The sequence below is a fragment of the Mya arenaria genome, chromosome 5 (assembly GCF_026914265.1).
Source record: "Mya arenaria isolate MELC-2E11 chromosome 5, ASM2691426v1".
NCBI classification, from domain to species: Eukaryota; Metazoa; Mollusca; class Bivalvia; order Myida; family Myidae; genus Mya; species Mya arenaria.
The window spans coordinates 75,411,437-75,481,850 of NC_069126.1; the positions used below are offsets into that span (position 1 = coordinate 75,411,437).

Consider the following 70,414-nt stretch of genomic DNA (forward strand, 5'->3'; position numbering starts at 1 on the left):
TGAAGGGCATCTCCGGTTATTTTAATGTGTGAAGGGCATCGCCGGTTATTTGAATTATGTGAAGGGCATCGCCGGTTATTTGAATTATGTGAAGGGCATCGCCGGTTATTTGAATTGTGTGAAGGGCATCGCCGGTTATATGAATTATGTGAAGGGCATCGCCGGTTATTTGAATCATGTGAAGGGCATCGCCGGTTATTTGAATTATGTAAAGGGCATCGCCGGTTATTGAATTGTTTGAAGGGCATCTCCGGTTATTTGACTGTGTGAAGGGCATCGCCGGTTATTTGAATTATGTAAAGGGCATCGCCGGTTATTGAATTGTTTGAAGGGCATCTCCGGTTATTTGACTGTGTGAAGGGCATCGCCGGTTATTTGAATTATTTGAAGGGCATCGCCGGTTATTTGACTGTGTGGAAGGCATTGGGAAGTGGGCCTGGCTGTTGATTGAAGGGCATTGCCGGTAAACTGGAATGTGTCAAGGGCCTTGCCGGTTATTTGAAGGTGTTATAGGCATTGTCAATTATATGGAGTGTGTGAAGTATATTGCCATTTTTTCTTGTGTGTAAAGGGCATTGCCGGTTATTTTGGGAGTTTGTTTTGGGCATTGCCGGTTATTTGGAGTGTATGAAAGGCTTGCTGGTAATTTGATCTTGTGAATGGTCATGCCTGTTGTTTGAAAGGCGTCGAGGGCATTGTCGGTTTTTTAATGTGCATGAAAGGCATTGCCGGTTATTTGGAGTTTGTGAGGGACATTGTCGGTCGTCTAGATTGTGCGATTATCATTGCTTGTTATTACAAGTGTAAGAATGGCGTTGATTGTTATTTGAAGTGTGTGAACAGCGTTGCTTATTATTTGAAGAGTATTGCCGATTATTACGAGTGTCTGAAGAGCATTGCCGGTTATTTGGAGTTTTTGAAGGGTAATACATGGTTTTGGCGGTTTCTGTATGTGAGGTTTGAAACTTGGAAATAAAAGAAAAGTAGGTTTAATGATAGCAGGATTTTTTAGTATTGAAAGTTCCATAGCAAAGTAATAACTACGCAGAAATGATTAAAGACTGCAACAAGCTCTTTGTAAACAAACACCTATGATTGATGTGTTTGTGAAAACATATTTACGCGTTTGTGTGGTTTGCTCGGCGGTTGTAGATCCGGTGGAAGGTGGTTGTGTGATCGGGGATGTGGTAGGTTGGTCTGTTGCTGGCGTCGTCATCGTTGGTGATGTGGTAGGGTCGGCTGTGGTGGGTTGGGGCGGAGTTAGCGGTGGGGTAGTGGCGACAGAAACTGGATCTGAAAGATGAACAAAGAGTCTTCAATGAGTGTAGTGTAATGTTAACATTGTAACAATTGATCGTGAAGGTTTCGGAATTGGTTTTAAACATTTGATATTAACTGACATAAGTATTATTGGATAAACGTAAAAATATTTTAATGCACCAGTCAATTGTAACCACGCCCCCCCCCCACACTCATCCGAGGGTATACCGGGGATAGTGGGGGAAATGGGCCGTGTTTTACCTTCCAAGTGACCCCACAGCGCCGAATGAATGCGTTGGCTTTGTTTTCGTGCCGGGGAATGGGCCTTTTCTAGGTATCCCGGGTTGCGTGGGCATTCGGCGAGGATTTAACAAGCAATTTGCCTCCGCAGGGCGAGAATTTTACCAGGGATTGGCTGGACCGAAAGTCAAAGTCCTCGCTTATCCCCGGACCTGGATGGTTTTGGTCACTTTTGACTGGTGTATAACGCATAGTGGACCATTTATTTATGTTTATGATTTTTTTCTTTACCTCCAAACACATCCACCTCACACAGCGTTATTATTCCGTTCCGTCGGATAACAACATTGATGGCCTGTTGGGGCGGGACAATCGGTATCGTGTAATCACCGGTCGTATACGGGGCAACATCCTGATACACCTGGAGTTCTGGCCAGCCTACGTCCGGTTGAACATACACCCCATAGCCGGAGAGTTGATCTTGATCTGCAAATATTTATCACAATACTTGAGATGAGTCGTGCGTTTACATAACGCCTCGTTCCACATGGTATTAATCCACCATAGTCTATTAGCATTCATTGCTTTAACAGTTCTCGTATACAAAACACAAGTTTTAACTCTGAAATAAACAAGACTGTGGTAAGGCAATTATTTGACAACACCAATCACAGAAATTTGACTGAGTGTTTGGTCAGAAATTATATTTTAAAGTCATAGCATAACAAAATACTGACAAAACTAACGATTTCGGACAAAAACCTGGTCACCAATACTATTTTTTAAAAAAGGTCCGTCACTTCTAAAGAAAACTTGAAGTTCCGTGCATCTTTCATAAGCTAATCCTTCACAATGATATACACTTAACACTTATTTGGCAAAAATAATGCAATTTAGGATTCTTAAACAATTCTGACCTTAAAAAGGCCATTAATTAAATCTTTGCTTGATTGAACAACTCTTAAATACACTACATATTTAACTAAACGTTTTAATACTCATTATAAATAAAATGGCTGCCGTTTCCGAATTTCCAGCTGCGAATCTATATCATTTTTGGCCCTGTTCAATTAGCCAATCAAATTCTTTAAAATGCGAGCTTTATATCTATATCACCTTTCGGCCCGGGGCCCCTAACTGATATACACATTGGCACTGTTATAGATGAGGCCCTTGTATTATTGGACGAGGCAAATGCTGTGTTTAAAGGCTAATAATTAATAGTTATTTAATAAATAGCTGTAAAGGTTATGAATTGATCTTCATATTTTTTAAATTTAAGTTGCTTACATGCACTGCTTACTGGTAGTACATATATGCACACTTATCATATATTATAACATTACGTGTACGTGAACTTGTACCAGTGCGTGTTATGTGTTTATACATATACATGTACCAGTTGTAAGTTAAATGTCGTTTGCGTTATTTATCTGTAAACTTGTACTTGTGTACTTACATACTGCTGTAATGGCATAAAGTTCTTACTTCGTGTCATCGAGCATGTATACCTGGATAATGTAGTATATAAAAAGGATCCATGGGTACTTGAACCCGTACAATAAGTGTTTCGCAACTAAATTGAATTTTGTACCCCATGAGGTAATACCTCCTCTACTGTAGATCCTGATCTCGTAAATCAGGTATTTCCCGTCCAGCGTGACTCGCCAATAGTTTCCAGCATTCCAGTCAGACGTTGAGCAGCACTGAAAGGCGGGGTTGTTAGGGTCTGCTCGCTCGTAGCAACCATCTACCGCTTTGTCAGCTGACCAGATCCAGATGTAATTTAAGTCATTGACCTGTTCCGCTGGGCGGCCTCGGGCTATGCTTGTTCCTGGTAGAAGTGTCGACACAAACAAGTTTTTAAAATGACATATTCTCTAAACAAATAAAACAAAACTGTTGTTCGTAAAAACGTCCTTTGGGTGCACTGAATGTGTGCATTTATTTGTTCTTGCTTAAAGCTTCGAACTTTGTCAATTCACTTATAAAAGATGACGTATAGAGAATAGAACTGTACTCACGCGGGGCGGTTGTCGGGGGATCTGTCGGAACCACAGTTAGCCCTGTTGTCGGGACTGCTGGCGTCGTCGTCGTTGTCTCGTCAGCTACAAGAGAGGGTGAATTCCGACAGATTTTTCAATTGATTCGTTGACAAGCAAAATAACTCTTTTTAAAGTTCTTTTTTTAAGTTTTGATAGTCTTTCAACTTTTTCTTCTAACACGGACAGGGAATTTACAAATTGAAAAACAAAAGAATCTCCATCATTTCATGTTGGCCGACAGCGATGTAAATCTTATTTGATAACCACAGTTTTCATTCAATCCGCGCTATTTGGTTATATGTTCAAAAATATTTTAATATTCATGATTTCTGTTTTATCAATTTGGTTGAAAAGATGGTGGAAAACTGGATAGTCATGAAAACAGAATTTAAATAAAAATCGAAGAAAGAATACTCGAATGTAGTTTATTCGTTTCATAGTTTTTTTGATGATGAGGCCCGAACAAGCAAAATATCCTTTATACTTTCAGAATTTATAAGTAAGGAGCAAAACCATTTATGAAAATAATCTTTGACAACTAAATATAAAACAACCAAAATAATATAACAGTACATTTGTGTTACTTTGCGGTTACTTTGTGGTTAAAACAGGCGTAGAGGATTTTTATTAACAAAATTTATTTTCTCTAACAAGTGTCTATACCTTACTATGTTTTCAGGAATTAATGCTTAAATGTTACTTAGTTTCAAGTTATATCCATTAATGAGAATTTATTAAATAAAAACAAATACATGCAAAATTATCACTCACTCAAAATGACTAAAATGGTGCAATATTAGAATTGACAAAGTGAGATAACGTCTTAACAACCTAGTCTATGTTAGAGTGAAGTTTTGGCGATGTACATGAATAAGAGCGGGCCTAACTGGGCCGTTATATTTTTTGTAGATCGCGAAAACAGAACTCAGAATTACATATTGAAATATTTGGAGGGGGGGGGGGGGGTTGTACATTTGTCAAAATCGATCTACGTAAAATTAATGAAAAAATGCTCGATTGTTATTAGTCTTCACATAAATGGAAAAAACAAACCAAATTGAATTGAAGACGAGAACCATTTAATCCTTATTTGGCTTAAATTGATTGTGAGACTAGCATTTTATTGGACTGGTTTGAAATATTATTACAAGATTTGAAACAACTGCTTCAGCTCCACCTGTTTTATGTAAATATACGAGCACATCATGAACTGTTCCACAGTTTGAAGTTAAAAACGACGCAGTTATCGACGTTGATAACTTTAATAAAGTTCTAAAAAGTCGGTCCCTTGATGAAACTTCACATATTGGAAGCAACTGTACGGTAACATAGAGGTGAAATGTGTATTTTTTCATTTATCTCGTGCGCACGACATACTAACACGTGCGCACGAGATAATTTATCCGAAAACGTTGAAAATGCAAACTAATGAGGAGTTTATGAGTCCAGATAACCCTCACTAATACTGCATTTACTTTACGGTGGTCCTGCGTTGGACCATTCATAACAGCTTATACATATACATCTTGGGGTTCGTGTTTTAACAGTACACCATAATGTGCGGGGCTCCATCCAACCACCGTCGTTTTATAGATCATATTAAAAAAGATAAAGCGTAAGCTGAAACAAACCTGTCATGACATTTTAAGTACAGTATTTTGTTCACACTTGCATATCGTATAATAAACTCCATAACTGGACGAACTTACCAGCAAACACTTGTACCTCACACAGCGTGAGGGGTCCTGGAGACCGTGATATTCTAACGGCGTCCCCGTTACTGTTGACAGGTATTGTGATTGGCTGAGTCGCGTCATCTGTTGTCTGTGAGTGGTCGTATATCAGGGTTGACATACCCCCAGATTCAACAAATACTTGAAAGCCATCCAATTGGTTGCTAGCATCTGTGTTTGAAATATGATACACGCCAAAATTGGATAAGGTTTTGTTCGATTCATCGCTAGTTTTGAATTTGTATTGTGTTGTTCTTACATAACTGTGCGTTTCATAACAACATTACCTCAATACCCATCGGAATTCCTCGGCCATCTCCGCCATACGACGACCCTCGGATGTATGTCGATGCATAGTTGTATAATTAACAATACATATATTACTTGTTGTAGTGTTTAAACATGCAATAATTATTACTAAGTCAAACTGATTCCCAGTGAAGTGCATTTTTAAATAAATAATTTAGTTAAGACTATTAGAACTGTAATAGAGCATGTATCGAATATAGCGTCTTTCAACTTTAAATAGTAGTGTCTATTTAAGGTTTATTTCCTTTTTATTGCTTGGTGCGTGCAAGAATACTTAAACACCCTAATTATGTAAGAGTAATGCATATTAAAGCATGAGCATATCACTACACTAAAGGTCATACCGAATCTTCCAAAAATCACAATACTATCGATCAGGTACACCTGGTCCAGAGCAACGCGCCATTCATGAATACTAGCTGCACCAAGACTGCAGCTGCAGCAGCGTGCGTTCTCAATGTCGCCACCATGAATGGTGAGTATTTCCGCCGGTCCACAACCGTCCACCGCTAAATCCGGAGACCACGTGTAGCCGAGGTAGTTTAGAGACAGTGTCTGAGTGGCTGGTCTCCCGCGAGCAACGTTGGTCAGGCCTGGGGGTTTCACAAAATTTCACAAATATTTCACAAAGAGTTGCAAATAAGATTCAACAACATGCGTTTAATACCTTAATTCTAACAGCATATTATAATCGTTCTTAAACAATGTGTAACGACGTGTTAAATAAATTAACTAATGATTAAAACTATTAGATAAAAAAGAAAGAAAAACTTGTGTCGACTGGTTAACAAATTTGTGTCGACTGGTTAACACCATTAAGAGTTTGTAGTTGAAATGTATTTGTTGAAGTTTAACTGTATTGTCTTTTTCAGTTTACTTTTTTATTGTAATTAAGTCATTTTTAGACCAGCTTAGAAATTTCAAATATATTTCGATATATGGTATATAAATATATAAATGAGAGAAAATTTTATCTTACCATAGGCGCATTCCAATATTGCCAATATTAAAGCCAGCAGCACATGTGTATTTACGTAAAGATTGGTCATCTTGGCTTTCGCCCGTGGACTTAGGGCCCACTGTTCACTCGATGAGCTGGTCTAGAGTATGTCTTTATCTGCTGACCAGAACTCGTCTTGGCGAGCATTTATATGTCTCGAATGATTGGATCTATGCGTCCTAACGAACTTAAACTGGTATTCTATTGAGGATTGTTCAAAATGTATCTACCAAATATTTCATCAAATTGGTTGATTTTCTCTTGTGTCTCTTAACACTATATTTGAAAGTTATTTAGGTGTTTAAACTTTGTGTGACAAGGCATTTTGTATCGTGACTTTAAATCTGCACTCTCACAGATATACCATTTTTACAACTTTTTTTATTTTTTGTCTTGTAAAAAGCAAACCAATAATATAAGATTGCTGACAAAAAATCAGATCGTAGATTTTCATATTTCCGTTCGAAAATTAATGTTTTATGGCTTAAACCGTTACTAACGGTTAAAGGAAAACACATAAAACATGTTTGAACTTAAATATAAAAATCTGCGATCTGATATTTGTCAGCAGTCTTATATAACAGGTTTTCGCAAAAATTGGCTCATTCCAATCTGTGAGAGTGCAGCTTTAAGTGAAAATCATTGAAATACGTTTAATAAGATATTCTCGGACAATACTCCTATGTTATTTGTTCAGAGGTCGTGTTTCGCGTGTTTCGCATGTAAAAGTATAAACTTTCATAATCCCTGTATCAATCTGTAAATCTTCGATAATCCGTCATGCTTGAGTTGATATGATCATATTGCAAACTGTATTGCCTTTTCGGCAGTAATAGTCCCTGCTGAATTAAAATGAGCGTTGGTACTTCGAGGAATATTTCCACAATACTTTTAGAATACCCCTCGCGTTTATTCAAATATTTGCAGAATGATTTGATAAATTGTTTTCAGGACTAATCATAAAACTAATTGAAACAATAGGTATGCTTGCTCATAAAGTGTAAGGTCAACTACTTCTCAATATCAGAAAGCCGTGAAGAGATCGTTTATAACCCCCAATAAACAAGCCAATCGTGTTCCATAGCCCGCTAAGGTAGATGTCATAAATCGCAGATTTACAATTTAATTGAGCTTATTTCGTAAGTAACGCTTAATTTTTAGTCATGCTCATAATAAACTAATAAACAGTTAAATATTATGTACACACCTATGATCGAAATACCAAAATAAAATCACTGGTATAATCGGCAAACGCAATAAAACGCAAATTATAAATAGAAAGACTCTGATTTCTATAAATATGAAGTTATTAATAAAATGCAAGCACAATAAATATTTATACAGTTTGTGTATTTTGCTATATTCTGTTTACACTTTTGGAAACTACAGGGACTTACCAAATAATAAGCCTTAAATTTAACCAAACCTCAACATAGTTCAAGTTATCCCTTTAAGGATAGCTTTCGTTATTGGTATCTTGGTAATACATCTAATTAATAGTGCTCTACAACCATATCGCCAGCCCTTACGTGACGTAACTTAGTACACTGTTCTGATTGGCCGCAGTGCGCGCCCCCTACAAAGCACATATTCAGGCCTCTTTTGCTCTGACTATCGTAAGAGAAAGTTCAGTCTGTGGCAGCTCTTATATTAAATTCTGATTTATTTTTCCCACCCTCCCAAAACCCCAAGCTTCGCCTACGTACATGCATTTATGTTATGAATGCTATTTTTTTCGAAACATGTGTTCTGCTTGCTTGCTAAATATATTTTCAGTAAATTCGGAAATTGACTCGAAGTTACAAACGAAATCGTACTGCACTTCGGGCTGACCACTCGGCTTTCTACCTCATGCCGAATTCCAGCTGACTGATTCCAATTCAAGATGTGCTGCTCCTATTGTGTTTCCTTTACTATTTGCCATTCCAATATTTTAATGTTGCTTTGTTCGTTTTTTTTTTTTTTTTTGCTTTGTATTTTTTCTTCTTCTCTGGTAAGGCTCTTACGATTTAAATTTCAATCATACCTAGCAGCTGAGTATTCAGAGGGAGTAGTATACCGCTTCCTCAGCATATTCTTTTGCTCGGCGATTGGCAACTCTCAAAGAACTGTTTATGGACAATTTGTGGTATTTAAATAGATTGGTCGGATCTGATCATAGATATACCATGACAGAACCGTTGATGTTTTATCTACTCTTCGTCCGAGCCTTGACCATTATTTTCCAAACATAAGATAAAGACAATGAAAATGAAATTGATTGAAATGATGGGTAATAGGATATCCACTACGGGCTTGCCCTAGTTGCTGCTCTGCTTCCGATCATAAGTATACCAATAATTATTTGTGTAATAAGGAGGTAGTACACAATTACCTTAAAATAATTTCAGTTGTTTACACAATAGAATGTAGACCACTGAATAAGTTGAAAGTTGTTAGACTGTGTCGCATAAAATCATTCATTCCTGTTGGTACATTCTATCACTACCTTAGCATAACTTTAAGATGCACACTCACTCCCAAATTAAAGGATTATTGTTTTAATTTACTTAAAAGGATGAATACATGTCAAAGACAATGGTTCTTATGAAGGATAAGGAGTTTAATTTGAAAATGTGCAGAAAAGACGGTTTGTAAGATGACAGTAAATCTTTTAGCATTCACCAATCATTTAATTTTTTTGCGTGTTCAGCTAGTATATTCACGGTTGCAATAGTTGTCAATAATTAATATTTTCCATTAATGCATTATTTAGTGAGTTGTTTTAGGTATGCTCAAAGTGCGCGCCCTCGCTCAACGTTCTATTCGACCCCATCGCGTTCAGGGGGCGACGCGACTGCGTTGTCTCGGCGATGCTTTCGTTTCCACTGCACGCAGGTCGGCGTTCTAGATTTTTATAGTGTGGCAGTGGGTTGAAGGCAATAATGAAATATTCGCTTCTGACAGGGCCGTAAAAGCCAGATTCAGAAAATGGCCTGCTTGTTAACACGTATGCTATATGTTCATATATGTTTCGTATTAAAAGTGGGGAATACTTTTCCCCAAAAACATTCATTCTTAGACCATGTGAAATGCACCACTGCTAATAAATCTCTCTACTCACAATTAACGATAATTTACGATGTTTTTAATTTGAATCAGAATAGGCGTTAAGTGAAAAGGACTAATAAGTATGTCAATAAAAGAGAGGCACTCAAGATATTTCGCACAGTTGAAGAGGTGATTATGAATTAGTTGACAAGCAGACACATCGCTAAAAGTACGATTTGATGTGAGATAATGTATTTATATGTTTGAACAAGAGTTCGGACATATGGCATTCATATTTGATTTAAAAATCGCGAGCTCTTAAAGGACGTTTTTGTGACATAAAATGCTATGAAATGGAAAGTATTTCACATATTTCAAATTATAAGTGTACTACTAGTGTACTTTATTGGCGCCGTTAAACTATCGAAACAAAAAAACTTTAAAAAAGTTACATTTATGAAATCTATTTTTTTTATATTTTGCAACAAATTCAGTGGGTTTTCTATAAATTAATCTAGAATTGTAAGATAACGTTCTTGACTGCAGAACTCTCCATAGCAATTTTTAGACGCGGCCGACGTCTATAGGAATAAATGTTTGAACTTTTTATAAGAAAGTGTCTATGGATATGTTTTATCATATTAGAAAAAATAATTTGTCAACGAAAACTAAGGTCTATCGTATGGTCTTACATCATTGACTTCATTGACGTTAAAGGTCAGTTATTTATATCGATCAATTGGATAAGCGACGTCGTTCATAGATTCAGTAAAGACCAATATTTATTTTTTCCTATTTAAGAAGGCCTTCGTAAAACTTATAAAGGCTAGCATGTGTATGTACGGGTTGTTCCGCATGATAAACGAATAATCAATACAGACCAAGTTTAATTTCGTATTCAGGATGTTGACGTCGGTGTTGCATTTATATATTTATATATTTTTCAATCAAGTCATTTAATGAAATACGATTCCTGGACTTTGTCGCACGAAAATTAATACAATACTTTGAACGGATGATACCAATCTTTCCCAAATGATGCAGGTTTTGGGAGGAACCGATTGCTATAATCCAACGCATTCTTAATGCAAGTGCCATGCAAGATCAAATCGTATATTGGCAGGACGATATGATAGGTTACGGGGTCATGAGTTACCATATAAAGTTCGAGCTCCCATCTCACCCGATAAGGATTGCTACGCCCCGTATATCCCATATTGTGTTACAATTGTGGTGAGTAAGCTTATTTAAACTCAATTAGGCGAGTGCTCCGATACAAGTGTTCGTCATATTAGTGTTTAGCATGGTGCACAACCAGAATGTAACCCTGGTTAGAGCTTAATGGTTCCTAAACGTGCACCAGTGCACAACACTGTCACACGGGACACCTATTTAACGTCCCTCCCGGAAAACAATTAGTACTTTTAGTGGTGCGGCGGGAAATCGAACCTGCGATCCCTGGATTGACAGTCGAGTGTGTTACCACTAGATTACTAACCCTGTCACGTATACATCACGTTGACAACCTCTTTACATAGATCAATTTATGGGAAATGTGTCACCGCATAACTAGCCCTGGACCAGTGACGTTGCGTCATTCATGTTTGAGGAGTTATAAACATGTATATAACTTTTTGGATTTTGATTGCTGACTTATCTCTTAATGTCAAGTGTCTATATTATACATTTCGAAGCGGCATAAGGAAAACTAGTGGTTTTGTATATTCTAACATTAACGCCAAAAAGTATTTGAAGGTTGGTCTCGGTAAGAATAAAAAACCCTCATATTTTTTTAATTTATTTACAAAGCACAAACTAATTTATTTATATTATAAGCACTGAGTATTATCAAAACCTGTTAAACAATTATTGACGCTTAAAAAAGGTACCAATATTAGCACAAAACATACACGCTTTTCTTACTATTGCACATATTTGAAATGGAACATGTATACTATTTAAATGCACATGGCACCGAACGAAAATAGAACAAATAGTAACTCCATTTAGGCCATACTCTAAATAACAATAACACATACTTCAGCCACTAGTTCTAGTGTCATACTATGTTGTACAATTTTCAAGTGATAGTGTTATCAGATAAACACATACAACAGAATCACTCACTGTAGGAAACGTAGGTATACCCTCGTCTGATTTCAAACGTTATCAAGTCGCAGAACTTAAGATCATTAAAACCATTTTTCAATAAGCGCGATAATACCGGTAACAGTGTCGATATAAACAAATTACATATCAAGTTGTATGTGAAATATTGTACAAGGTACATATCATGCTATACATGCATAGATATTCCAGTTGAGTAAAGATATCTGCGACTCCTAAAGTGACAATGACGCCAGCACCAGGGCTATGAATATACCTCGACGTATATTTGAATAGACAAACTATCACAAATGTATGAATATAGAATGGAATACAATTAAACAATGTCAAAACATAAACGTATGAGACTGACTCTGTCCTCTTACAACAGTTTATACATAAGTATTATGAGCTCATACCATTAGGTCTCAAGTCATTTTAGAAAATAATGCACAAGTGACATATTCATGTTAAACGATTAAATGATAGAAGTAGAATAATGATAAATGCAAGGAATGAATACATTTTAAGAGTCATTAATACGTCATTGAGCCATTTATTTGTACACTGTCTATGCTCCTGTCGTAGGTTGCATTGTCAAATCCACTGTCGCCATTGGCGAACTTCGCGAATTGAAACATCTGTCCCCCGCTTTGCCGCTTAAGGATTATTAAAACCAAACAGATGACTGTCAAAAGAACGAGGATTCCAACTATTATTCCGGCTACGGAACCGCTGCTCATGTCTGGTGGCAGATCTAAAATGTATAATGAAAAAATGGCATTTCTTTAAAATAGTAAGTATTACACCAATCATACATAGAAATGATCACAATTAGTACAAATCTTTATATCTGCGTATTACATATGCACAATTAAGTGTATGTACTACGGGAAGATACAACTTTTGAGTTTTCTCCTTTATACAGCCACACTGTGACATGGTACCAAACAGCCTTGCTGTAAATACTACGGAAAGATAGAACTCAGATTATTATCATTTATACAGCCACAATGTGACATGGTACCAAACAGCCCTGCTGTATATACTACGGGAAGATAGAACTCAGATTATTATCATGTATACAGCAACACTGTGACATGGTAACAAACAGCCCTGCTGTATATACTACGGGAAGATAGAACTCAGATTATTATCATGTATACAGCAACACTGTGACATGGTAACAAACAGCCCTGCTGTAAATACTACGGGAAGATAGAACTCACATTATTATCATTTATACAGCCACACTGTGACATGGTACCAAACAGCCCTGCTGTATATACTACGGGAAGATAGAACTCAGATTATTATCATTTATACAGCCACACTGTGATATGGTACCAAACAGCCCTGCTGTATACACTGCGGAAAGATAGAACTCAGATTATTATCATTTATACAGCCACACTGTGACATGGTACCAAACAGCCCTACGGTAAATACTACGGGAAGATAGAACTCAGATTATTATCATTTATACAGCCACACTGTGACATGGTACCAAACAGCCCTGCTGTATATACTACGGGAAGATAGAACTCAGATTATTATCATTTATACAGCCACACTGTGACTTGGTACCAAACAGCCCTGCTGTAAATACTACGGGAAGATAGAACTCACATTATTATCATTTATACAGCCACACTGTGACATGGTACCAAACAGCCCTGCTGTATATTCTACGGGAAGATAGAACTCAGATTATTATCATTTATACAGCCACACTGTGACATGGTACCAAACAGCCCTGCTGTATATACTACGGGAAGATAGAACTCAGATTATTATAATTTATACAGCCACACTGTGACATGGTACCAAACAGCCCTGCTGTATATACTACGGGAAGATAGAACTCAGATTATTATCATTTATACAGCCACACTGTGACATGGTACCAGACAGCCCTGCTGCATACACTGCTGCATACAACTCTGAGAATTTCCCCTTATACAGCCACACTGTGATATGTCAAAAACAGCTTGTTGTGTATTCTGCGGGAAGATACAACTCTGAGAATTTTCCCTTATACAGCCATACTGTGACATGACACCAAACTGTCCTGCTGCATGTACTACGGGAAGATACAACTCATTCAGCCACGCTGTGACATGACACCAAACAACCTTGCTCTATATACTACGGGAAGATACAACTGCCACACTGTGACATGACACCAAATAGCCCTGCTGTAAACACTGCATGAAGATATAACACTAAGTACATGTTCATTTATACAGTCACACTGTGACATGACACCACACATCCCTGCTGTATACACTGCGGGATGATAAAAGTCTAAGTATTCTCATTTATACAGCCACACTGTGACATGGTACCAAACAGCCCTGCTGTATATACTGCGGGAAGATACAACACTAAGAATTCTCCTGTATTCAACCATACTGTGACGTGACAACACACATCCCTGCTGTATACACTGCGGGAAGATACAACACTAAGTATTCTCATTTATACAACCACACTGTGACATGACACCACACAGCCCTGCTGTATATACTGCGGGAAGATACAACACTAAGTATTCTCATTTATAAAACCATACTGTGACATGACACCAAACAACCTTGCTGTATACACTGCGGGAAGATACAACACTAAGTACATGCTCATTTATACAGCCACACTGTGACATGACACCAAACAACCTTGCTATATGTACTGCGGGAAGATACAACACTAAGTATTCTCCTGTATTCAACCACACTGTGACATGACACGAAACAACCTTGCTGTATATACTGCGGGAAGATACAACACTAAGTATTCTCCTGTATTCAACCATACTGTGACATGACAACAAACAACCTTGCTGTATATACTGCGGGAAGGTACAACACTAAGTATTTTCCTGTATTCAACCATACTGTGACATGACACCAAACAACCTTGCTGTATATACTGCGGGAAGATACAGCACTAAGTATTCTCCTGTATTCAACCACACTGTGACATGACAACAAACAACCTTGCTGTATATACTGCGGGAAGATACAGCACTAAGTATTCTCCTGTATTCAACCACACTGTGACATGACACCAAACAACCTTGCTGTATATACTGCGGAAAGATACAACACTCAGTATTCTCCTGTATTCAACCACACTGTGACATGACACCAAACAACCTTGCTGTATATACTGCGGGAAGATACAACACTAAGTATTTTCCTGTATTCAACCATACTGTGACGTGACACCACACATCCCTGATGTATACACTGCGGGAAGATACAACACTAAGTATTCTCATTTAAACAACCACACTGTGACATGACACCACACAGCCCTGCTGTATATACTGCGGGAAGATACAACACTAAGTATTCTCATTTATAAAACCATACTGTGACATGACACCAAACAACCTTGCTGTATACACTGCGGGAAGATACAACACTAAGTATTCTCCTGTATTCAACCACACTGTGACATGACACCAAACAACCTTGCTGTATATACTGTGGGAAGATACAACACTAAGTATTCTCCTGTATTCAACCACACTGTGACATGACACCAAACAACCTTGCTGTATATACTGCGGGAAGGTACAACACTAAGTATTCTCCTGTATTCAACCATACTGTGACATGACACCAAACAACCCTGCTGTATATACTGCGGGAAGATACAGCACTAAGTATTCTCCTGTATTCAACCATACTGTGACATGACACCAAACAACCTTGCTGTATATACTGCGGGAAGATACAGCACTAAGTATTCTCCTGTATTCAACCATACTGTGACATGACAACAAACAACCTTGCTGTATATACTGCGGGAAGATACAGCACTAAGTATTCTCCTGTATTCAACCACACTGTGACATGACACCAAAACAACCTTGTTGTATATACTGCGGAAAGATACAACACTAAGTATTCTCCTGTATTCAACCACACTGTGACATGACACCAAACAACCTTGCTGTATATACTGCGGGAAGATACAACACTAAGTATTTTCCTGTATTCAACCATACTGTGACATGACACCAAACAACCTTGCTATATATACTGCGGGAAGATACAACACTAAGTATTCTCCTGTATTCAACCACACTGTGACATGACGCCAAACAACCTTGCTGTATAACACTAAGGGGGCACAAAACAAAATTGTCCGGACGCTTAACCATCCTGCTGGAAGTATTTAGAACTGAATAAATAAGGGGGCTATTTTTAGTCACCATGATGATGATAACCTTAAATAGATAAATGAATGTGAACATTGATTCAATATATTAATTTATTATACAAAGTAGGTAATTTTCCAGAGCAGATGTAGTCCGATTTATTTAAGTGTCATATCAATTGACAAGGCACCAAACTATCCTCATATAACTGCGTATGGCAAAATACATAAATACTATTGTATAGAACATAAAAGTATTTATATGGCTTTAAAGGAAATTTCATTCATTGGTTTGGTTATGTTAACCTATTCGATGTAACGACACGCATATAAATTATTTGTTTCGCGGCTTTATTGCCAATTTTGTTTCACCTGGTTTACAAACCAATCAAATTAAAAGGTGGACATCACGTGCCCTTAACAAACCAATGAAATCGCAATCGCCTTTATGTCTTCGTTTTCAACGAACTAGCAATGCGTGAAACGCTAAAAATAAATTACAATATTCACCTCATCCTACTCCACTACTTAAAGAAGTTACAAAAGTTATTGTCGACCTCGTGTCAAATAGTAATACACATGTTTTATCCTCTTTGTTTTTATTCAATTTTGTATTAGTGTTAAAAAAATATACGCTATCTATGTTTCAGTACAATTTCCATAACTGCACGTTTCTGCATTATATTATATTTTGGTTCACATTTGTCTGGCGGTTTTGGCCGTTACGGCTTTAAATAAATGCATATTTACAAACCTATTTTGGTCGTTTGTTGATTACTTACTAGCTAGGGATATGAGAGTCATAACTGAGTCTTAAAACATCCGGTGCTTAAATCAGACTTCGTCGCTTTCAATTGCTACTTTCGTTGTTTATAAGTCAAATACATGTAACTATGTGTTGTCAAGAGTAATTATTTCACAAGTAAATATCTCCATTGGGTTAACAGTTACGAATATTTATGTAAGCATAATATCAATTGTAATGCCCTTACCGCCATGACCACCTAGATCTCTTTACACTAGAATATTTAGAAACATTATCAATTTTTCTTTTTTAAAAGGTTTATAGTTTTCAAACTAAGGCCTACTAAATATAACATACTTTTAATCTACAGAATTTTAATAAACAACAAAGGTGAATTTGTTCTAAGGAAACGTTTGCTTTAAAAAATAACAAGCAATTCATACTTGGTAGTTGCTGATTCTGAAGCTCCGAGGCGGACGGAATATGCGCGCCAGTTTTACTGGAGGGCGGTGGCGTCTTGATGCCGTTACCGGGAGTAAAGGACGTCACGGGCGACTGACTTCGGGACGACTGCTTACGGACTTGGGTTGTTGATATAGGTGCTGATGATGTTAGTGCCTTTGATGGTTGTGCTGATGACGAGAGTTTTGGAGGGGGCTGCGTGGATAATGTTTTAATCGGTGTAGTTGTCGGTTGCGGTGAGGTTGCTGGTACTGAAAATGAAGCAAATATCAGTATACGTGATGAAAAACAATTGTGTTTCGCAATTTACCAGCAATTTTTAAACAATCAATTGTCAGCTATCTGTCTATACTTTAGGCATATGCAAACAAATGCAACTTCATGTTCATCCTTTAAAGAAGACTACTGTTTTCTTACAATTGAAGTGACGGTCTTCACAACTGAAAGCTTACACTTAGCGGTCTTGCAGATGAATCCTTTTTTCGTCGTACAATCAGTGTTGTCCCATGTGCCATCGCCGTCGTGCATATAAACACAGTCACTTCCGCTAGTGCGGGTGGGCGCGCTCCGCCAATGAATATAGCTGGTGGGGCTACTGTCCGTCCATGAGAAATAGTTGTCTGTCAAAAGAAATATTAAACACATGACATTCGTATTTATAGTTTGGCGGTTGTATGGGATGAAACATAAGGTGAATCCCTCTTTTATAGACGAAACTCCGTAAAAACCTCTTTGGATAGTTAATATCTGTATGAAACGGCTTGAGTCAAATACAACACCCACCTGCTCTACGGAAACCAAGCCATACATCAGCATTCGTCAGCTCGTGGTTGTCGACAAGCTGCAGTATGAATTTCTCCTCGTTCATTGACATTACACTGGCGAGCTCCATACCCCGGCCTTTACATTGTTGTTCCGCGTTCGCCCATGTAAATGCTGACTTATGTAGGAGAAACAAAAGCGATATGCGGTAAGCAAGTATGAATTTACTTTCGTTCATTTATATAACACTGGCGAGTTCCATACCCTGACCATAACAGTATTCCGAGTCCGCCAATGTATATGCTGACTTATTAGAGAGAAAACAATAGCGACATGTGGTAAGGCAAGTATGAATACCTCCTCATTCGTTGGCACCATACTCGTTTATTACCATGTTATTTTCATTGCGGTTCCGGGTCCGCCCATGTGTATGCAAACTTATACAAAATTCTTAAGAAATACGTTGTTCGCAAGTATGGAATTCCTCTCTTTATTATGGAGTTTTAGATGCCGTCCTAAGCATTAATGTCTATAAAGCGTGTATTCAGTTCTAACCAGCCTGATTATTTATATGTAGGAAAATAAAAACGGAATGGTTTATAGAGATTCAAGCCAGATGAAGCAGTACCTGAAGGTCCAGAAAGTAGCATTTGTTTCCGAACTGCTGCCATGTGATATTGGCGCAATAACCACCGGGATTGAGGGTCGACGTACCAGGGGGGACTAGAAAATTAAACATACACTCATACATAAGCCTCCGTTAGGTTTACAAAAATCCGGACTTAATATATTGATTTGCAAATAAGTAACATAAGAGCGATACCGAACTTCGCAGACTGTATTGAAATACATGTAAGTTAATTTTATAATGAAAAAAATGCTTATAAAATTAAAATGTCCGGGAAAAAACATACAGAAACTTTTCTTGCAGACGGACGGGTATTTGTTGACACAGAACGTATCGTTCCAAAGTCCACTATTTGTTGTCACGCATCCTTCCCCTGTTGTGTATGTAGGTTCGCCCTTAGCCCAACTCGTCCATAACACGGGGAAATGGTCTTGCCACATGTATGTACCTGTTAACTGTAAATAAAGGTAAACCATTAAACACATGAGACTCACACAGTCTGTTGTTGACTGTCCCGCATCCCTCTCTTGTGGTTTACGGCGATTCGCCAAACTCTTCCATAACAACAGTTAAATGATCCCCTACGTCTACTTACCTGTCAGCTGTGGTTCACAGAAATCATTTGAAGCATATCATCCGTTGATATCAAGTAATTTTCATATTTCGAAATAGTACAATGCACAAGTTTCAGTGTGTGACTGCATTAAAACAAACTTTATTTATAATAAGTAATACTCACCCCCGGATCTCCAAGCCCAATCCACACAGGAGTGTTATAACCGGCTATTAGAGTATCAATAAACGCCTGGTCGTAGACACCTGTCACCGTCGCCAGCGTCATTTGGTGGGACTGACATGCAGTTACAGCATCATTCCACGTCATCGGTGTGGTCTGAAGTCTGTAAGTCACAAACAACTAATAAACGTTAGCTTTTCATTTGATATCAATGAAAATGTTGTTTAGAAGTACAGCATTGGCGTTTAAATGATTAAAATATACCTATATAAAAGCTTTATTTACTTTCTTAAAACTCTAAAATGAATTGTACTTTTTACAGACGTTACATACATAGATGCCACGGCAAACCAACCACTCTACTCGCTTCATCACAAACAATCTAATTCTCAGGGTCCCGAATCCAATGCTAAATAATCTCCAAGCATAGCTTAACCGAAGATGTACATGCATTGGGCAAACCTGTAGCAATCGAAGGTATTCGGATTCTCGATGTTTCCTGGGCTATTTAGGGTCATGCAGGAAGATGGCGCCGGGGTCGCTATGGCTGTGGCTGGAAGATGAAGTACATCCAAGAACGGTTAATGGTAAGGTATATATGTACAATGGTAAAGCCCTAAATATTTTAAGAATAGGAGACTCATCATTGACAGAGTTTGGTGTTTCTAATATTCAACGAATCTTTAAGATAAAGAGGTTACACATTCGAAGGGTACACACATGCGTGTGAAAAATAATGCAAATTCGGAAAATTATTTTTTGACATGATTCTTGATTCTTGATAAACATACCAAATATTTATATATACATATATAGTATTTATGCACTGTGCTGTTTGTAGAGTTGTGTGCTGTTCTATGTTTCTTGTTTGTGGATTTGTGTTCTATGTCTTTGGCGTTGCCCATTGCCACTAAACCGGGTTTATGTTTAAACTTTTTGCTACTGAGCATGTTTCTGTAGCTTTTTGCATATATATGAGTAAGTTAGTAGATAGATCTTACATCTCGTAGTTTCACAGATGTACGCATTAGCCCTACTGCATGCGATGTCGTTCCAGCGTCCCGCCTTTCTAGAGTCCGTGTATATCTCTACGCACGTGTCCTACAATGTATGTGAATTAAAAAAAATAAACCTAGGGTATTCGAAGTAAGTTATCATTATAAATTCTAGAGCTAGAATGAATAAATTATATTCATATATGTTACCATTAGATTATCATTTATCATTATTCATTTAACGTTTGTTCGGGATCATTTACTTCATATTGAGGAGAAATACTGAGGCTACAAGTGTCATTCAATGTGTAGCCAGAAGGGGCTGAACATTTTTACAAAAGCATAATCAATCATCGAATTCATCGAAACTGCCAATATGCACGAGATTGATCAGTTGCGAAAGTTTGTTTCTAACAAATTTTCATGAATATTATAAAATGGCATTTGATCATTCCTGGCTTTGAACACACACACACACACACACACACACGCACTCGCGCACACGCGCGCATACACACACACTTGTAGTGGAATCCACTAAGAGAGGCATGGTGGACTAAACTTTTTTGTCACCGTTTTCTTTATAGTTGATATTGTAAAAAAACATCCATATGTTGAAAATATTCTGTGCGTCTGAAGAAGTTATCGGTCAGAAAGAGTTAATCACGTTTTCCAACTTTCATGCCGCTCAATTACATAACAGCTGTCTTCAACCAAGTTCTTATTTAGGTGTCAAATAAGCACATAACCAAATCCATGCTTATTACAGCATTATACCATCAAACCTAGCCATTCGACAAGGCAATGCTTCTGTGCACTGTTAATATTTACTTTGATAACAACTCTGAACTAAATATGTACCATTTCCTACTTATATAAAGGATGATGGTTAATGAAATGAGTCAACCATAACGTTTGAACTACTGTTCAAATACGGTACAGTGTATTGTATGAATGTCACGCTGTATGTACATCGGAATGATGAGTTCCGGAAGCCTTAAACATTTAGTCGTCAAAACTAGAACCTACACCGCTCCAGTTTGGTTCGCCTTTCGCCCAGTTAGTGAAGTTCAATCTAGCGCTGTCTTGCCATGTGTAGCGTCTTTCATGGTTTCTGGCGTTTAGGCCGATCCAGATGCCCGATTGGTCCTGTACCGCTGAGACGAATATACTCACCAGGGTTGCTTTTAAAGGAATTATATCAGTAACTATAAATAGATAATTTTGTAGTGGTTTACTTGTCCTTTGATACTGAAAAGTTTTGCTATAAATATATTGACTTTAAAGTCTAAAGTCTGGATTATTAACAGTTTTAATAAAACAAGTTAAACATCACCGACAAGCACAAACTCAGTTTAGCCACTATATCTTTTTATTATATTACCTTAAGATAGACAGTCTCTCATTTGTTTAGACAGCCATAAACTTAGAAAGATATGTATACTCTGGGGTTTTCTCATAATCGTGATCTTTATATAGAATGTCACTTTATTAATAAATAACTTTCGGTTTGATTTCTTAGTTGGTCGCGATTTTAAACGGAAACAAATCTATGAATATTTCTGGAATCGGAATAGCTGCTGTTGTTTACAAGATAATTTTACCATTGTAAATAAAAAGTTTTCAAAAATAGGCAATGGTCATAAAGAAAACCTTCAGTGACTAGTGATATCGGGAACTCATTTCAACAAATTACCACATGAAATACTCGTATTTACTGTAGAAAATGTTTTTTCTAAAATAAGAAAATATAGAAGCCGCAATAACTATATTTGTTTTACCGAGTTCTTTATGGCTGGTGATACTGGCGATGTCATATCCTGGTCCCAGGGCCCTACAGGCAGCATATGCACTCGTGTAGTTTTGTCTGGCTGTAGGAATGTCTCCACCATATATATTGTAGCATTTGTTGTCTGAAATAAGGTCGATGCCGTCAATGAGGTTGATTACCAGACACGAATTAAGTGCGAGTGCTTTATTTTTATATTAAATGATTAGATTAAAAGGTTCGTTTCTAACATCATTCCTGAACTCCTTAAATAAAATTGTGTATTTTATGTTTGTTTGCAGCATTTCATTATTATTAACCCCTAACTGTGACATTTATGTCACCTTATCTTAGAAAGTCCAAATGCAAGACAAATAAACTGGTAAACACCACCTATAATGCATGTGCATATATACAGCATTACATAAGGCCTAAAAAAATGAATTGTGTGGATCGGGTCACCTGACCCTACCTGGAAAATATCGCCGACCCTACTGTTTTTTTTGGTGCGACTTGCGAAAAAGAAAACACTCCAAAACGTCGGGAGTTTAAGCTCATAACAGATGAATTTCGAAGATGTAGAGATAATGTTTTTGTTCGAGCCGGGATCTGTATCCGAGATTGACATGTCAACATCCGACAAGTGGCCATGGACCCGTTTGTATGAAGAACAGCTGGACGATATTCCTGTTGATCAATTTATCAAAAAATTCTCCGACTTTACGCTCTTCAGAGTAAGGTATAAACAATGGAACAAAATGTCTCTGGATAATAGTATAAGTTTTCCCACACATAAGATTGAATGCCGGTCTAATTTTAATATACCCCACCCACCACTGCAGGACAAGGCATGACCCTTTTCACTTGTCATGTTGTCAGATGCAATCATAAAAAATAGTTTAAATATAATAGCAGCAGGGCAAACATACTACTAGTATAGAAAGGAAATATAAAATACTGGGAGTTCTGACATAGGCTGGTGCCTGACAAAATGTGACTTTCTTTTAAACTGGGACTGAAACCTGGGTCTGTTGCCATTTGTACAGGTTATAAATTATTCCTAACTTTATTCCTTGGAGAATGGCAGAGAAATGTTTTTGAGATGCTGAAGCAGGTCAGTATTGTCACAATTAATTTTCAATATGTTTTGCTTTTGGAAGGTTTGTGACGAATGACAACAAAACTAGCAATGACACACCACCTAACTGCAGCGATGCTCAGCAATGTCCTTATATAACTGAAATTATGTTGAAAAAGGACAAAAACAAAGCAAACAAACCTGTACAAAACTAAAAAAAACAAAAAAAACCAAAAACTTTTTTAGGCCTAATGATTAACCTATAACTGTGACATTGACCTCCGTGGTAGGGATATAGGGCTTGCGCGCGATTAATGTGCTAAATAATTGTGCTACTGAATAGATGATTTCAAATCTCCATATGCATGACAGAGTTACAGTCCGGACTCGAACGTCTATTCTCTGTTGCATATATTTGCATCTCAGTGTGACCTTGACCTTCTGGTTCGGGACGTTGTTCTTGCGCATGACACGTTGCAATGTATGCCTAACATGTGAACCAGGTTATTTCAAAATCGCACCGTACCAAGCAAAGTAACAGCCTGGACACGAAAAAGTTAATGGACGGGCGGACGCACGGACGTTGTGATTTTAATATGTCCACCTCCAGGAGGCAAAACATGAAGGGTCGGGTTGCCCGAAACACAGATGTTTTCTCTTGTGACATTAGTGTTGGAACGGGCTTGTCCTTAGGCGATATTTAACATCTGATCGTTAGATCCGGTGTCTGATCCAGACATGCGAGTTTGACTCGTCGGAGACTGACAGTGAGCGCCGACTGGTCATTATGGTTTCTGCTAAGTTTCTGCAGAGATTAGGAGTCTTCTCTCAACAATTGCTATAGTACATATAGAGACCCAATGTAGACAAGCTATTACCGTAGTTGACAGGTATGAACCCGACTGGACAACCGCCAGAAATAAGCGGAGTGGTGGGGACCGTGACGGAGGCCACCTGCGAGTTGGCGGGCCGCTGGCATATGAAGTGTGACTTACTGTTACAGTCATTGTCGTTCCAGTAACCTACAAAGAATAGAAGCATTTTGAAATCGTATACCTTATAGCTGTTTATTATCGCTAGTTTCATGTTGCTACGACCTTATGATTCTGTGTATAATAGGGTTAATAGAAAAACTGCAGTTTTCTGTAAATGTGGCTGCCATAGAAAACAAATCGAAATATTGCGCTCTGAATATTGTTACTCAGGGTATCGAATCATGTTGCAGCTAGTTTTGTTTCCAATTAAAGATATTTACGTTCGAAGTGTGGATTTTTGAAATCAGACAGTATTATGGGCAATGAAAGGTAAAGTATGTTTGTTAGACAACGTCGCCAACTTATAATTTTATGTATTGAAAATATATAAATAAGATTAAGCCATGAATCAGGATAGTAACACTGAATTTGCTTAACATCTTATTTACATATAACTCATATCTTATCACAGCTACAAAAAAAACCCGGAAATAATTGCGTTCTAAGATCAATCTTACTATGTACGATTTAAGAAAACTTATTCATGATAAAACTCTCTTGATTATTTTACATATATAAGCGTATATATATGTGTGTGTCTTTTAGAAGATCAGCCTAAACGTTACAGTAAATCTTCATGTTAATCCGTACTTAAAATGTATTTTTACACTGCATAAACATATAACACACGACATACCGCTGAATTGAAACATCTGTCCACACTTCTCCATGCCCAGATAGTCATTGGGCTCACCACCATTCCAGTGGATGAAGTCTAGAGGCGTCCCGTCAGACCAGCTGATAGAAACATACATATATATTGGCAAAACATTCACATATATTAGCTGACACATACACATATATTAGCAGAAACATACACATATATTAGCAGAAACATACGCATATATAGACAGAAACATACACATATATTAGCAGAAACATACACATATATTAGCAGAAACATGCACATATATTAGCAGGAACATGCACATATATTAGCAGGAACATGCACATATATTAGCAGGAACATGCACATATATTAGCAGAAACTAAAACATATATTAGAAGACACATATTGCACAGAATTTGTTGTGAGTAGAAAGATACACATATATACCGTCTTTAACTACAATTGCAAGTTGATATTAGTATATCATTAGCGGAAGTGCGTTTTACAAACTATAATCACTCGTTTGTTCTAAATTATTACGATTTTTTCGCCCCCTGTTTAATTTCTTGTTAGGTTGAGATTTACAAATTAAAAGAAACATACGTTTTTATCCATCTCGGACCTGGATATCAGTTCATTCTAGCAATGAAATGTAAACTTATAGTTTGCCCAAGAAAAAACACATACTGAATGTAATGGACTACAAATGTGCTGACCGTCGTCACATATTCTTGTTCTATACGACCAACTTTTAATGTTTATCCAGTGAAACAGCATTTCAAACAAATAAACAATAACCCAAATTCCGTGATATTGATATATATTGTAGTATCATTAGTAACATGTATGTTGTTCAACCTCGAGACGACTCTCTAGAGCGAATAATATACTATATACATTAAGGTTAGGAACAAACCAATTACGCACATGAATTGGTTGACCCCATTATCAACAAGTCCAATCCACGCGTCGTCAGTGGAATTCGCAGTTAACTACAATAGAAAATACACGACATAGTTAAACTCTAATACATGTACCTATATTGGGAAAACACTATCGAAACGTTGTTAATTTGAAAAAAAAAACCACAACGATAGGAGCGATGGGGCAAGATATTCTTTTTTAATCTGGAAATGTACTCGTTAATAAAAATATTGAAAACAAAGTTGTCAAACAGTAGCATAAAGGTATTATTTTTTATATTGGACATGTTCTTTAAAGAAAGGGGTTTAGTTTGGTCATTACATGAATTGATTTGCATAAACAATAAACAAAAGAAAGACAGACTTATTTTGATTTGAACCGTCTTTGTAACAACCCACCAAAGACAATATGAAGTTGTTCCCATCAATTCCATGGATGCTAGCCAGGCGTCCGCCTTGTTTGGCGCAGATATCACGTGCCCCGTACCACGTTGCCCGCCCACCTTCGCCATCTGTCCGCTGTGAAACATAGTAGCACATCGTTCCGTTCCGGTGCCACAATGGGCCGAAAGGACAGGACGCTGAAAGGAAAGGGTCAATGACATGCGGTAGCTAAATATTGCAACGGTTTGGCCTGCAGATTTGATGTCGATTTTTTCTTAATTTTATTAAAATCGAGTCATTTTGTTTATTGTTGAACACACACACACACCTTAAATGTCAATATAGATATAATCATACTTTTGTAAAGCACTTTTTTTGAACTATGCTAAAATAATCTCGAAAAAATGTCTTCAGCGTTTCATAAAATGCAGCTATGAACAATGTACGTATGATTTGTTTGGTCAATCAAAGTGAAATTATGTAGACAAAAGTAGATTTCAGAAAAAAAATGTTTAAACATAATAACTATCGACGTTATTTGTCATGATACATGATACACTATGATGAGTGCATTTAAAACACTTAAAATTAAACATCGATAAAGGCTTGTAGTGTATCGCCTTTATTGTCGTCTGCGTTTTCTCCATTGGATCAATAAACATGCGCAGCCGGAATTTCCTTTACCCGGTTTGTATACCCCTTGACCAGCTTTGTGAACCAAAAGGAAACGTGGCATGAAAATGACAAATACTGAACTTACGAAACTTTGTAACTGGTACTGCAGGCGGTGTGGTTGTAAGAATAGGTAAACCTAGAGGAAAAAAAAACACACACAATATCATAAACTTATCATTATAGTTTATTTTAAAGCAGTGTAACTAGTAAACGCCCGGACGTGTTTACAATATCATAGTTAGTTGATACTGAAAAACTCATGTGGTCTCAAAAGTAGTGTGTTATTTATATAATTAAAGCTAACAATAAGGGCTTCAAGTTTCCATCTGATTTTATTACACATACACAAGTAAAACCAACCCCCACCTTTCCTGATTTTGCAGACATAAGGCCTGGCTGCATAGCACGTGTTGTCGTTCCAGCGGTGACTCCAAGATGCGTACTCCACACAGTCATCCGTACCCGCAGCGTCATTAGGCTCCCCATTGCCCCAGGAACGGTAACTCAGAGGACTTCCGTCACTCCACGAATAGCCTAACCAACAAGTACTGATGAAATTTATTTGTATTATGATTATATCATACTCTGATTATTTTGGGGTTCATTAGTTTGCAGATAACGGTCGAAGACCAAATAGCACAGCTAATTTAAATTATTGATAATTATACATTTTAACAGTTTTTATCATCAAAAATAGCACATTATTTATTTGCAAATACCTCAGATGCAATTCTCGTTGACTCAGATTTTTAGCATATTAAATGCATTATTTCTGGCCATAGTTTCTTATCAATAAAAATGTTTATTATCCTTTAATGCCTTGATGTTTACTATTGTACCTATTGTGACAAATGACTGTTTTAAATATTGAAGATGTGTATCAAATTTTGGCACGGAGGCAAAATGGCTGAACTCATTTCTGAATCAATGGGATGACAGTATTTTTCCAATTCTTCAACGTTAAGTTTTAATCGGCGTTCTATTTCTCGTACTTGTCGATTTTCGAGCATATTGGTCGTTCATGTTGAAGGTGTAACTGTATAGTGTGTCGATTTATTATACTTGAATAATGAGTATCATTCATTACACCAGTGGCTTAAAATGAAACTTTACACTGATAGAAAGTACATGGGTAATTTTCGTAAGAGGGTAAATATCATATTAAAGCTAATGACTGATGTGCAATTGACAAAAAATACATGTCCAGTCAAGTCAATATTTGCTTATTGTCGGATATCATATAACATATAAACATAATCTATGTCTAGCCTTTAACCGACAGAAAAACGTCATGAACAAAAACCTCATGTACGTAAACCTCATTCACTCAAACCTAATGTTCGCAAACCTCATGTTCTCAAACTTCATGTACGCATATCTCATGTACGCAAACATCATGTACGCAAACTTCATGTACGCAAACCTCATGTACGCATACTTCATGTACGCAAACCTCATCTACGCAAACCTCATGTACGCACACCTCATTCAAGCAAACCTCATTCACCCAAATATCATATACGCAAACCTCATGTACGTAAACCTCATGTACGCAAACCTCATGTACGCAAACCTCATGTACACACAGCTCATTCACGCAAACTTCTTCACGCAAACCTCATTCACGCAAAACTCATGTACACAAACCTCATGTAAGCAAACCTCATGTACGCAAACCTCATGTACGCAAACCTCATGTACGCAAACCTCATGTACACACAGCTCATTCACGCAAACTTCTTCACGCAAACCTCATGTACGCAAACCTCATGTACACAAACCTCATGCACGTAAACCTCATGAACACAAACCTCATATACGCAAACCTTATGTTCACAAACTTCATGTACGCAAACCTCATGTACGTAAACACCATGACACCATGTACACAAACCTCATGTACACAAACATCATGTACACAAACCTCATTCACGCAAACCTCATGTACCCAAACCTCATGTACGTACACCTTATGTACGCAAACTTGTTGTATGCAAACCTCATGTACACAAACCTCATGTACACAAACCTTATGTTCTCGAACCGCTTGAATAATTAGTTTTCATAATCACCTCCAAATACACAATAGCGTATACTGTATCAGATGTTTCAATTTAACGTCTCATAGCTTTTTTGCTACGGTATCTGTGGGTTTAGTATATAGCCTCTGTCGAAAAAGTGAATTTGTGCATAATATGCCAATAGCATACTTCACCAGCATACTCAAAAAGCGATAATGGCGTACCCATCTCTGTGTCCAAATCATTCAGCCCTATCCAAATCGTTGTCCTGAAAAATGAAATTGATGTTTGAAGATATTGGCGTGTCTTTTCTGCAAACAACTTAAGAACCATGTTTACGCTAGCCATCGTCGACAACTACAGAACTTTCTTTCATTACACTCCATGATAAACAAAACATAGCGCAGACGTGTCCCTGGGGTATCCGACGATAAGGCTCACATGCCAAATCATAGCTGATGGATAATAAAATAATAAAACGTCTTAAACTTCATTGACATGACGCTGAAACGTCATGATATAATTAACCTCAACATATATTTACCAAACACATTACCCTGTATAGACAAATACAGGCGGACTTTAATAATAACATATTTTCCGTTATACACAGTAAGTAATTGTCGAGGACTTCCATTAAAGCCCCATACCTATTACCCAGCTAGAACATAACACAAACCATTCAACGTACTGCATATATCTACCACGTACCCGTAGTGTCCGGAGAATGCAGCCGTCTGCTCAGCTGGTGAGTGTATACTAATGAGATCTGCCCCCATCGATTGACACGAGTCATGAGCTTGAAACCAGTTCAACTTCTGATTGTAGAACTGAAACGTAGTGAGGGTTGTACGTGCACGATACTTCATGGACGTTTTTTTGATGATATGCTGAATGTATGATTATTATATTCGCCCCGTTTTACAAGCTTAAAAACAATTTAAGTTTCGATCGTAGTACTGAAATAACTTAGTTCCGCCAAGAATTTTACATTTGAGATGGTAGTGAAAAGGATGTGAATATAATTGCTAATGAGCTTCGCCCCTTTCGATCGAGCGAAGTCCGAACCTGGAACCTGTTAAACTGTCTGTTGTAGAACTGAAATCATGTACTGCAATTGTATATGTCAGATCATAGAAAGTGACAGGAATCGAATGATTGAAACTTGTAGAATGTCTAGCTCCAGAAATGCAGTACTGCATATACAATACGTATGCAACGCATGGCCAGATCGTATAAAATGATAGGAAATACTAGTAGATAAGGCACCAAAAAGTAGTGTTATTGAAAACAAAACACGAAAGGATAATTTTAATCACAATGTTTGCGGGTGACTTACCTAATAAGTACTATCAAAGGACAACGTTCAGTAAATAGCGAAGGGTATATCTGAATAGCGTTGTAAATTATCCGCACGGTAGTTATATATTGGTAGCTCCTATTGTGTTGGTTACTGATCCGATATGTGATATAGGTGTAGACGAAAACATTCTTAAACAATCACAACTATGAACCAAATGATAAGTAGATGGTATCTGAACAACCATGCGTACGCTTAACCAATTTATTTGTGACGACTTGACGAATTTAGGGTATACAATTGACCACAAACAAAACTCTTTATATGCTAATAATATATCAGTTTTCCCTTAATGCTCTTCTTGTGGTATGTACTTCACACAATTCACAAAGCGATACGTAAAACAAAAACTGTGTGTCCTTTAAATGAGTGACGTACCCTGTAGCAGTTCCCGCTGTATTCGTTCCATCCCGTCGGACAGGACGTTCGCTGTGTGACAGGGGGTGGGGTTATAGAGGGGCGTGGCCATCCCGCTCTCGGGTACTCACACACGTATTTCTGGTTCGTCAAACAGTCCTGTGCCATCCACCGACCTTGCCCTGGAGACCCTGACCGCATTGTCACACATTTGTTGACTTCGTTTCCTTAAAAAGGGTTACGGTATACAAAGGAAATGGCAGATATAGATCGTTGTACTATTTAGACTCATTAAGATGAAGAGAATGGGATCCTTGCTCGACCTCGCCGCCCGTCGGAGTTTTTTTGTCAAAAATAGTGAAAGAAATTCACTCGATTATACAACCGAGTCCTTCAAATCATGGACGAACTACTATCCCGTTTTTGAATGGTTAAATGACAATCAAATGTTACGAGCATTACTTTGTGTTTAAATTGGAGCATTCGACATCAAACGAACTAAAGACAAAAGCAGGTCGTAAGGTATAGAGTATGGCAAGTGAATACCTGCAGTCAATTTCACTTACGTTCAGAAACATAAACCAAAAGTAATGGAAACACATTTTTAAAATATTGTTTGCGTGCAAAGAACACATGACAGTATTAAATCACCCAGACCGTTTCCTCATTGGTTGCAGCTACCGTGCGAAGCCTAAGACAGTTGTCAGATTCGAAAGTTGTTATACAAAATTACATATCAAACACATGATATACCTGTATGCCCGTAAGCCCACGCGGAAAACGCAAGACCATAACCATTCACCCAAACCATTGTATTATTGGTGGCACTAGCAGTGCTAAGTCCGATCCAGTAGGCACCTCCACCCTTCAGCTGTGAGGCTACAATTGCCTGCTGATATCTGTAAAATAAACGCTATTCAAATGACATAGTTGCGAAAAGCGCCAGATTTCATTTTCCAGTTACAATACGTAAGAGAAATTACACTATGGTGCTGACATTTAGTTATTCACATTAGATATTAAGCCTGATAGAGTATAACTTTAATTTAATGACAGGATTTATTTGTACGTAATCAATTTTATAAACAAATACAAAGGTCTCCTACGCATTCGCGATAGTTGCAAGCTGTCCTCCGTTTTCTTGACATTTCAAAGTGCCAACATCCCACGTATCAGGAGCATCAGAGAAGACCTTGAAACACTTTGGACCGTAGGTAAAAGACCCTGGCTGGAAGGGAAGATATTTGATATGGCAAAATGCAAAACAAGAGAATATTCACAAGGTAGTAAATCGCTACAGTTGAAGTTAACTATAGACAATGAAATGAAAAAGCGACAATAGGATAGCTTAACTAAATAGTTTCTACGTACCAAAAGAGAAAAGAGAACAAACATTGATAATGGTAGCTGAACTCAATAATTACTACGTAGCAATAGACGCTGAACTCAATATTCACTGCGCCGCAATATACGACAGGGATGAAACAGCGATAATGGTAGCTGGACTCAATATTTACTGCGTAGCAATAGACGACAGGGATCAAACAGTGATTATGGTAGCTTAACTCAATGTTCACTGCGTAGCAATAGACGCCAAGGATCAAACAGTGATTATGGAAGCTGAACTCAATATTCACTGCATAGCAATAGACGACAGGGATCAAACAGTGATTATGGAAGCTGAACTCAATGGTCATTGCGTAGCAATATACTACGAATATAAAAGCATGATAAAGGTAGCCCAACTGTATACTAACAACGAGTTTTAAAGCCAGATGTTAAAGCAGCTGAACTTGATATTCACAATGCAGTTTTAAACCTGAGCTATTAAAAGTGATAAAAGTAGCTGAATGCTAAGTTCAACAAGAGGTAATATATATATATATACATATTTAGATACTGACCAGTTTGAAGGATGTTACGTATTACAGAGTATGCTGAATGAAAGCTTCTCTTATGCATTTCATCTCTGCTTACAAAATTCTGTTTTTAAATACCTTCGCATCAGTCTAAAGCACATGTTGTCATCTTATTAAAATTAAAAAAACAAGTTAATATATAAATTATTATGTTAAACCTCCACAATGTCCCTCTAAACATATTTCTGGAATATAGTGATACTTTTGTGTTTCCTAGATTTGACATTGAACGGGGGGGGGGGGGGTGTTTTATTCAGAGTCTCCAAGCATTTGATCTGACACTAATCTATTTTAAGTTAAAAAAAAAGTAAAAAGTCCAGGATCAGAAAAAAATGCCCTGAGCCCCAAACAATCAATAACAAAACAGTATTTTTCCTTCAATTCATGAAATGTATAACATAATTGATTATGTTGGTCTTACAAATGCAGTGCAGCCATTGTTTCGAACCATCTGTGGTGTACCAGACGGGACTAGGGCCTTGTCGAGGCGGCATACGAAGCCCTGGGCAGGGTCTTCGCAAATGGCGTCATTCCACTCCCCGTTCTGCAAAAACATAATTCATTCTGGGAGTAAGATCCTTCAACCAAAAACAATGTAATGCAGTTCTCGGTTTGATTAAAATTGTCGTTGACAAGAGTCATTAAGTTCTACGTACAAGGCTGTAAAAGCCTCAGATCGAACACAAATATCATATTTCGGGGCTTGCCATGTTGGGGAAATACGAAATCCAAAATGATAAATGGAGTAATGTTGGTAATTTACTAAAAGTGGAAGAGTAATTTTGACAAAAAATGGTAAAGTAACCCGAAAATGAGGTAAAAGAGTCGAGGTACATTTGAAATTTAATGTTGGAATACTTTAGACAAACAATTCGTGGTGGAGTAATCTTGTACGTAAAAAGTAGCTATGCTTAAAATGCATTGGTGGTCTAATATGTGATATACATGTAGTACTTTGGTCACCAATAGCAATTAGGGAATTTTTTTGGATCGTAAAAAATACTTTGGTCATTTTCGAAAGTTTTGGATTATTTTCGTCGTTTTCAAAAGTGGTGGAGGACTTAAGTCCTTTTCAAAAGTGTTGGATTACTTCGCTCCTTTTCAAAAGTGGTGGAGTACTTCGCTCCTTTTCAAAAGTGGTGGAGTACTTCGCTCCTTTTCAAAAGTGGTGGAGTACTTCGCTCCTTTTCAAAAGTGGTGGATTACTTCGCTCCTTTTCAAAAGTGGTGGATTACTTCGCTCCTTTTCAAAAGTGGTGGATTACTATTGGCATTCAAAAGTGGTGGATTACTTCGCTCCTTTTCAAAAGTGGTGGATTACTTCGCTCCTTTTCAAATATGAAGGTGTACTTAAGTTCTTTTCAAAAAGTTATGGATTACTTCGCTCCTTTTCAAAAGTGGTGGATTACTTCGCTCCTTTTCAAAAGTGGTGGAGTACTTCGCTCCTTTTCAAAAGTGGTGGATTACTTCGCTCCTTTTCAAAAGTGGTGGATTACTTCGCTCCTTTTCAAAAGTGGTGGATTACTTTTGGCATTCAAAAGTGGTGGATTACTTCGCTCCTTTTCAAAAGTGGTGGATTACTTCGCTCCTTTTCAAATATGAAGGTGTACTTAAGTCCTTTTCAAAAAGTTATGGATTACTTCGCTCCTTTTCAAAAGTGATGGTGTACTTAAGTCCTTTTCAAAAGTGATGGTGTACTTAAGTCCTTTTCAAAAGTGATGGTGTACTTAAGTCCTTTTCAAAAGTGGTGGATTACTTCGCTCCTTTGCAAAAGTGAAGGTGTACTTAAGTCCTTTTCAAAAGTGATGGTGTACTTAAGTCCTTTTCAAAAGTGATGGTGTACTTAAGTCCTTTTCAAAAGTGATGGTGTACTTAAGTCCTTTTCAAAAGTGGTGGATTACTTCGCTCCTTTGCAAAGGTGGTAGAGGACTTAAGTACTTTTCAAAAGTGGTGGAGTTCTTTGGCCCTTTTCAAGTGTAGTTGAGTACTTAAGTTCTTTTCAAAAGTGGTGGAGAACTTAAGTCCTTTTCAAAAGTGGTGGTGTTCTTTGGTCCTTTTCAAAAGGGGTTGCGTTAGTGGTGGTGGTTTGGTCCGTGAGAAATAGCAGTGGCGTAGTTTTAACATTAAGAAGTAGTGATCGAGAATTTTGGATATTGAAAAGCAGAGGTGGGGTACTTGTGTCCTTACAAAAGTAGGGGCGTACTTGTGTTTTTTTTTATAAAAGTGGAAGAGTACTTGGGCCCTTATAAAATTGGTGGAGTAAATCAGTTTAATAATATGAAGTATTGGTGGAGTACTGTGGTCCTTAACTAAGAGTGGTTGAGCCTTTAACTTTTTAATGGTCATTAAACAATATCCGTGAAGTATTTTGGCCCGTGATGTGCACTTGAAATAAAATGCAACGGGAAGAACAGTATAGAAAAAGTGCGTTGTACGTTCTGTAGCATTTTTGAAACTAAAGAAATAATTATGGAATCACTTTCTAGTCATTTGTTGCTTCTTTCGACATTTTATAAATGTATAGATTTTTTGGACATAACATAAAAAAATCAAGATGGAAAAATGTGACACTTAAAATAGGAGTAAAAATGTAATTATGCCTCTATTCCAAATAGTGTTCGAATATATATGGACACAATACGACAAAACGCACTTTTCTCAAAGGTTAATAAAACAGTATGTTTTACAGGTAAAACCTTACAAGTATAATAAATTATGGCAGTGTGATCTAAGAGTTCGTGTGCCAAGTGGAACCAGTGGTAGACGCTATGTGGCAGTGCCCAATATTTTCCACCTTGCTTTACGTATAACATGATATGATAATTGTAAGGCATGTGTTATTACCTTAAAACGGTAGTCATTACTATGAATGTGTATAATCAATTTAAATATATAGATTCCAAACACTTTTTAATATTCATGTACCCTTGATATAGACGGCCACACGTGCATAGACACACAATCCTCTGCCCTATTGCCCCAGTTATTTGGTTCGCTACTGGCCCAGTTAGTGTACCCAACCTGTGATCCATCCGTCCACCGGAATTGCATCTGATTTCCGGCGTCCGTCAACCCAATCCAGAATTGGTCATTGACGGATGTTACCACTGGAAACGTGTGTTGCATATACAGCAATAGGCCATTGAAACATCGACATGCAAATATACATATTCGATAATTGTTACACTGCTCTTTAGTTTAAGATATATCTTGTTTTAATTAAGCTTTCAAAATTAAGCGTTACGAAAGACGAGGATATTTTGTATTGTATTGGTATTTGTATTTGTCATGCGCAAAAATAAATGATTTAACTGCGAACGTCATCTTTGGCATATATTTTCAAAACAAGTTACTATGCATAACAGTTCAAGAAACTTTGGCACAAGCATAAACTCACACGGCAGAAGGCTATACATGAAGTTCTGTTCCTGTTCGTTGCGGATACTTGCGAGATCTGACGTCATATTTTGACAAGTTGCACGTGCTTGCGCCCACGTGACGTTTGCGACTTTGATGAACCAACACACGTTCTGTTCCGGGTACCAATCGGCACTTGGGCAACCGTATATTTTACCACCTTGATGAAGACATATAAGAAACATAAACAGGGCCTTCGTCGGATACCCTGATGCACACTACGCTATGGTTCGTTGTGTACAGTGGGCGATTTGGTTAGGCAAATCTCGTAATCATGAATAAGCAATAATGAGGCAGTTTCATTGGCCCCCCACAGTACCAAATGCAGAGTCAGTTTATTGTATTCACAGGTTCTAGATCTGATATACCTCGCGGCTTGCTCTAAATATGTGAATTATGTCGTGCCGAGCTTGAAAAGGTTTATCAGCGTTGATTGTAAAAACAGTTCATAATTTTAACAGGATGTTTGTATCACGTAACTTACTTGGAATTGTTGGCGTTGTTGATGGAGCGGTTGTTGTTATCACTGAAATGTAAGTTTCAGGATCACGCTTGGTTTTAACAAAACAATGTATCAAACTTGTCATAGAATACATCAAACACAAACAGAAGGCATCCACTTAAGAGGTCTTCTCAAGCCTACTGCCTGATGTCAATCTTTGTGTAAATCAATGCGATTGAAGTATTAATTGCATATTTCTTGCATTAACGTTTTATAAATGCAGAAGGGCAAACGAGCAAATGACCAAGAAGCGCTTATATAGATACTAGGTTTTGTTTTACAGAGGATTGATTATTAACACTGTTTTCGAAGTTTGTTCACATACTCGAGCTTTTCTTTTTGCAGATGTAACCGCGCTGACTCGTACAAGTAACGTCATTCCAGCGTCCAATATTATCACCTCCCGCGACAAACTCCGTGCAATGCTCATGGCCATTGAAGTTGTTTGGTTCGCCTTACAACAGTACATATAAAACATGGTATTTGCTAGTAAACCTTACTCTTTCCATGGCAATTGACGTTTAACAATTTTGCGAAGAAAAGGGAATATATAGTTAATGATATTAGTTTTGTAATAGCTTGCAGTTACATAAGTACATTACAGATAACGAGAAATATCCACTACAAATATATTGATATCATGTTGAAACAAATGCTGTGAATACTTTATACATACGTTCTCATTATGCCTCAATATGAGTAATATAAATCTATGTATTCTTACTTAATATATACTTTTGGAAAGCAGAGCTAATATAAACCCTACCAGGAGACCAGTTGATGTAGCCGAAGCCAGATCCATCTAGCCAGTGATATCCTTTGTTTGGGGCAAGATTTGCGGCGCCTATCCACAAAGCCACTGACCGGAATGCAAACATGCGGTCTAGAAGAAATAAGAAAAACAAAAACAAAATATTTACTGGTATAAATAAAGAAAAGTATTGCATATAAGAAAAGGTGGGAGTTATTCATAGCATCGTTTCATAGTAATATGATACGGCAAGCTCGTATTCTTAAGCTGTCCAGCCAACGAATTTGATTACATAAAGCCACTTTTCCAGCGAGAAAATACATATATCGTCTTTAATAACCAATTATTTCAGACCCTTTTTTTTTAGTTTTTAGTTTGATTTATAATGACAGATGAAAGAAATGACTTAAGACATAACGGACATATCGCTAGTTCAACGTGTTTATTCAGTCATTTGCTACACTGTTTTGTTAACGCTTTGGCACACATTACTTACTTGCAAGGAAATTCTGTTCGTGGAAACTAGTTATGCTAGCCAGATCAGCAGAGTCGTTAACGCAAGTCGACCGCGCCATAAAGAAATTCAGGGATTGGTCAGAGAAGCGGTAACAGTAGCCAGTAATAGAGTCGAGCACATAGAAGGGGCCACACTCGCTGCTCCATGAAGCTGCACCTAAGTATTTAGAGAACTTCATCAATGGACAGGGTTATGATGAATATTGTATGTTTGATTATGCATGTGCGTTAAATGGTCATGCGAATGACTAAAACTACCATTCTACTATTTCAAAATGGTATTCTTCGTTATAACTATTTCTCAACTCTTAACAGCAACATAGAACAAAGTCGATGTTGTTGTAATCTATTCACTTAGTAATTCACACAGTAAAATATTAGGTCGAAATTGGCTGTTGATCATTGGTAACAGATATTGTATGCATATATACATGACGATTGGTCATACAGTTTGCTAGAGAAGATACAAGAGATGCAAGGTACAAGAATCTTTATTTAAAGTCGGATATGTGTTAACAAGAAACATTAGCTCAATTAGCTATTTTTCGACATACATAACATATAAAAAAAACAATGACCTTGAGACCTGGAATAAAAACCATATATGTTATATGCTTTATAGATAGATTGATAACTAAATAAATTATTTCAATAATATATAACGTATTTGAGCTATCCAGGGCAATTTGTTAAACAATGGATTATAGATGACATGTTTATAAGAAAGTAGTACGTATGTAACGGTATAAATGCATTCGGGTATAATAACTGTCCAATTTGTCATACAATGTACATGACGGTCAAATGGTAAATATATATAGGTAAACTATGATCAGGATAATTTAAGACACCAGCACAAGCTTAAACGAACGTAATACACATTACCTGTAGTAACTACGCCAGGTTGTTGGGTGGAGGCTGAAATATAAATAGTTTGATAGTACTGATGAATCAGGTAGAACGATTTTACCAGTGATTCGAATTATTCTGATATTCGTAATCGGTTATTTCTTTCCTGTCAGAAAAAGGATTCTTTACCAGGTATTGATAATGCTAATGGCTGTCTAATGTCATTATAAAGCTTGACTCATCCTTACGCCTCTGCTAGAAGACCTTTATTTTGTCCCTATTAAAGTGATTCTCTTATTCGAAATCAATACATGTTAAACAAACATCAATTTTGACTGATATTCATTTAATTACTCACTAAATAATGCATTGATGGAAAATATTAATTACTAATAACAAGATTGTTAACGTATACTTAATAGCTGAAAACACAAAAATATTAAATGATTGGTGAGTGCTTAAAGATTTACATTGATCTACTATCGTTTCATTAGGTAGAAATACGGTGTTTTCAGCTTCTTATTTGCAAAATAAATCGGTTTCCTTCATACGAACCATTGTTTTCGACATTTTTTCGTCCTTTTTGATATATTAAATTAATTGTAGATTTATTGTGGAAAATCTTATTTAGGGGTAAAAGTGCATCTTTAACTTTCGTAACAATGTTTTCAATTATGACAGAGGTGTAGTGCTTCAGTTGGACCAAATCGTGGTCGACGAGGGTACATATTGAGCCTGAAAACGATCTTTCTATTCTGATAGAGTAGAATATATCCTCGACAACGACAATGAATTGCGTCTTTGGCACATAGCATATTTAGCATATGACTTATTTGCGGGTGTGTTTTTACCACGATTGTACAGCATAGGTTTAACATATAATTGCTCTTCTCGTGTTTGAGTATTATTTAACTTCGTACCACCAGGTGGACTTGTTGGATAGGTAGGAGCGATACCAAGGCCGATCTCGCAGATGAAGGAGTTGTTCTCGCTGTTACAACCGGTTGACTGTATCCACGTCCCGTTCCTGTCGTCTGGAAAACAAATAACAATTAGACCTAACGTTAGCACCGTTAGTACCCACGGTACACTATATAGATGATGAAGCAGGTAGCGCTGTCGCATACAGGGGTATCCGACGATGAAATTATAGGCGTTGCCCCAAATATTCGTTCAATTACATTTTTTACATTTTCAATTACAGAATAGTCAATTGTTTGTTGAACGTCATACATAAAATGGGAGTATTTATTCATTAACTTGGAAATCGCTGAAATCGTTTCCAACATATGAACGTATATGTGTTGCGCCAAATAAACGGTCAAACAGATTCTACATTGCCAATAACAGAACAGGCTATTAATTATTGAATGGTAAATAGAAAATGAGAGTATTTATTCTGGAACAAATTTAACAGCTTATAATAAGTGAACACATATCTTTATAATCAAACAATTATAGTTTTTGTTTCTAATTTACAGATGTCCGCTAACGTCGTTTGTATGGTTATGCTCTAAACGGTTGAATATTATTTTATTATCTACGCCTTTTTATGATAAGCATTAACAAAATAATTTTCAATATTGAAACCGTGAATCATTCCGTTTCAAGCCTATTGTTTCTTTGTTCTATTATTTGAAGAAACACCTTCATAAATCATGGTTTTGTTAAACACACCTAAATGTCCGCTCTAGATTTATGCGACGTTTGAATATCAAAAAACGGATAAACTTGGCGTATTTGTAATCTAACCAGTTAAGTTATAAGTTTAAAAATTAGATATTGTGATTGTAATTTTAAGTAGGATTATCGTGATATATTTATTTTGTATAACATAACGCTAACTATTGAATGACAATTCAAAACGCATGTCGCAAAACGGTACGAAAACGTTCAAATTAATGACAATGTACGAAGGCAGAGCTAAATCTTAAGTCATATTTCATATGAACATTTAATAGGAATATTATTTGATTTTGTACCGTAATTTTGTAAATTTATTTAGGAATTAAATTGCCAATTATCAGCCGTTTTCAACAGAAAGTGAGTGTTTAACATAACTAATACTGTGTCGCACTGGCTCGAATTTGCCCAAATTTTATGGGATAGTAACGTAACGTCACACTGCGTCAATAAAACGTGTCTTAATAATTATGGATACGAACAGTAGGCTTATCATATAAATAGCATCGTTATCTATGTGCGTGATTAAATCACTAAAAGGAACATTGTATAATTTGTTTCAGATTTCGACAAACCACCGGCGTTTGCGAGTAATTCGGAAAGAACACAATTGTAAAAGCAGAAAAAGCAATTGAGACGCAAACATGAACAAGAATTATCAAAAAAGTAACAACATAAACTTCAACAACATATTGTGAAAGGTACATTTTATATAAAAATATTGTTTGATTTTATATAAAAAATGTACATTAGTAAAATCAGGCTATTTGATTACTTCCTTATATAAATAGCTATGGTAAATGTTAACCGTAAGATAAAGGGCTTTGAATGAAACAACCAATCTACTGCAAAACAGACCGCGCGTTTTCGAACTGGCTGGCTGGCTAATGTTGTTCGCAAATCCGTAATAATCATTTTATCATTTTGAGGCTGAATTATTTACGCTGATTTAAGGACATTCTACATAAAAATGAATTGTGTGTCTCAAAGTTTATTACGGACAGTTATACCGAACAATCTATACAATTTAAATCTCCTATTAAATGCATTCTTACATGTCCGCGGGACATATGTACATTCAATAACCACGAACCTGTTGCTTCGTATACATGCATTTCCATTTTTATAAAATTAGATGCAAGTAACATCATGGGCTACTCTGAACGACATTAAAGACGAATACGCAAGGCGATTGATGCTGATGAACGGAGAATCAAAGCAAGGTATTTTCCCACTTGAGATGTATATCTTTATTATTTACATGTATTTTTCACTTTGGTACAGGTACAAGTATTTTTACAGTAATATACTGGATTTATATAATGTCCATAGTAATCTGTGACAATTATATATATTTCATAACCCATCATATTTTAAATTTGTTTTATACTCTTGTGAATTTCTTAATGTTTTGTTTCGATAATCTTCTTTTAAATATACATGCATATTGTAATGTATGTATATATTCCTATGTCGCACTGCACTACATTTCCGCAATGGAAATACAAAGAGTGAACAGTTAAACGGTGGATATCCGGTTTTCGAACGCAGTGCTAAATGATTGCAAGAACACTCTGTGAACAGCCCGGAAAGGCCTGTCTGGATAGAAAGTGTGTTAAGTGTGGCGTTCCACAATATCTGTTCTCGCCAAACGAGATGGACGAAAGTGAGCAGGCTCCCGAGATCGAGTGGGAGCGCTACGAATATCAAACAGTTAAAAGTAAATCAAATATGTTAAATCGGAAGCTTATTCTTGTCAAGAAAACTACTAAAGTTGGTTCATTGTTTAAGCACATGCTTGAGCTTCTGAAGTCATACCCTCGTCATCCATTTAATTCAGAATGGCAGAACAAGCAGGCAAAGTTTATAATGAAACACATACCAGAAGGCGACGTGATTGATAGCAATACATGACTTTTCCGAAAACTATCGATGCACAACGCAAAAAGAAATGCAAAGCACTTACTTTCAAAAAACGGAAGTGACAATTCATGTAACTATATTACACAGGCATCATGTGCAGGACGGAAAATTGGATCTGGATCGAAAAATTCAAGAACAGTTTTTCGTTATATCACACCAGATTTGAAACATGATCACCACTTCACATATTACGTCCAGCAATCCGTAATCGAATACTTGAAAAGTATTAACTATCCTTTAAAGACAGTGCATGAATTTACTGACGGATGTGCTTCCCAATATAAAAGCCGCCATTGTTTCGGCAGTTTAAACATTGCCACCAAGGAACTTGGTGTTCCCTTTATAAGAAACTATTACGAGACTGCACACGCCAAGGGACCACAAGACGCAGCAGGTGGGTTGCTTAAACAGACTGCTGATATGGCTGTGTTGAGAGGTCAAGTAGTTATACAATCAGCAGAAGATTTTTACAATTTTGCTTGTAACACATTACAAATTCCATCTTCAAACGCAAAATGCAGTAAACGAATTTTCAAATTCGTCGAAGAAATACCAAGGAACACGGTAAAGTACTTCCAGCCTGTGAGTCGTGTGAGAACAATACACCAAATAATTTCAACTTGTGGTACACAAATGACTGTACGTGACCTCTCGTGCTACTGTGACGAATGCATAACCGGTAACTATTCGCAATGTGAAAACAGGAACAATGTTGGGCAAATTGACAACATAAAGCTAACAATACAACGTAACACCGCAAACATTGAGACTGAATATAACGGGTACGAACATACACCTATCTATGACTTAGTAAGCAGCGGGGATGTTATTGCTGTTAAAGCTGTTGATACCGATTATTACCTTCTGCGTGTTGCACAGGCAATGTATACATTACTGAGTACGGAAACAGATGATTTTAGAACTACTTATGAAGCTGGAACACGGGTGATCATGGGAAATTATTTCTGTAGAAGAGGACGTTCGATTCTCAATTATAAAATTGACAAGTTACACAAAGCTTTGGTGCCAGCATATTCCGTTGTTTATATTTGTTCCGAGCTGAATTGCAAAAGTGCAGCAACTGTCACATTGCCAGAAACTGTCCATATGTCAATACTGGCAAGCCTCGAACAGTAATTATAAGTAATAATAATGTACAAACTCAAACAAATTGCGACATTGTAATCATTTGTATGTTTTATGCGTTATTCATAGTGTAAATGAATTTCAAAGTGTGCTTGTGTTATCAGTATTATTGAGTTTATTTTTCTTTAAAACTTATATTTTTAACACCGTCTCAATATATTATTTAGTAGCCTAAGCATCGTAATAAAATGCTGATTTCTACTGTATATTAAAAGCTTTTTCAATATTGTTATGAATGTACTTATGTTATGCATGTCCATAATTTGCAAAGGAAACGGTAATAAACGTAAACATGCATGATAACAACGTTTTTTTTGTTCGCAACGTCAGTTTCCGACGTGACGCTTACGCGTATCACCAGTGAACGTTACGTCACGTAACGTACAAACAACGCAGACATACCACACAGGCATATTTATATATTTGCAAATGCACGTTTGGTTCAAAGCATTAAACAATTCACGGAAACAGAATTTAACATGCGTGATGTTAAAACTGTAAGAAAAATGATACAAAAGCTACACATTAACTTTGGTTAAGTCAGTCCGTCAGTCTAAAAGGAAGTTTAAAACATTATGATAAAACATAAAATATGCCCTACTTGTAAAAATTACAAAGCAGTCGAGACCAGTGTGGTCCGTCATGGGTTGACCTCCAAGGTTGTCGAAATCCTGGTAAGGTGGTGTCTGGAATCCACTTCCGTCACTCCAAGTCCACTGAGCCATAGACGCGTCTGTAACACAGTTCATATTGTCTCCTTATGTGGTCACGCACGCATGCACGCACGCACGCACGCACGCACACACGCACGCACGCACACACACACGTTTGTACACAGAGTGTTCTCTTTTGTGTTTACATATGTGTTTACACAGATTCATACTGTTTCAGTGGAACCGCCGTTAGTAGCACCAAGTTCAGTGAGCCAATAAAATCCGTTGTTTGCAGAGGAAACAATGTTAAAATATATTTATATAAGGCAGAGTTTAAATCAATAAAAAGATATGTAAACATACCAAAATATTTTTTTACAATCGTTGTATGATTCACTGATTAATTATTTATCGTCTTCAGCCTGTGTTTGAGAAACAGACACATAAATAATTTAATAAAATGTCATAAATTATCGTTGATATACCTTTTTGTGAGAACATTTGTCTGTAATGGCTAAGCATTACATTTGCATTACTTTCACCAGCATTCCGTTTATGATACATTTTAACAAAAAAATCTTGTTTGTGATTTTATGTTCTATGTCTTTGGCGTTTACCCAGTACCATTAAACCGCATTTATGTTTAAACTTTTTGCTACTGAGCTTGTTTCTGTAGCCTTTCGCATAAATATTGAGTCAGACTTGTTGATTCATTACTGAATACGGGCCCTCTTCCTAGTGATTCACTGACTTTATTCGCTCCAAGTCCACTGTGCCAGAAACGCATATTTAGAAGTGATCAATATTTGATGTTTCCTAAAGTGTGCATATGCGGTTATTATGTGAGTATAACATTTATATTGTGTTTCCAATATTGTTTAAGAAACACATATTAAAAGCGACACCGTTGACTTTAAGTACTGTACGTCAACATTGCCATCATCAATGTGCACCAACAATCTTCAAAATAATGTAAAACAAAATACCTGATAGGCCAAGCCAGATAGCGCTTACACGCAGGGCTCCGAAACCAGAAATCTGACTGTTTATAAACTGTTGTGTGGCGTTCCTAAAAGGAAATAAGGGAGATAATAAGTGAAAGGAATGCGTTGAAACAACAGAGAAATACAAAAATATGAAATTACATGCTAATACTGCAAAAAAAATGTCATTTAAAGTATAGCATTACTAAGTCTTTTATATCCCTTTTCTTTAATGCTACAAGCAAACAACATCTACTGTAATTTTGTTTTTATTAAAACAACATTATCAATGCAACAAGAAGTGAAACACTAAAAAGAAAGCATTGGCTGTTTCATCGTGTTTCAATAGAGTTGAACTTAGCTTATGCAAAACTATATGGTCAAACCCCGTTGGCCCGAACTGGATGTAAAGGACCAATTTCTTTAAACTTAATGTAAGCATTCCCACTTGGCTCGAATTTCCCGTGGCTCGATGTATATTCGCCGGTGCCTGGGAGTTCAAGTCAAAGGGAATCGACTGTATCTGTACATGTATCATGAACGCAAGTTTACGTTTTAATTGTAAGTAGGATGGCATTTTGTTGTTGACAGTAGTTGACCGCGGAGCTGTACGAGAGCTTAATCCGGTTGTTGATCTGGTAACACTTCTGTCCATTACGTATCCAGCCTGCCGCGCATCGCCCTGACAGAAAAAGGGTACGGTTTATAATATTAAAATTGAACTTTACTCAGACGTATATCAAGAGTAATGATTTGAAAAGATGAGCATTGTTATGAAGTTTTCATCACTACATTGATATTTCTTGATACAATATCTGTACTTAAAGCATATCTTTAAAATCTCTATTTAATACAGTTTGAATTCTCTTTTTGAAACCAGTCAGAGCATCAACGAAAAAAACATTATCAACATTTGCCGGTGGATCTTATATATCGATGTGAATGTATAGTAATAAAGACAACAGAATAGGAAAAAACCCGGTTTATATTTTTTTGTCTGTACTAGATTTAAAAACTAAAACACGGTGAATCAGAATGTGAAAAGTCACAACAAGCTATAACTATTCTTGACATCGCAAACAATCTGCTTAATTCTAATTCACAACCACGAATCTGTTTGCTACAAGAAATAAGTAAAAACTGTCCATTGTAACAGTTTTAATTTCTAATGTTTTCTATTGATTATATTTGTGATTTTTAGGAAAATGCAACTAATTTATTATCGATCTTTTACTAGTTTTATATTCGCAACCTCATTTATGTGCGAAAAGTCGAGTTCATTAAAAATGCACACTATGGACAGTATAATTCTTACCCTGCTCCTTCTGGCAGATCGAGAATGCAGGCACCCCGCAGTTCATCATTTGCCAATTATTCCGAACTCCGGCTACACCTGTTGAGTGGTTTGCGATCACACACGCATTGGTACCATTGGAACTGCGGGAAATAAAGGTATAATGTAACAATGATGATGATGACGACGACGACGGTTTTCATGCTGCTAATGTAGTTGATAAATATGTTACTGATAAATGATGTTATTGATAAATGATGTTAAATGATTGATGATGATGATGAGGAGGAGGAGGAGGAGTAGGAGAAGGAGGAGAATGAGGACCATAGCATGAATCTGGTATTGTACAGTAAATGGAAGTCAGACGGACAAACCCAGTAGCCAAACAAGTAACAATGTCCCTGTTTAAAGACAATGTAATGCCGGACATACACTAAACCAGTGTCACACAATGTACAAAAGTACGGGACAGACAACACACGAATACAAATGTCAATCATATTTACTCTACAACAGTCTGGAGGGCGTTGTTTGTGGTCTGCATTCCAAGCCAATAAGCATGTAGGACGTCCAAGTCTTTGTTGCTTATTCCCACCCACTTGAAAGCGTAGCCGAATGGTGCCTATTATAAAAGATAAAACAATCGAAATCGAGTCCTAAAGGATTGCAGCTGAAAGGTATTCTCTTTGCAAACAGGAAACTCGTTCAAATTATGCCAAAGGATCAGTCAGTTGTCAAAAACAGCTGCTTTAGGGCAATACAAGCAAACAAATCATAATATGTATCAGCAAATATAGGAGTATTTACAACCTTGCTTATTCTCAAAATAGCGTTTAGCCAGGTCCTTGTCAATTTCGATCTTTTATAACAATATAGTCGGGATTTTCATAATAGCAACGTTATCTCGGTTGGTCAAATGAATCAGTCTAAGAGATAAAGGTGATTTGTTTTACGAAGGATGTTTTGAATAGGGAGCTTAAAATAACAGTCAAGTTACCGGTTTTGCCCGAAGACCTATCCACATGTCCGCTCTTCTTGCCTCAATGAAATCCCAGAGATGTTGCTCCGTTTCGTCATCCTCTATTACCATTAGGTCTGCATTATTCGCTTGACAGTTAGCTCTACAATATGAACAATGGAACAATACCATACGTGTATTTTTTTTTATTTCGAACGGTACTGTCTGGTTACAAATTGTAAATGCATATGAGCAACTCGTCAATCTTTTCAAAAGATAAGGTAAATTTATGTATGGTTTCTATAGTTATGTTTCGGCTAGTTACTGAAATACACAGGCAAAATTTTACAGAATATAACGTGTAGGTCTAAAAGTTTAATTCTGTATGTAGAGTCTACATTTGGTGTTGCATATGTTTGTTTTTGCTATACATAATGCGTGTCAGTGTAATACTTAACGCTGTATTTGGATACTAGTGTACTGTGCTAATATCAGTTAGTGCTTCGCATGAGTAACCAGTAGTGCTTTAAGTTTACCGAATACGTGCAAGAAAAGCTCCAAGCGGTACAAATAATGATTGATTGTGAACTTGATCGTCTGCTTTTTATATATTTTAGGATACCTAGCATCCTCCCATGTTAGCGACTTTCTTACGATCAGGTAACATTTGTTTCCCATAACCTCCCAGGCTCGTGTTGCATCGCACCAGAGAACACTAGCTGCAATGCACACACACACATGTGGAGATAACAAACATATTTACACTTATGCCCTACCTAGCGTCGTCCCAGGCAAGAAGTTTTGGTGTAACCTTGTAGCACTTGTTTCCAATTGCCTCCCAGCCCCTCGTCGCGTCACACCATACAACACTTGCTGCAAGTTGTAATTAAAGAAAGAATCGAACAATTCTTTCCGACCATACTTTTACCAGGTGATTGAGTCCCTCGTATTAAGATGATACAGTTTATGTTGGTTACAACGTTGGGGTGATATGTTGAGGTTTACGTAGGCAAAATCAATTAATCCTATCTCCTTTTTGCATCAAAACAAAAACAACAACACCATCAAATCAAGGTATACAACTTATATTAATAATATGTGCCGTCAATCTATACATACTTAGTCATGATCATGGTAACTTAGTGCAGTTTCCCTATATGAAACAACTCACTTCTAGCCCGTTCGCATATAAAGTACTGATTGGTGTCACAACTCCGGTGTTTTAGATTTCCATTCAGTGTTTCCACACACTTGTTGGCGGGGTCATAATGCTGGGGCTCGCCTGGTACCCATTGGCTAAACAATAAGAACAATAAATGTCACATGAAAATAGTATTTTGCATAGGACAGCCGAAGTCAAAATAGTTTTTTTTATAATTTTTCTGAACAATTAAATTCTAAAGATGTTACATATTAATATCTAAAATACGGATTTAAAACCACCCCATTTATCTTGCAAATCGAAGACAATCTAATCATTTTAGATCTCGGCGTTTCAACAATACTCCTGGACTAGGAGGGAATACTCCTGGATTAGGAGCGAGTACTCCTGGACTAAGAGCGAGTACTCCTGGACTAGGAGCGAATACTCCTGAACTAGGAGCGAGTATCGAGTTTTGCTGCCTATATGCTTAATTAAATACATACGGCATTGACCGGGAATGGGGGATAGCATGTTGTCTCTTGTTACTATGTTAATATTTCCTAATATGAGGGGATATTACAATCTTTTTCCCATCCAGCAATCCGTTATAAAGTTTATTGATACAAGAGCATGCGCTTTGGGTCCCCAACAAAGAATAAGACCATACATGACATTGTATAGTTTTAGAGATTATAAAATCGATCCAATTATTTCTTATTATGAAAGAGACATGCCATTTATATAAAATATGAACGCATCAATGTTACTTTGCTTGGTTTATATATATGTTTTGTACTAACTGTTAAATAATCGAAAATCTCTATGAAATAAACAACAACAACAACAAACACACATTGCCTTGGAAGCGATGGAACTAATGCTTTTAGAACTTGTAGCCAGCCTATTTTTTATTTTTGTGCGATACGTTTATATGTAGAATTTGTATGTTTTGATATTTACAAATTTATTACAAATGCCTTGCAGATTGTAGAATTTATCTTTATCAACTAAGGACCTTATTCCTAAAATACTGGGTTGCTTTTTTCGTTTATCACAAGGTTTGGATCCTATATAAGAATGCTAAAATATTGATGGACCAGATTCAGTGTTTAAATATTATGATGTTATTAAAATGCTTTACTTTTTATTTTTCGACCTTTTTTTCACTCTCTGTATAAAATACATGTAAGACTTTAGAACGATAAAAAGGTTACAGAAATGTTTGAGTGACGGGGGATTGGTCCAGCCAGATCTGTGCCGTCTGCGCTACGTTGTCTTCCATACCAATCCACCACTCGTGATGGGTGGGATAATACCTCTGATAGTTGGATACTAGCCCGAATATCCACGTCTGAAATAGGACGTTAATGTTTTATATCAAAACAAAGAAACGGTTGCTGTTTGTATTCCTTTGTATTATCGGAGAAGACCGAATATGTTCAAATTTGTAAACATGCTGAATACAACGAAAAAATACTAACTACACAAAAAAGCATCTTATTTGATAAAGGCAAATAAAGTAAGAAACTCTTCAATCAACATTCCTGTGTGATATGTTACATTTTATATTATACACTCTCATGTCAATTCACTTATTATTCTGCTTTCTGTGTTTGTATCATTATCTATGTTATTGTTTGACTGTATACCATTTACCTACATGTATGTTTGAAAAATGTGTAATTGATAATAATTAAGCTGTACATGTTAACATCAGAATAAACTTTGTGTTATGTTATGTTATGTTAAAACCAATGCATGCATTAAAGCAATTATGCCCATTAACTATTTTGATTTACAAATGTTATCATTTAGATTCTTGCATACCGGACGAGTGTTTCCGGCCATGTGACCAGTGCTGGAAAAAACCATCTTACATACCCCATGTAAGGTGAGTCACGCGCAACAACGCGTCACTTCTTATTTCTTTTATTGTATGGTTTATGAAAAATATATTATGCCATTTCAATACAGCGCAATCAAATACATATGTTTGCAAGACTTTTAATTAAAATTGAAAATAAATAATCGTAAAAAAACGCTCTTTTTAGTAATTTAAAATTTCTGCGCTCTATGACGTCAGTAAACAACGCCGCACGCGCTTTTTGGTATAATTGTGCCAAAGTTCGTTTTCTACGTCATTTTTTCCACAAATTGATAAATTAAGATATATATGCAAGAAAAAATATCAATCATGTTTTTCCGGTCCGGATCGAAAAATCCGACCCTCGGGCACGCTGCGTTGCCGGTAACTCGGCAAGCCTCGTGCCCTCGGGTCGGGTTTTTCTATCCGTACCGGAAACACATGATAGATACTTATATGATTACGCTAAATCATTCATATTTATTGGCTGCTTAAACTGAATGAATTATAAAGACTGTTCCTGCTTTAGTAATATGAGTATACGTAAATATATCATTTGAACATAAAGAGTAGTGACAGGTGTAAAAGACCATAAAATGTAAGAAAAAACGAACATATTGCAGGTAATACACAAGCAAGAAGTTTCTTGAGCAGCACACTTACACGTATATTCATGATACTGTTCTCACAGCCTAAGTAAGATCTATAAAGAAACTCTTGAGGTGAAAACGGGTTTCTTGACGTCATATCATTTAAAAGTTATATTCATTCGATTATTTGTCTTGGTAAAACAGTCTAACACTATCAAGTCGTAACTTTTAAAACTGTATGTTTATACTGGACAATAAGTAACTGACAAAGACTTGCTGAATTAGTTGCCAAAGTAGAAAACAAAAAATCAAATCAACTCCACAAAAAGTCATAAGAAACGATTACAAATAAAATTATGTATACAGTCTACTCCTGATCCGTATAATCGTGTTTTATAATGAGATTTTGTAGAGAAATGTACTGTCGACATGTTCATATGCTTATATCCGAATGCTTATTCTAAATCCGAACTTATATAACATTTGTCCAACTAAACTGTCTTACCTTTTCTTGCAAACTGTCAATCTTGAGTAGCGATCCTCCCATAGCATGACAGAACTTTTGAGCCTCCAAGAAGGTCCTCTGTATCTTGTTGGTGACCAGATAGCAGGGCCATGTTGGGTCCCCCTGTTTTGTCTGCCAGCCCCAGGGGCAACTTGGTCCTTGACCTGAAGTGAATCGTGCAAAATATTTGGTTAGCGGGGAGGGTTGTTGGATGTGGTTTTATTAAACGCCAAATATTACCAATATCTCATGCAGTTATATATCGTGTTGCAATTCATGACACTAACCTTACTTTATGACAAATTCAAAATCTTCAGATAATGTTATACTCCAAATAGTACGGCAAAGCAATCAAATAAAAACTGAAAGTTGAAACTATGCTTAAGTCCAGGTAGTGTAAGTACAGAGACCATGGGAGATCATTGTTGGAATATTGCGCTGGTTAAAGAACGATTTCATTCCAGCGCTATGGTATATAGAACATAAATCCAATATGGACTTAAATGACATAGAGTAGACATGAATATAACAATCAAAACATTTACACATTTCATATGTCGACTGGACTCATAAGAGAGTAGTCTTTTAAAAATATTTTAAAATTTGCAACATCTTTACATCTGACTGTTTTGAGTTACGATGAAGAAGTGATACATATTGATATACATCGGCGCAATATCGATATTTGCCTTGTTTTTTATCAAAATCATACGCATTTAAAAGGTCACAACAATCAGTTGCATTGTGTATGAAATGTGAAACAAATACGTTTTCGACAAGTTTACTTTATTTGGCGTTAATATGCCCAACATTTGCTCAAAGTTAAAAATTGCCCCACGTGGGCAAATTTGCCCCAGAGGTATTTTATGACGTGTTAATATGGCATTTGAGAAAATGATCATTTTATATAAAATGCATACGGTTGAGTTACGACGTCCTTTAAACATGTGGAATTCACTAAGCGGTATTATACTGCAGTAATTTCGAGAAAACAAAGAATTGTGTGTGTATATCAAACCAACTATTATAAGACTGTCGTGTTTTTTTTTTCATTTCATTTATTCAAACAATAAGTACAAAGTATATACAGATCAAGCAAAGTAACATTTTGTACGTAAACATTTGCTATATAGTGTAGTTCTACTTTTTTAAATAATAAAAAATAATTTGGTCTTCATGTACAGTACAGTTCAAAGAATAGACAAAACAACTATATAATTAATACTTTCTAAGTTGATGATCTTTTGTTGAGTGATTTATGATTTTAGTGATTTAGCCTCACTCAATAATAAAGCGTTTTATATTATATCGCTTTAAACGCCGAAGAAATATCCACGGTTTCAATGAAAAGAAAAACAATAATTACAAAAAAATAAAATATTCTAGTAAAGCTTTGTTATAAATGTAGTTATAATAGAAAACGTTCTACAACTGTCCAATTAATTTTTCCTTTATCGGATAATTGTGTGTTCTTATAAATGTTCAGATCCAGATTGTCATAAAATATTTATAGTGTTCGTGTTCATGCAAAGAGAAGGTAAAAAAGACATGAACATTTCAATCCGTTATGAAAACAGTGTGCCGCGAAGAAACGTTTCATATATTTATTGAGTATTCATGACCTTTTTACTCATTCGTTTTTAATGAATCAATTATTTACTGTAAAATTCATCAGGGCCAAATCATTGTTGTTGCATATTTGTCCCTGAGGGTAAATTTTGTCATATAAGATAGTCGTAGTAAATGGTGTACGACATTTGCTCATTTAGTTTTGGTTTTCACAATTTAAAAAAGTTTAACATGGCAAGTAAGTCCACGAAAAGTATTAGTCAAACATGAAAGAAAATGGCCATTTAGGAAGTAATGATACAACCATGTATATTAAAACGGTATATAGTAATACATTTTGCCACAAACACTATTTTCAATATCAATATGCTACAAATTAATACAAACCAGTACTTGCAGGTGAATAACATGTTATGTAATTAATGTTTGAATATATATTTTCTTGACGCATATATAACGGAGTTGAGTGTTTCGTTTAAAAAGGTGTTGTTTTTTTCCGGGAAGAGTTTTTAAGCGGTTTTCTTTAAAAGAAAAATCAAATAAATAATACATCTTTATTCTTCTGTTTCGAAATTCTTTTTTTTTTAAATATGAAATGTTTAATCCACCTTATGACCGTGAACAGAGTTGTTAAAGCTCGTAATGAAGTTTGTCCTCCTGATATAGCCTAAACCTTGCATTGTAAAGTGATAAATTTGATAACGAAAATCTCATTTCTTATATGAAGGATTTCAAACGAGATACTTAAGAAATAAACATGAAACGAAGTGAAAGATAATATTTTCAAACTAACTGCAGTGAAAACAGGCATTTTTTGGGTGACAATGCACATGCAATGATAACGCTTCATATTTGTGTTGAAAGTGATAACCGTCGATATAAAAATATATTTCAAAATAAGTTGTTTTTTTTTCCTATTTTGTTCAAGCGGAAACCTAAAAAGATTCTCTATCATACGTTCGATGGGGAGAACTATTTCGTATATTAAATCATTTCTTTAAAATATGCTTTATTTGCAACATTTGGTAGTATATACATATATTCAAATCCGTTGCACATCAATGCGTTTTATTTACAAGTACCAAATAGAATGATTATGTTGAATCAAACGCTTAAAAAACTTGCCAGTGACCTATTGGAATGTGAACCATGACAATATATAATTGTAACGTTCATGTTCAGACTCAGTAGCTCAAAGGGCTCTTGAACGACATTAAGAAAGATCAGATATCATTAAATTTTGATATGGCATAGTTACGGTACATTAAGTACACGATAGATAACCTTCTGATTTTGAAAAGGATTCAGTGAGGTTAATGGTGAAAAAGTTTTATTAAGAACAAACAAATCTTATCAAAAATAAATATAATACCCATGTAAAAATGTTCTGTATACCTATCAAAATTCAGATTATAGTGTTTAACAATATTTTGTTATTAATTAATGGCCACTCATTTGTTAACATGTGGGTATTTGATGTCCAAGAAGCAGCAGTAAAAACAGCCAATTAACATGAGCAAATATTAGAATATGCATGATATTGATTTTTTAATTATCACATAATTATATTGTATGTTATTTACGAATATAAGTGTAAACTATCTTACCTTGAGCTTTTGTTATACATAGAATAATACAAACAGCCGTTAATGTGAACATATTGAGATTTATCCTCATTATTATGAAGTGAATTACACAATTATAGAATGACCGTTTATGTTGTCCGTTATTTCTTTTAAATTAGAAATATAACGTAGCTTGTCAACATTTATTATTGCATTTTTTTCTGCAAAACAAATAGCATTTCACTACAAATTCATAATCAGCCTAATCCCACCCCTTATGTGACCGAACATGACACATGCAAAGAGATGGTAAACAATAGATAACAAAATAACTGAATATGGATAGTTTCCCTTTCATATACACATTGAACGCACCAAGGGCAACAACTCAGCAACGTTATCACTCAGATATCCGTTATCGCGGGGCGAAAGTCAAGGATTGTACGAGTAAACACGAGCGAGGCTCGGCAGGTACGGAGATAAATAGAGTGGGTGAACTCGGGATCTTAAGAAACCGCAATGTATCATTATTATCTCAGGTGCACCCGTTAGCCTCCGATTAAATTATCAAAATATTGGTATGTCATTCATCAAGATGGTTATTTAAGTTTCAATTTTTAATTTTAGAACGCTTAAACTTGTCTTCTATATATGTAAAGCCGACAATTAGCAATGTCATAAGAGCAGCTTCAAGTATATATATATATATATATATATATATATATATATGTATAGAGCTGACCAGAATAAAGGTAATATTCATCTCATATTTACCACATATAATTGAGTATACATAGAATTGCACACTGCCACTAGTTGTCCACCCCATCTCTTCACTTTATATGAACAGTTCGCATGGTTCTGGTATGTTGTAATAAAAACACATGTTCAAACACTTGCTTACAAGGTAATGTATTTGTGTATTATAAAGAAGTCGATTCAACTATATAAACTACTTATAATGGCATAAAAAACGAAATAATTAATATAACAATAATTAAATTATAAATGAAATGTCTGTTTATGGTAAATTGAGAACCAAAATACACTTGACCTGAACTCAAGTAATACTAAGAACTATGGACTTCACACTCAAAGTGAAATAAAGCATTAGTCCGGCCAGTCGTAAAACTAAATTAAACTATTTTGAAAACCCATTGACTGCTAAAGCGGCATAAAGCAACTACTAAAACGACAATTAGATTTACATATTCCCATAAAATGCATCTAAAGTATTGCATATAAAAGCGTTTCCACAGAAAAATGTTCTGTATGTACGCTATAATCTTTAAAGAGCATCATGGATGGATTAAAATGGCCATTGGTGGTCTATGGTGTTTTGGTCATGCAGTTTGATATTGGGAAGGGTAACACATTCCTGTATTAACCATTTACTAAAAGTCTAATTCAAATATCGTTATTTTAAGAAAGGTATAGTCATGATTCAGATATTTACTATTATTGTTTTCATTATTAGTAGTAGTAGTAGTATTAATATTAGTGTTAGTATTAGTAGTATTAGTATAAGTAGTAGTAGTAGTAGTAGTAGTAGTAGTAGTAGTAGTAGTAGTAGTAGTAGAAGTAGTAGTAGTAGTAGGGGTAGTAGTATCAGCAGATGCAGCAGCAGCAGCAGCAGCAGCAGAAGCAGCAGCAGCAGAAGCAGCAGCAGCAGTAGTAGAAGTAGTAGTAGTAGTAGTAGTAGTAGTAGTAGTATTAGAAGTAGTAGTAGTAGTAGTAGTAGTAGTAGTAGTAGTAGTAGTAGTAGTAGTAGTAGTAGTAGAAGTAGTAGAAGAAGTAGTAGTAGTAGTAGTAGTAGTAGTAGTAGTAGTAATAGTAGTAGTAGTAGTAGTAGTAGTAGTAGTAGTAGTAGTAGTAGTAGTAGTATATTTACTAGTAGTAGTATTAGTATCATAAATTTTCTTTTTACACTGGACGAACATTACTCTGTCTTTCAGGTTCTACAATTTTACCAACCTCGTCTACAGCACCAGTTCCGCCACAACCTACATTTGGCATTCAGACGTTCCCGCCCAGGCCTGCGCCATCAAATGTATCTACAACAACAGTTCAGCCTCAACCAACATTTGGCATTCAGACGTTCCCGCCCAGACCTGCGCCATCAAATGTATCTACAACATCAGTTCCGCCACAACCAACATTTGGCATTCAGACGTTCCCGCCCAGACCTGCGCCATCAAATGTATCCACATCGACAACATCTGCATCTCAACTAACGACTAGATTCCAGCCACAACCGACTGTTAATATACCAACGACAGCAACAAATGAACCAGTCATCTCGACGGAACAGCAACGGTCAACAACTGTCGTGCTGATGCAGACAACAAACTCCGGGATCCAAGTCCGATCAACAATTATTGACTTATATACTTGTGCTTTCATCTTTGCTAGATATTCGTTCATGTTGTCGGATAAGTAACTATGTTTGTTTTCTAAACTGCATTACGTACTGAATGATAAGATATATACAGTTGTCAGTGGATGAAGAGACGAATTTCATTTTCAAGTGCACAACAGTTGCATGATTTAATATATAATATGTTCCGTTTACCCGAACGTATACACAAATGAAAATGGCATATTATTTTGTGTTCATATTAAGATATTTTACTTTTTCGTTAAAAACAAAACAAATTATAAATGAGCTTGACTACGGCAAAAAAAAGTTCAAAAGTTAAATAAATATTATTTTTATAAAATCATTTGCGAATTTTATTCATACTCTATTGAATAGTTGTCATTTTTTCTTCCAATTGATTTCTTTGTTTCTAACTTGCGTAACTCCGTTTACGCCGTCTAAATAATTGCTTCAATTAAAATGTACATGCTCATTGCATGGAATTTGATTGCGTATATCTAAATTATGAAAGTATCTGAAGGCATGATTGGATTAAAATGGTTATTGGTCGTTTTACTGAAATTTATGTGTTGTCCAATTTCGTTATAATGTTCACAACTTTCAACTTATGTGAATGAATTTTGGTATCGAAAAACCGTCGAAGGTCCACACGCTTTGTGAATGAGAGGTAAACGGAGAAGCTTAGTAAGCCAGAGGTTATTCTAGAACCAAAGTATATTCAACGGAAAACAACGTTCACTGAGAACAGTTATCTCGTATTTGGACAGCATTTTTGGCAATTTTGATCACGTGGTCTGGTTATTATAGAGAAATGAGATATTGTACTCTTTGAGGCATGGAATAACCAAACAATCTACTTTTGTTCGTATTTTTACTGCTTATCCCGAAATCTTCGAAGCTTCATATCTTGTAACTTATAGATATGTATATGGAATGTTTAAACGAAAATGTAAAAATACACTAATAAGAGTAATTCTTTTGTTAAATTTGTGCATCAAAGAGAACAAAAACATATTATAATTTATGTTTTTAGACCAAAATATCATCATAGGGAACGAATCGCTCGATTCGGATGCGTAGACTGGCCTAAACAGCAGTCAAAATACCAGGTAACTGTGGTGTTTACCTATGTTACATATGCGTTGATGTCACCAATCGCAGCAACACTAGCGCTTGCTAGTTTAATTACATGTATTCTACTTGAGTTCTAGTTCATATATCTTGTCAAAAATATAAAAAAAATGGTTAAGCATTGCCCTAACTTCATCCTTTTCATTCTTAGAATAAACATATGAAGTTTCATAGAAACTCGTCTTTAAGATAGCGCAACTAGTTTGCCGGATTTTTGTTACGTGTATATGTTATTTATACATTTGAGTTTTAAACATATAATTTATCAATTTGTAAAAACACTTTTACTATTTTCATACTGTTCTTAAAAAAATGTTGCGAAGGCCGCGTGGAGAAGTTATAATCTGCATAACGTAAAATAGATAACGATTCGGGAGCCTGAGTTTATAATAGCTATTCAAGTTTAAACTCTTAGAATATAACCTACATTTAAAGCCAATGAAATTACAGATAGGCAATCATTAATTACTTGGCTTAAACATTAAGAATTTCAACTTTCGCGGGTGTTTAAAAGCCCGCCTACTGCCACTTATCCTGTACACACTCCCTGCGTCAGCCAATGAGGTTGTACGCTAAGTCAGTTAGATGACCTTTTTATTCTTAAAGACCTATTAATTCTTAATGAATAAGAAGGGCTCGTTCGCTACTCTCGTTCCACCCGTCCTTAATCCTTAAGATTTTAATTCAGGTCATCTACGAAAAATACTTTACACATGAAACCAGATTTGAAACATTGTTTTCAGTATATTGGGCAAGCCAAGTGTATATAATCACCACTCAGGAAAATACATATGCGCAATATAGAATTAATCGTTAACGTTTCATTATTTAAAACAAACTACTCGTTTTCTCTCGTCACTGACCAGTTATTGATCGTAATCGAAGATTGGGGGATATATTGAAATTCTGTTACAATATACATTCAATATACACATCGTAGTTCATAATATAGTCAATTCAGTCATTTAATCATTACATTATATTTATATTCATAAAATTATATCATCACAATATCACACCACTTTTGAAGAGTGCTAAATTCTAAAATACAGGAGGTCATGAGAGTATTGATAATCAAACGCAATACATTTGCAGCCTTTAAGCTATACCTAGTTAATCGAACAGAGTAAAGGAACGTATATTGTATATCTACCATGTGATTAGTCAGTCCGTCACGTTAGCTGTGTCGTTTTGTATCCCTGTTGCATCGCAGCGCGTACACTGTACGCGGGGAACAAAAGCACAATCGTCTTCCGCAAACTTCTTTACTTAATTCAGTGCTTGAGATTATTTCTAATGAGCTCTTGATATACATGTTCAATATTCAGTGTAATTCTATAACAAATAAAGGTTAAAGGTGCACTCTCACACATTGAACGTTTTGACATTTCTTTTTTTTTTATTTTTTGTCTTGGAACGAGCCAATTTATGCGAAAATGCATGAAAACCAGTCAAATAGACTGCTGACAAAAAAAAAATAGATCGCAGATGTTTATATTGAAGTTCAACTTTGTTGTTTTATGCATTTTCCTTAAACCATTAGTAACACTCTTAGCCATGAAACATGAATTTTCGAATGGAAATATGAAAATCTGCCATCTGATCTATTGTCAGCAGTATTATATCACTGGTTTGCAGATATTTACGCACACATTTGCTCATTCCAAGACAAAAAAACAAAAAAGTTGTAAAAACGGTAAATCTGTGAGAGTGCCACTTTAATACATAAAGATGAATAAATAAGAGAAATCAAACACAAATGTTGTTAAGCTATTGGTAGGGGTTCGATATTTTAATTTTAATCATACTTATTATAACATATATTACCCAGATTTGTCTTATTCCCATTCTCTAATTATAACATTCAACAAGATTAGGTCATAATCATACGAAAGTTCATAACATTGAATGTCGATGTTTGAACTCCAGCATGGTCATTTATTAGAATAACAGCGAATCAAAATAATCAATTATCAAAGTTAAGCCTCATTTAATACTACAAAGTTGGTATTAAACCTACAGCCGAACCCCGTTTGCTCGAACTCGCTTTGCTCGAATTCCTCGTTGACTCGAACTAGATGTGAAGGATCGATTTCATTAAACTGAAGGTAAACAATACCGCTGGGCTCGAATTTTCCGAGGCTCGAGATATTTTCACCGGTCCCTAGGAGTTCGAGCCAACGGGGTTTGACTGTATTTGAAACATGGTGAGAGGGCAATTTTCTATACCATACAGTAAGTCAACCAAATATACAGGAGTGTAGCTAATGAAAGCAACTATTCAAATTTAAAAAGGTGGCTTATTTCCGTATTCATTTTCTTCTAGATTTGACCGACACTTGGAGCCGTTTCAATAAATATTTAAGTTAATTTGGTCGTATATTGAAATGATCTTAGTGTACGCTGCATATTAGAGAGAATTTAACTAAAGTAAGTATTAAAATGATTACACAGTTGAGAAAATAAAAAAAGAATGTGATGTCATTTTTGCTGTTTTCAAAACAATAGTTTATTAAAGTTACGACTACACTCTTTTATTTAGACTTCTCCGAGGTTAAACGGGCCAATATGTTAATGTTCACCATCTTCTCCTAGGTTTAACGGGCCAACACGGTAATGTTCACCATCTTCGACTAGGTTTAACGGGTCAACATGTTAATGTTCACCATCTTCTCCTAGGTTTAACGGGTCAACATGTTAATGTTCACCATCTTCTCCTAGGTTAAACGGGCCAACATGGTTAGGTTTACCATCTTCTCCTAGGTCTAACGGGCCAACAAGTTAATGTTCACCATCTTCTCCTAGGTTTAACGGGCCAACAAGTTAATGTTCACCATCTTCTCCTAGGTCTAACGGGCCAACAAGTTAATGTTTACCATCTTCTCCTAGGTTTAACGGGCCAATATGTTATTGTTATCAATCTTCTCCTAGGTTTAACGGACACTGATATTTAAGTTTCATCTTCTGCCTATTGCTTTAGTAATTGACTTTAATTTGTTTACATTGTTTCTATAGTTTACTATTACATACATATATGTATACATGTTTGAATTAAGACAATATACAACTGTATTAGTCTTATAAAATGTACGTTTTGTTCTATTCTTTTATAGCTTTGCATATAGGTTCAAGCACCTAATGTCAAAATAAATCATCATAAAAAACACAACTTAGCTACCTAGTCATCATGGAGAAAGTTGCGTTGTTCTTACAACTTAAGGAATTAATCTGCATGGCGGCAAGGATCAGGTCATACATTGGAGGAGACTACGACGCTTGGCCAGGAAAACGTTATATGTTGTACTATGAGGCGTTGACAATGTTGTACCGTGAGTCGTTGACAATCTTGTACCATGAGGCGTTGACAATGTTGTACTACTAGGCGTTGAAAATGTTGTACCATGAGGCGTTGACAATCTTGTACCATGAGGCGCTGACAATGTTGTACTACTAGGCATTGACAATGTTGTACCATGAGGCGTTGACAATCTTGTACCATGAGGCGTTGACAATGTTGTACTACTAGGCGTTGACAATGTTGTACCATGAGGCGTTGACAATCTTGTACCATGAGGCGTTGACAATGGTGTACTACTAAGCGTTGACAATGTTGTACTAAGAGGCGTTGACAATGTTGTACTATGAGGCGTAGACAATGTTGTACTAAGAGGCGTTGACAATGTTGTACTATGAGGCGTTGACAATGTTGTACTATGAGGCGTAGACAATGTTGTACTACTAGGCGTTGACAATGTTGTACCATGAGGCGTTGACAATGTTGTACCATGAGGCGTTGACAATGTTGTACTACTAGGCGTTGACAATGTTGTACTAAGAGGCGTTGACAATGTTGTACTATGAGGCGTAGACGATGTTGTACTACTAGGCGTTGACAATGTTGTACCATGAGGCGTAGACAATGTTGTACTACTAGGCGTAGACAATGTTGTACTATGAGGCGTTGACAATGTTGTACCATGAGGCGTTGACAATCTTGTACCATGAGGCGTTGACAATGTTGTACTATGAGGCGTAGACAATGTTGTACTACTAGGTGTTGACAATGTTGTACTATGAGGCGTTGACAATGTTGTACTAAGAGGCGTTGACAATGTTGTACTATGAGGCGTAGACGATGTTGTACTACTAGGCGTTGACAATGTTGTACTATGAGGCGTAGACAATGTTGTACTACTAGGCGTTGACAATGTTGTACTATGAGGCGTCGACAATGTTGTACTACTAGGCGTTGACAATGTTGTACTAAGAGGCGTTGACAATGTTGTACTAAGAGGCGTTGGCAATGTTGTACTATGAGGCGTACACGATGTTGTACTACTAGGCGTTGACAATGTTGTACTATGAGGCGTAGACAATCTTGTACTACTAGGCGTTGACAATGTTGTACTATGAGGCGTAGACAATGTTGTACTAACCACTTCTGAACAATCAAACAATGGAAACGTCAGGATGAAAACTACAGGGACGAGCCTATTCGTCAAATATTTAAAGATTAACCCTGTTCAGAGGCGCAAAGCACGAGCCGAAAGAACCCGAGTTTTTTTAGGAACTTAAACTACTTTGTATAACCATATTTTGTACAAAATTAAACATATAAACCATAATCAGTAGCCCAATTTTAAACCATGATCCTGGAGTTTTCACATTCCCCATTTGTATCCTTGTATGGCAGTTTAAGTTTTAGGGGAAAAAAACAACTACATGTATGTGTACCAATTAATTGCATATACAAACTCCATATGATTGTGTTATTTTGAATGAAGTCCTCTTTTTATGCCTGTATTGCCGTCTTCGTTTTGGTTGTTGATATAATTTAGGTGATGCGGTTAACATTTAAATACAGGACTTGTATAAACGCAATTACATTTTCGTTTTTCAGCTATGCCAACCACTGCAATTTCATCAAGGACAACTCGCTGTGCGCTTAGTTTAATTAGTAAATCGATGTTTATAACGATATTTAATTTTGACTGTTGTCGCGTGAATGCGAACAAAAGCACAAACGTTTTGAAAACCTAAAGGCATATGTTTTTTTTTCAAACAAACATACCGATTAAAGTTGTCTGTCCAGATTCCTGAGTTATTGACATTCATTTCCTCGCTTGTTAAATGTGTATTTATTATTATGCTACCGCCATACTTCTTAATAAATTGCATCCCAAACAAAATGAAATCATGAGAATTAGCTGTTTCCTTCCAGATTTGAAAACCAAGAATTATTCCACAACGATAACTCAAAGTTTATTTTCCATACATTAATCACAATCAATTTCATGTGGGGGGGGGGGGCGCACCAGGCGCCCCCCCCCCCCCTCCCTCCACCATGAAATAGTTATATTTTTGTATTTCAATATGAGAAGACACGTAATAAAATACGCCCAAAATGCACAAGTTCGGACTAGAAATTGTTTAAAAAAGTAACGCCCCCTCTAACGTCGAATGCTGGATTCGCCCCTGTTAATGGAATTTAGCATTGTTCTTTCGCCCCTTTATTATCCGTTTATTCAAGCTTTTTGCAATCATTTAAAGAAAAAAAATTGCCTGCATAAACTTATGTGAATGAAACAACTCGGTCTACTTTACTACTAACTATATGTACGAATTGTCTTTCTTGCGCACGGCAGACATAAAGTGACACCTTGACGCGTTCGTTAACATTCATTATCATATTCTTAGTTCATGCTTAAGGCAAACAGGAAGATCGTGAGATCGAATTGAGAACTAGCCACGGACTAAAAGATAGGAAAAATATAGGCGATATTTTGGCGCTTTTTCAACAGGGGAGTTTATGGCCACGTAGCTATTAATTGATCGTTTTAAACCTTATATACCTTTATTTGTACACAAATCATACGTGTTTTTTTGTGCGTTTATCATTCAAGTCAAATGGGTTTAACCTAATAATACATCAAAATTAAAAATATATTTTTGCATCATCTTATATTGTGCCGCTTTACGACTGAAGTAAACATAAGAATATTCTGTAGCAAATTAATGGATGTCGCTGAATTTGTATTGATTTTGTTGTATTTAAATGAACACGCTTTGAGAGATACCTCGTGAACTTTACTTTATTTAGTAGGTATATGTCTCTATAAAATCTGTGGCTTGAGTAGCAGTTGATTTGATAGATGGTATCAAGTACATACAACTAACATGAGGTGCATTTAAATACTTATTTTTATTACTTTTAAGATGTCTGTCCGAATGACCCGGCCGCAAATTGTAATGAGCCAGACATATTGCATTGTGTGTTCTGACTGAGATGTGGCAGCAACGCTTTGTGCAAGACCATGCGGTTTATGTTGTGAGTAGAAGCACACTAGAGAAACGTTACTTGTCCGTGTACGCGCGCCCGTTGTTCCTTTTTGGGTGATACATTGACCAGATGTTTGTAGTATCTACAGTTTAAAGCGTCTAGCCAATATCGAGGGCACATATAAAATATATTATTCACGTCACACTAGAGCCTCGCTAGAACCTTGTTCGACAGTGTTTACTTCAATTAGAAAAGTTATAACTCAAGATGATAGTTAATGTTAGACAATGTATGACTGTTCACATTCACAGCGTGAATACATAAAAAGTGTATCTGCTACGTTATTATGCATAACGAATACGCGGGACGTTATTTTTTATGGTAACAAATTGCCTTTTGTTATAAGTATTAAGTTATTAGCATGTCTTACAGCTCGTGTCTGAATTACACTTATGTAACGCACGCTTATTATGATTCTGCATCGCATAAAACATGCATAAAAAACTTTCACGCCAGACATGAAAGGTGTTTAAACATAATGGCTGTACAGTGTCCATGTTAAGTGCATAAGCCGTCGAAAAAATAATAATGCCAAAACTCAATAAAAATAGCTAAAATAGGTTCAAGAATGATACACTTTGACTTAAAACACAGTTTCAAGTTATGCAATTTTCTATTTTCGCTTAGTAAACACGCAATCGTTCAGCTTATGCTTTCAATAACGTTTTAAGGCCTCTAGCATAGGTAACTTTTGTAAAGTTATGAAAATTGCGCCAGACTATATAAATTAATGTGTTACTAATTTTAAACTTTGGATATCTTCTGTGCTTCCAGCTGGTCTACCTAGTAGAATGTATTAACCGTTCACTTATGCTGGCGTTTTTCTGGTACATATTGATCATTGACTGCTACTTCGACATCTGACGAGTGACCATTGACACTGGACTGCCTGTAATGTCGACTTGAAGATATGTCTGAAGCCGATTGAGGCTCACATAAGACCAACGGGTGGTTCTACAGAATTATGTAGAGTTTTTTTGTGCAATAAGTAGTTATATAAGTATGTTCACACTGTGATCAAATCAGTCAATATTTAAATAAAAGATAAAGGTATCCATCAATGCTGAGCAACAAATGACAGTTTGCAATACTATTACAGTATTTGTATATTCAACAGCATATTGAACTGCATTTTGACGAATATGAAGTTATACATATGAAATTACGCTAATTTTAGCATTCCTTTAATATGACCATTGTACTTCGTTTCAATAACTATAGAAGGGAGAAATACGCATTACTTATACCTTCTCCATTACGAAATTGTTTTGTTAAGACGATTACAACTATATGTACTTTCGTTTTACGTTCATAATTTATGATATCAGATTACAAACAAACGTGACAAATCGAAAAAACTAATACTTCTTAAGTATGATCAGTTGGAAATTACTAAAATACCTAAAATAAATATATTTTATTGAGTACAATTTTACAGAACATTTTTACGTCATCAAACGCAAAAGTTAATATGTGAACAATGCATAAATATAACTTGTGAACTGCTTTGTATCTGTGTAAGGTTAAAGGGGCTGTCTCACGTATGATAAAATAGCGGAAAAAACAGAGAAAATTGTCGAAAACTGACATAACCTTGGCATTGATGTGTACAATGCATTGAAACTTACTTACTGAAGTACCACATAGTTTACGATTTATTTAAAGTGAGCAGTTATTTCGTATTTTTTCATTAAAAAAGATTACTGGGTATGTCTACCAGGTAGAATTCATTCCTTATGCGTGATTGGCTAGTCGGTGTTATCACGTAATATTACCGAGGTAGGTGTATAGCTTAATTATGTCACCCGATTAGAATAAGCCTTTGTAGCGCAGTGAGTAAAACGTTGGACTACAATTTTGGCGACGCGGGTTCGAACCCGGTCTCCGACACAATTTGTTTTTTACATTTTGGTACTTTTTTACAAATATGATATCAAAGCGTTACACATTCTATTAGATAATTGTCCTGAGGTTCGTTACAGAAAAAAACCTTTTTTGGTGCCAATCTGTGACACAGTCCCTTTAAGATTTACTTTAAAAATGGACATTTAGAAACCGCACATCTAAATACGTAGCAGTTTCTTTTTATGAGCGAATGGTGATATGCTCTTCTACATAAAGTTATAACGTAAGTATAAAGAGGACAATTGTGTTCTGACCTAATTTACTTGTTATCGAAGATTTGTGAATATTGCGCAATAGGTAAAAGGTAAACAAGAAAGTTAATACTTGTTCAGACTGAGCCAAACGATTAGATAACTAGCTATAAATAGTAACTTTGCATACATAATAATTGTAAAAAGATCCTTGGCATACATAATAAGTATAAATAAATCATTGTATCATTATCTGGGCTTCCAGTAAGTATGATTTAATCTAATAATTTCGCTAGTATTTCCCAAGTTATTGGAGTATAAAAGGCTCAAACTATATATTTTGTTAAACACTTTCATTTTAAAGACGTTATTTTACTAGCGAAAAACGGAGTATCAGAAATAAATTAACTTGACACAAAACAAATATGCGCTCACGACTGCTAATGTGTGTCCGCCAGAATTCACGGCCTGACGAGTCGGCAGGTGAATGGGTATACGAAAGGATGCCCCGGCATCCACAGAACTATTGTGAAACAAAGCGGGGTTGTAAACCTTTAAGTGGGTCGCAGGAAGTGCGATCAAATCCAGGACAGACTGGCTTTCAAACTGAAATTGTTACCGATGAGAGGGGATGTTTACGAATGGAAGTACAAAGTCCTTCACAACAGCGGAAAGTTAAGAATAATAAGTACTCGGAATCGGAATCACAACAAAATCATAAAGCTCTTTGCGAGTTCCTGGCCAGGCGAGGCATAAAGTACAGACCACCAAGACCGCCAACGACGCAAATAGAGCATCTTAACAATGAAATATTAAACGTTGCGACAATTTCGGAAAGGCACAGCAGAGCGACGCCCATCAGACTAAACAATAGAAATGACTTGCACCAAGACAAGCAAGTAAATGTGAGGTGAGGTGTTTCGAATGCGCTACAATTTGGAACCCAGATGGGTGCATATATAATGTGAAAGGTGGACAAGTTGGTGTTACATAAATACGTGGATTGTACGGACCGATCTAACAGCGTGGCTCAGCGCGAGCGCATTGACACAGTTTTAAAGTTTTCAACTTTTGGTATACGCTATTCAATAATGTGTTAATATGTGCTATAATCAACGCTCACTTGTGATAGTAGCATGTTTTACTTTTTCTATCTAGTCAGCTTGCCTAGCAAGTATGTTTTGTACACAATAGAAAATGGAGATTGTGACAATAATTGTGTTCAATATTAACGTAATTGTACAATGACGTTATCAGAAGGTATTCACATGACTTTGTTTGTACAAATAAAAACTGAAGACAACAATATGTCTCTTTTCGTTCTTTCTATATTTATATATATTCAAATGAAGTTCTATGCATTTGAAATCGCTAGCTTTACTGATGGGATGTAGCGGTAGAATGGAACCAACGAGATTAAGCACGCTTTGACAATAACATGTAATACATTTTTTGAATATCAAATCCGTTGTTGGCCTTTTCCCTAATAAGACCATCCAACTATAATATGAGCTTTATATTTTATTGCACCAAACAAGCCAACCAATGTCAAGTCTATTTCGTTTACTGGCCTACGACTTGTCGCTCAAAAAGTAACGTGCGAGTAAATCACAACACTATTTTAACATACGCACGCTTATAATCGGATTTTTTTATATATTTGAGAGTGTTTTCTTTGTGTTAATGTATGCATAACTTTCCATGTACATATGAATTCAACACGGTTACCACTAGGCAAAGCAATTAGCTCCCAATTTGCTCCCAATTAGGGACCAATCCGCTGACTTATGAGACACGTTGGCATCTTTAACACCCATTATATAACCAATATGCCGGGCACATGACAGGAAGAAAGTGGCTACCCCTTTAATACACTAGCTGCTGGGTCAGCAATCGACCATAATAGAACAAGCCCCTTGTGGGACACCCTAACCGATAGAGCACGGAGTGTATAATTTTTATGAGATAGGCCGTTCGGATATGTAAGAAATGGCAGGAAAATCTGAGGTGTGATTGATGAGACATTTTGGAAGAAAGACAGACATGCAATTAGTATCTACAAACTATTCAAAGTGAAAGCATGCTGCGATGTTTCCAATGCTAGACACTATATACAGATTCGAGTTTTCTGTGACACCAATACTTTGTTATTTTAAAGACATGCTACAGAACAATAGAACATTGTATTTGCTCATATCTGTGATAGATTGAACTAGTAATATACGTGTTACAATATCGTGATTTTTCATTGCAAATCTAAGTCAGCCTATTGTAGAAAACAGTTTATCTTATAGTAGCTGATGATTTGTATTGAAACATATACCTTTAATTTGTCATTACATGTTTACTCAATTTTAGTGAATACTATTTTTTACAACGTATATACCGGCTTAGTATGATACGTAAAGTTCTATACTTCGTGATATCAGGGTGGATCCAGGATTATAGAAGAAAGAAGCGAAACGTTTAATTGTGTGTTGTTTTTTCTCCAGACCGATTAAAACACAAGATTTTAATGTTAAAAGGGGTGTTTTTGTTCGCTCAAATGGCGTGTTGTTGTATATCTTAAGCATCTTTCCCGCCCATAGGTAACATGGATATGTTTACGATGTATGTGTAGTGTTTGTGTAGGGGATAGGAGTGGGGGTGGAGTTGGTTGAGAAGATCCGCATGTGGGGTTGTAACCAAAATACCACTTTGTCTAACAAAACCTTTACAAATAAAAATAGCATGTTTTGGTAACACTTTTGTGATTCTTTTAAATCAAATATACGCCATCGAAACAACAGGAATCATCCACATGGGGTTGACCTTTAAAAGCCACATTATCACACAGACTGGGAGCCAAATTACAAGCACACCACGGAATAGAAATAGTTAATATCAGTATCAATAGTTGGGTACTATGGAAGGGATTATCCGCCAGTTAATGCATGCTGCTTTATGACATTTCTCATTTTAAATTGCAAGTGCATTCGTCTAAATGGCAGGTGCCTTCGTGCAATTGCTTCGTGCCTATTTGTTATTGACAAACGCATTTGTCTATGTTTACAACTTTAAGTTGCCTTCACTTTATTGCTTAGTGTTTACGTCTAAACGACAAATGACATGTGTCAAGTTCTTACATTTAAATAACTTAACAACTAAATTGTGTACAAAACTACAACTTATTTATAAATACTAAATAACTAATAGTATTTATATACTGCAATAAGACTTTTAAAAGCTAACTTAATTATACATCAATAGCAGTATGCATTTGTCAATAAGCATATAGACGATAGACGAATGCATCTAGACGAACGCAACTAAACGAATGGAATTTTTGGTGCAAGAGATGTCAAAATTATATCTAGAAGAGGTAATGTATGACATTATCTGACCCTAAAATTAATACTGCTAGATGCTATTTTCTGCTGAATATTTTATTCGGTACTGAGTTAGACACATATTCAAATTCTAATCTGCGTTTCGGCCTGAATTTGAAATGTGTTGTCTGCTAGGCGGTGAGATTTTGACCAATTTTCGATGGATAACATGCATGTTTTGAAATTTCTGAGGCCATCAAACAAAATCCAAGTATGAGCATAGTGCTATCATTCGCAAGAAAATATGTACGCCTGGCTGTCATGTATAGAAATCTATGCATGTGTTTCATTCACTCAAATCTTCAATTGCTTTGCCTTCACTGGCTTCAGGACAGCCAAAGCATGTATACTAGAAATCTGTTATCAGCATCACTAGTGAATCCGGGGGGGGGGTTGCCCCCTCCCCCCTATACATCGTCCAAGTTAACTTTTTATTTTAATATCGGAGACAAAAAGTAATAAAATGCGCCAAAAATGCACCATTTCGGACTAGAAATTGTTAGAATTATCTTGGGGAGTACCCCCAAACACCCCTGCCAACACCTTAAACCAAATTTTTTTGTACTTTATGTGTCAGGCAATGTCCTCGGGGACGGATCCAGGATCTGACTTTAGAGGGGGCATAACTTTCGGGCGCAACTTTTTTGACATGCGCTCCTCCCTCAGCACCATTTTTTTTTTTTGGGGGGGGGGGTTAAGGTGTTGGCAGGAGTGTTTGGGGGTACTCCCAAAGATAATTTTAACAATTTGTAGTCCGAAATGGTGCATTTTTGGCGCTTAGCAGACAACACATTTCAAATTCAGGCCGAAACACAGATTGGAATTTGGATATGTGTCT

General features: G+C 36.3%; 1 protein-coding gene across 2 annotated transcripts; it reads right to left on the reverse strand.

Moving 5' to 3' along the window:
* Positions 1-11,402: 11,402 nt before the first annotated feature.
* On the reverse strand, positions 11,403-54,541 carry LOC128233563 (macrophage mannose receptor 1-like). 2 transcript variants are annotated; one of them, XM_052947296.1, is made up of 42 exons: positions 54,304-54,541; positions 51,128-51,291; positions 49,383-49,519; positions 48,196-48,320; positions 47,647-47,743; positions 47,064-47,187; positions 46,573-46,688; positions 46,088-46,209; positions 45,325-45,454; positions 44,776-44,858; positions 43,738-43,869; positions 39,305-39,418; positions 38,421-38,453; positions 37,516-37,692; positions 37,035-37,151; positions 36,594-36,722; positions 36,251-36,292; positions 35,747-35,926; positions 35,275-35,456; positions 32,772-32,894; positions 31,538-31,659; positions 31,185-31,330; positions 30,453-30,658; positions 29,426-29,544; positions 28,939-28,982; positions 27,060-27,227; positions 26,779-26,829; positions 26,034-26,215; positions 25,639-25,703; positions 24,739-24,839; positions 23,946-24,089; positions 22,003-22,134; positions 21,251-21,405; positions 20,228-20,327; positions 19,689-19,779; positions 19,230-19,389; positions 18,777-18,945; positions 18,491-18,585; positions 17,884-18,040; positions 17,553-17,720; positions 17,082-17,351; positions 11,403-12,480 (listed from the first exon to the last, which is right to left on the reverse strand). In XM_052947296.1, the coding sequence occupies exons 1-42, from the start codon at positions 54,371-54,373 to the stop codon at positions 12,260-12,262; spliced, it is 5,463 nt and encodes a 1,820-aa protein (XP_052803256.1). In that variant the 5' UTR covers positions 54,374-54,541; the 3' UTR covers positions 11,403-12,259. The 2 variants fall into 2 exon arrangements, with proteins under 2 accessions (XP_052803256.1, XP_052803255.1); XM_052947295.1 differs by lacking the exon at positions 47,647-47,743 and adding an exon at positions 47,801-47,897.
* Between the last annotated feature and the right edge of the window lie 15,873 nt (positions 54,542-70,414).

Coding starts and splice junctions, on each gene's coding strand:
- LOC128233563 (XM_052947296.1), bottom strand. CDS start 54,373: ATGAGGATAAATCTCAATATGTTCACATTAACGGCTGTTTGTATTATT. Junction 46,210..46,572: donor GCCCTCCAGACTGTTGTAGA/GTAAATATGATT, acceptor TATTTCCCGCAG/TTCCAATGGTACCAATGCGT. Junction 22,135..23,945: donor GTTCATACCTGTCAACTACG/GTAATAGCTTGT, acceptor ACCTTATTTCAG/ACAACAAATGCTACAATATA.